The following is a 71,024-nucleotide window of genomic DNA, read 5'->3' as shown; positions in this document are numbered from 1 at the left end:
CCTACATGGAAGGGCTGGCATGAGGATTGACTGAGATAATGTGTGTAATGTCCTTAACACAGCTCAGGAAACGGCAGCTGTCAGTATAAAGGGGGAGGGTAGGGACGATGTGCTTAGGCGCCCTGAATTTAAGTTTCTCTTGATGTTAGAATGGTTTGTGTCCCAAACCTGCTTCCCCATGACTGTCCCAGTCCGGGCTCCAGCCATAACCTGAGTGAGATGTGAGTCCTTGGGGGAGGGAAGATGGAGCCAGATGACAGATGGAGTTCATGGAGGACAGAACAGTGAGTTCCTAGATCCAGGTCAACACTCCTCTGATCCTCCCAGCTGAGTATTAGAATCACCTGCAGCCCTTACTAACAAATAGGGCACCACCCCACACCAGTGAAATCAGAATGTCTGCCAGCAGGGACCCAGCAGCAGAATGTTACAGACATTTCCCGGTGATTTCAGAGCACAGCTGTGTTGAGAAAAACTGATCCAGGCACTCAAATTAAAGAAGTGGGTCCACAGGCACTTTAATTACTGTGCACGACTAAAGGACAACAACAAAACACCAGGATGTTGGAATAGAGAGAAGTCAGAGAGGTATGTAGGGGTGAATCTGAACAAAAACCGAACATTTTTAAAAACCATAAATTTTCAAGAGTGATTCCTTAAGGGTACTCTTTCAAAAAAATCTTTAGAGTTATTAGCTAGAAGCGAGGGAGCAACACTTTTTCTTAGTGTTGGGAGTTTCGGATATGAATTTTTAAGCATCTGGTGATATTTCGGACTGTTTCAGAAAAACAAAATTGCTGGTAAGAATGAATATTGTCCCCAGGCATGTAGTTGTGTCATGTTAAGTGGAAAAATAAATATAAATCTGGATATACACTTTTGATCATAAATACATTAAAACAAAGAAACATGGAAAAATACCCATGATTAAGTTTTATGAATAAAAAACCCTCATAATGCCAAATTCTATAAATGAGGATGATTCATATTTTGAAAATGCAATTGTGCTTACAGGAAAACACTAAAGGGAAATATAAAAAGCCAAATAGTTATCCTCCAGGGTTAGGAATAAGGATGGCCTTTTAAATTCTCATATCTATATTTTTTAAAATGATGATGTATTACTTTTGAATTGGAAAACATATATTAAACTCTCAGGGGTAAAAACACGAGAACGAAATACAGCAAAATATAATCAGAGGTTGATTTGGTGAGATGGATCATGAGTGTTCTCCTCTTTCAATTATTGTTCCTGTTGAACATTTTTGGAATAACGAGCATATATTTCTTATTATAATTGGAATAAAATAAACTATTTAAAAATCAAGATCAAATCCTTGTCTTCTTGTTTGATTTTATTATCTGACAAAGGGAGTTGGGTGGAGCATTCCCAGAGCAGTTTAAAGTTTAGGAATCAGCTCAGGGGTCATGAAAGTGGCCAGATGGTAGATAGTTTAGGTATTGTGGTCCACACGGTCCCTATCACAACTATTCAGCCCCGCTTTTGTAGCAGGACAACCGAGGTAGACAATAAGTAAATGATCAGGAGTGGCTGTGTTCCAAAAAAACTTAATGGATACTGAGCTTTGAATTTCATACGATTTTCATATGCCGTGAAATATTATTCTTCTTTTGATTCCCCTCCCGCACCTATTAAAAACGTGAAACCATCCTCAGGCCCTACAAAAACAGGTGGCAGGCTGGATTAAGTCCACAGGCTGTAATTTGCTGACCCCTGAGTTAGATGAAATTAGGAACGTGATGAATGAAACATCCCACAGTTATGCCGAGAGTCCCCAACAGACATGGCCAATCAACTTTGTGTTTATTTTAATCCGTGATTTCTCTGCATTTTTCCTTTACTAAAGATTTGCTACTCAGATGTCTTAGGAAAAGGATGCCAAGCCATTTTGTTGAAACATTAATATAGGAACAGTACAACCCACCCCCCCCAAATGCTAATGCAAATCCAGGTCTACAAATATTGAGTCTTTTCTGCTAGGCATTTCTGGGAAACAAAAACATGAATAACACATGTATATTACAAGTGAGTGATGAAGGAATTATACACAGGGTATACACAGAATATTGTAGGATCACACAGGAGGGAGAGTAATTCTGCTCATGGAAGATGACTTTGTGTTTATTGGAGAAATTGGTAAGAATCCGGAAGGGAGATTTACTAGGCAGTTGTCATAGAAAAAACAAACACTGCAGAAGACAAGTGGTTTAAAATACAGACTAAGTCAAGGAACTACTAATGAAAAATTACCTTTGTTGAAATGACAGACTTAACAGTAAATAAATCAAGAGGAAAAGCTTTATAAAAAAATTAGTCCTGAAGAAAACCACACCACCACGGGCTGAAGACAGCAGCTTTTTCCATGGCATACAGCACCCTCATTCTTGTTTTTCACGCCCAGAAAACCTTTTCCAGATTACTTTCTCTTATTGCAGCAAAAATAACATTTAGTGAGTGTAACCACAAGCAGTTGCTTCATAGTCGACGCAAAATGTAGAAACTAACTGGAAGACCTATTTTTTTTAATTATGCAAAAAGCTAACAAATGTAATTAAATAAGTACTGGTGCTTGGGACAATATGTGTATTATAAATTGCCAATGTTGATCAGGCTGGCAGCTAAAGATAAGTGTTTTCTTTTAATTTAGCTAATACATATTTTCTTTTAAATCCATCTTTAATTCCCTCACCATAAGGAGCTAAAGTTCACAAGTACACAGCGTGCTGTGTACACGCTGAAGCACTTTTTTTTTTTTAAAGATTTTATTTATTTTATTTTTTCCCCCCAAAGCCCCAGTAGATAGCTGTATGTCATAGCTGCACATCCTTCTAGTTGCTGTATGTGGGACTCGGCCTCAGGATGGATGGAGAAGTGGTGCCTCGATGCGCACCCGGGATCCGAACCCGGGCCACCAGCATTGCAGCGCGCGCACTTAACCACCAAGCCACAGGGCCGGCCCTGAAGCACTTTTTAATCATTAAAATATATGCATGGACGAGCTCAGCCATACAAACCATCCAAGTTCTAGTCCAGAGTTCCTACCGGCCCCAGATAAGAGTAAGGTCCGGAAGTCCTGCTCTTTGTAGAACTACTTTATCGCCGTGTAACTCCAGTGGCAAGCAGCAACCCTAGATTCCCGGCACCTCTCAAAAATGGAATGCCTTGGGTTCCACCTAAAAACACTCAAGAAAAGTCACCTTTTCACTATCGGTCTCTTTATGCCTAAATTTCTAAGCCTGCCAGCATTACTGGGAAAACGCGGAGGTAAGGAGGGGGAGGACTATGTTTCATACCCACTTTGAAAACACAGAGTTTCTGAAGAATGGTAGACTTCCACGTGTTACAGAAACCCGAACAGGGAGGGTTAACCAAACACCACTTGAACTTAAAAGTAGCTTGAAACTTCCTCCAGCCAGCGCAGTCCTAGAGTAGCGGAAATGCAGAAATCTGCGTCCTGGCCTCAATTTAAGATGGCCTTCCAGCTGCAGTTCCAATTTCAATATTTCACCACGCAAAAACCTTCCATGTAAAAAATACTGCGGTCCCTTAGTCTTCTTACCATAACTAAACCACACGTCCGTGGTAGGGCTAAAATAGTCACTTGAGCATCAAGGAGCGCCCTCCAAAGCGCAACCTTAAATTGCAAGCAGCAAGGGGTCAGAGACGGCCAGATATTTTTGCAAAGCCTGAGTTTCTTTTACCAGTACACCTCGGGGTATCTAGAAAAAAATCTAGATGGAAAAGGGGTGTCATCTGTCTTAGGGTGATTTTGTGGGAGACAGAACGACGAAGCCAACCTCACGGCCTAGGAGAGGCGAACGTCTTCAACAGCTGTACCCTCAGCGCCGGCCACCTGGCGCCGCGCCCACGCCCCGCCCCCGGCCCCGCCCCTCGCGGTGAGGGTGGCTCGGCGGTCACCGTCCAGAGTCCCGGGCCCCGCGGGAACTTTGTCCCCGGCTCCGGGGGGGAGGTCCAGGGGCGGTTCCGGAAGTGACGCAGGGGCGCGCCCTCCATTTTGTGGAACGCCCGAGCAGCTAAGTGCGTCAGTTGTGGGGAGACGTAGACGAGTTGGGTCCTGGTCTGCGGGGAGGCAGACGGCTCCGTCGCAGACTACGGACCTCTCTGGGTCTCTGCTGCCAAAGATCCTGTCCGGTAGGTGAGTGGTTCACTTTGAGGGCAAGGCTTCTCGGATCGAGGCTTCTTCATGGCCGCTCGGATGGCGAGTGGCCGGGGCTGCTCTCTTTGCGGAGGACGGCGTCCAATGAGCGCAGTTTACTCGAGGTGGGCGCTGGGGCACGTCTCCCTTGGGGTCTTGTTTGAGGGGAAGCTAAGGTGGAAGGGCGGTCGTGGTTATGGTCATTTTCACACCGAGGGGTTGGATGCCCCTCCCTGCCTCTCTACCTCATCACTGTCCGAACCCCCCCCCGAGTGGCGGGCCGAGATCTTTGCTCGGGGTGTGGCTAGGGCTTTCCGCGGGTGGGCCCACGGACTCCGGAACCGTGGAGTCGGGGGAGGGGGAGGGAGAAGGGAGCTCGGCACGCGCGGCTCTCCCCACCGCTGGCTACGCCGCCGCCATTTTGTGGCTGCCCGGCGTCCGCCCGCTGCCGTCTGCGCAGGCGCGGCCGTGGCTTCGCGAGATTCCGGCTTTCCCCCGCTGTGACGCTCCCGGGAGGCGGCGACGCGCGCGCGGCCCGTCGCCATTGGGCTGGCCTGGCGGAGGGCGGGGCCGGCTCCGCCCGCACTTCTCGGCCTTTCCTAACTGCGGCAGATGGGAGGGGGCCAGAAGAGCCGGGGAGAGTGTGCGGCTGCGCAGTTCCGGAGGCGGCAGTGGGCGTTGCGGTTGCTGCGGTCTGGGCCCAGGGAAGGATCGTGTTGGGAGCCGAGTTTTAATTTTGTCTGCAAGGGACCTGGCCTAATAAGAGGCACTCTTGGCAATCTTGTTTGTAACATCACCGGGTAAACATTTTATTTTATGCTGTTTATGTCTTTGACCCCTTGACCAGGGATTCCTCGGATGTTCACTGGTATTATCTCAATTGAATTATTTTCGAACAGGACCTCCTAGCCGGACGTCATGAGTGGCTGTCGGGTGTTCATCGGGAGGCTAAATCCAGCGGCCAGGGAGAAGGACGTGGAACGATTCTTCAAGGGGTATGGACGGATAAGAGACATTGATCTGAAAAGAGGCTTTGGTTTTGTGGTAAGTGTTCAGATTGGCCGGATTATCTATTGTGGAATAGGTTAAGATTTTGATAAGCAGTGTTTTGGATCTTACTGGGTCCAGGTGGAGTAGCTTTAGAAAACGTTGTGAATCCTTAAGGTGGTGAAGTTTCCAAGGGGATGAAAGAACTTCACTGCTGGCTGGAGGGAAACCGCTGCTGGTCTCTTCTCTATCAGGCTTATCTATATGGCACTGTCATTAAGAGATGCTCCCATTGTGTCACATGTCTTTAGCTCTCTTATTATGTTGTAGAATACACTTTTATAGCCATGTTAACGCATTGTGTTTTTTTCATGCTTCTATTTAGGAATTTGAGGATCCCAGGGACGCGGATGATGCTGTGTATGAACTTGATGGAAAAGAACTTTGCAGTGAAAGGTGAGAGTCTTATTTTTAGTTTTATAACTAGTTAGCACTGTGAAATAGAGCAGACTGGGTCAGCGGGGGTGTTTTCCTAAGTAGATCACTTATATAGCTTAGTGGATAATGAAGATTTTTCATTCCTTCCTGTAGGGTTACTATTGAACATGCTAGGGCTCGATCTCGAGGTGGAAGAGGTAGAGGACGCTACTCTGACCGTTTTAGTAGTCGAAGGCCTCGAAATGATAGACGGTATGTGGTGGATCATGGATGGCTGCTTTGAATGATCATTACTGCAGAAGATGTATTTAATGTTCAAGAACCATTAGTAATAGGTGATTCTGGCATTTACTGTGTAATCGGTTTGGTTATTCCTATGTTAGTCCACTGTTGAAAGTCTGTATAATTATTCATATAAAAACAATGCAGGAACTGTTGATGGAAGCCATTTGAATGACTTGTCATATCTGATTGCTTGAACTTGCCCACAGTTGAACACAATAAGTGCACCTCACTGCATTTCTTCCATTGTGAGTACTCATTTTCTTCCTCAGAAATGCTCCACCTGTAAGAACAGAAAATCGGCTTATAGTTGAGAATTTATCTTCAAGAGTCAGCTGGCAGGTTTGTTGAAATACAGTTTTGAGCTATTTTAATGTGGCTTTTTAAAAGTTAATGGGTAGCTAATTTTTATTAATATGTTTTGTTAAAAGTAGTTTTAAATTTAATTAAATTAATGGATTTAATTGTAATTTTAAAATTTTAATTAAACGTAACTGGGGGATATTTCAAATTTTAATATTAGTGATCAAATGTAAATGTTTTGAGGATATTTTTTCTTGTTTCTTAAAATCAATTTTAACCAAATATTAAACCCTTTATTTGCCAGCCTATCTGTGTCGTTGGCCTTATGACGAGGAGTGCCTGTGGGTTATCCTAATCGTTGTCTTGGTCACTCTTGGTTGGGCCTGGTTGACTTTGCCAGTCAGCTCCTACAGTGATCAATTGGCCACCTCTAGATCTGTGTTTGCCGGTCTAGACGTAATCGGTGCACTTACTTGAAGTGCCAGGTTGCAGCGATCCCAGAGCGTTGATAACGTGATCTGATTCCTAAGTTGAGAGCTGTCTTCTGTAACGCTTCCGAATAAGAGGTCCTGGTCGAAAAGAGTTGAAAGATACGAAATTAGGTGGTCGTTGGAATCCTGATCGCAGTAAAGTGGTCCTTGGTAACTGCACAAGAGTAGAACATGTCTGCATCGCCAGTAGTCTGCTTATAGGGAGGGCTGTGCGATTAAAGGCTTCCATCGATTGGGTAGTGTCCTTCAAGTGGGTGGCGAAGAGCCAGTCGGGCATATGTCATGAAGGTTTCTCCGACCGATTATTGGTTTGCTGCTTGACTAGCCTAGGGATATAATAATAAAGGTAAAGTAAACTTTTTTAATGACATATGGGGCACAAAATAACTGGTGTCTTGTAAATGTTCTGTTTTTAAATATAAAATTTCTACTTTAGTCTTTACTTTAAAAATATGTACTGTTCCTTTTTGTTTGTTTTTGTTTTTTTTCTTTGTTTTTTTCCTTTTGTATTGAGCTCAGTATAGACTAATACTACTTTAATGTTAAAATTTCAGTTTCCTCTAGCATTTTGCTTAAAAGCAATATGCTATTTTTTTCGTGCCCTGACATAGATAATTTTTGAATTCTGATAGAATACAAGTGTGGTAAATGCCATGTTTGTACTTTATCTAACATCTTCTCTTTCAGTAGTCTTGTTTTTATACCATGTGGTTGTTTGTGTGTCACGTTTCCTTTTCTCTCCTTAACACAATTGTCTTGTGTTAAGGATCTCAAAGATTTCATGAGACAAGCTGGGGAAGTAACCTTTGCTGATGCACATCGACCTAAATTAAATGAAGGGTGAGTATATACTGAAAATAAGAGACTTTTAAAACACCCTGGGATTTTTATTGTGCATGTTTCTGAGTACTTAAAATTTGGACAGCCTCAAATGCAGTGGGTCTCAATCAGGGATGAGTTTGCTCTCCAGGCAACAATTGGCAATGTCTGGAGACGTTTTTGGTTGTCCTAACTGGTTGAGGGTGCCACTGGCATCTTGTGGGTAGAAGCCAGGGATGCTGCTGAGCATCCTACAATGCACAGGACAGCCCCCCCACAGCAGAGAAATATCTGGCTTAAAATGTCAGTGGTTTGCAGGTTGAGAAACCTTACTCTAATGCTGTGTTATCCATCAAGAGATAAGACTCTTAATACAGTGGTAGCAAAATGAACAGAGAAAAGGTGCTTAGTCTAGACTGTAGTTTTTGGTACTATAAAATGTGTGTAACTTTACAAATGGCTTTTATCTGTTGTAGGGTGGTTGAGTTTGCCTCTTATGGTGACTTAAAGAATGCTATTGAAAAACTTTCTGGAAAGGAAATAAATGGGAGAAAAATCAAATTAATCGAAGGCAGCAAAAGGCACAGGTATCTCTTTAATGTTTTCAAGTCCAAGTTTTATTTAATGGATTCGTAGGGCTTGCCACTTAACGTTTTTTTGTTTTTTTCATTCCTAGTAGGTCACGAAGCAGGTCTCGTTCCCGGAGCAGGAGTTCCTCTAGGTCTCGTAGCCGATCCCGTTCCCGGAGTCGCAAGTCTTACAGTCGGTCCAGGAGCAGGAGCCGGAGCCGGAGCAAGTCCCGTTCTGTTAGTAGGTCTCCTGTGCCTGAGAAGAGCCAGAAACGTGGTTCTTCAAGTAGATCTAAGTCTCCAGCATCTGTGGATCGCCAGAGGTCCAGATCTCGGTCCCGGTCCAGGTCCAGATCAGTTGACAGTGGCAATTAAACTGTAAATAACTTGCCCTGGGGGCCTTTTTAAAAAAAAACAAATTCCCAAACCATACTTGCTAAAAATTCTGGTAAGTATGTGCTTTTCTGTGGGGGTGGGGTTTGGAGGGGGGTTGGGTTGGGCTGGATATCTTTGTAGATGTGGACCACCGAGGGGTTGTTGAAAACTAATTGTATTAAATGTCTTTTGATAAGCCTTCTGCTCACATTTTTGTGGATGTCTGAAGTATATAGTTTGTGTATATTGACAGAGCTCTTTTATAACTAAAGCAAATTTAATTTTTTGTACTAGAAAAAATTTGAACATTTTAGTTCCTGGTTATTCAAATATGTTAATTCAGAATTAGTTTAATGCCTCAATTAAACTAATTAATAGCTTTGGACACGTAAAAGAGCTCTAAATTTGCTTGTACATAAAGGCTTAATTTGAGTTTTCCTTGTTAGGGTTAAGGGTGTCCTCCCACCCAGCCTTTAACAGCTGCCTAGCCAAGACGTAAAAGCAGCTGTTTGTTATTGATAATAAAAGATTACAAAACTGCTTTTGTCTGTTTGTCTGAAGGAAGTATCCTATTTACTCCTCCCTCCCTCCCCTTCTACATTCAACACATTTAAAATCCCTTGTAGAGAATTGGAGTTGTTTGGATGGTTGGGTTTTTTTTTCTTTCTTTCTTTAAGAATTTAAATAGTACTTCTGACCTTTCCAGGCTGGTCAGTAGATGGGCGGAGAAGTCAGTGAACTCTTCAAAACAATGACAGCTCACAGTTGACAGTTTTCTTTGTATGTGATTTTCCCATGCTCTTTCTCTTGTAGTCAGGGGAAGGACAGTTTGGGAGGCAAACTGTAAACGTTAATGTTTCATGCCCATCTTGCAGATTGTAATATAATTTCGATGGTCAGAGATAAACACATAAAACTTTTTTTTTAAATCCGTGTACACCAATGCTTTAAAGGGCTTTGACATGCTTTTTCCTTTAGTCCTGAGACATAGATGTGGCAGTATGTTAAGGGAAGAACAATTTAATAGTAAAAACTGGTTAAGGTTTTCATCCATCTTTATTAAATGTTAGAGCCCTCTACCTGCAGGTAATGAGCTCCATTGTTTCTTCTAGGAATTTTGGAGACTGGGTTTTCTTAGTCCTCTGTTTGAGCGCTACGCTCGATAAATATTTGGTAACAGTGAACAACACATAGTAGCCAGACCCATGGTTTTAAGTGCCTTGACTGCATATTCACTGAATTTCTAAAACTACTTATGTAATGCCACCATTTTACAGGAGGGAGTTCAGGGCCAAAGAGAAGAGCAAGTAAAGGGTGGACTGGTCTTAGAACCCAGCAAGAGCCTCCTACTTCCACAACCCCAAAACCATAACTTTTCAGCACGGACTCATCTGCCCTAGCCTTGCAGGTATTTTGGGGAAAGCTGAATTAGAAGCACTAGAAAGATTGACTTTGGCTTCCGCAAAGTGCGGGGATTGGGTAGTGGGAATCTCCATTTGGGGGTAGGTTTGAAAGGTTTTTGGTATATTTGCATGAAGGCCACTTTCCCCTGTATCCCAGACTGGAACTTAGGCTATAAAATTGTGAAGCTGATCCTTTGAATGTGAGGCTGATTCTAGGGAGGGCTTGTGTGGTATACTTGTTAATTTACGTGGATGGAGGGCACTGGCTTATTGTAAAATGGTGGAACCTGGGTTTTTTCTTTGTAGTACATCTGTGGAGGCTGTACAAGTCAGCCCTCAGTTGCTATTAAATGGAGAGGCAATTTGTTTTCCCTTAGGCTTTTGAATAAGGTAACTCAGGGTGGAATAGTGTATATTTTACCAGTTGACTTTTTTTTTTCCTTCGTCTCTTTCCCCTTGAGGTAAATATCAGTGGCTTACCACTTTAATGTTACAGATATTTGTTATACAGTGAGGCAATAAAATAAGACGCTTTCTTTGAACAAATGGCAGAGGTGGCTGAGGGTGGGTTTGAACCAAGTTAGCCTAAATTCCCAAATCGAGGACCCGGGAAGTCTTGTGAGGAGGATGGGGTGTAAGCCTAAAGAAAGTTTGAGGACCAGCCTTTGCAGAACATAGTGCAACTTTTGTGTTCTGTATATTCCTTTCATCTAGTTACGTAAGGCAAAGTTTGAGGGTAATATTGAGTACAGCCCTACCTTCCTTAAAAAGCTAGATAAGCCTGTTTTTATGTTACTTTGTTGTACTTAACTAAGTACATTTGCTGGATAGATAGAGAAAAGAGTTTAAACGGTTGCATAAATATGGGTATAATACATAGAAATGATAGGTGGCAGACCTTTTCGCAACTCTGCATTTTTAATAGGGTGTTAGTGACCCAAATTGTTGATTCTTAAACTTGTTCTGCTATTGGGAGTCCTGGACATTTGCCAGAGTGATGCCCTAAAATTAACTTGTCTTGGTTTCAGTTGTACCTAATCATATTAAATGATATGAAAACCACGAGTAAGTGGGCATGGTCAGCTGTTTACAGGTGTTAGTATTGGTTGCTTGTTAATCTTTCATCTAATGCTTGTTTGCATATGAGTAATATGTAAAATGTTTAAATTTCACTGGAGAAAGTTTGAACTTTAAAAGAATTCTTTTTTTTTTTAAAGATTTTATTTATTTATTCCCCCCCCCCCAGAGCCCCAGTAGATAGTTGTATGTCATAGCTGCACATCCTTCTAGTTGCTGTATGTGGGACGCGGCCTCAGCATGGCCGGAGAAGCGGTGCGTTGGTGCGCTCCCGGGATCCGAATCCGGGCCGCCAGCAGCACAGCGCGCGCACTTAACCGCTAAGCCACGGGGCCGGCCCAAGAATTCTAATTTGAGTATTTTTCTTTGAATTGAGAAACCACTCATTTTGGCAATAGCTTGCAGTACTCTGAATTTTGAGGGAGCATAATGTGAAAACCACTGATAGCTAATGAACTGGGGCTAGATTATTAGGTTAGTGAAACAATTTTGTTGATATTTGTGTTGTTTCCTGGCTTTTCCTTGTTAAAGTATTTCCCCCTTCTACTTTTGGGATTGCATTCTACAAAAATGTTGTCTTGTTTCATTACGACTGGGTTTTTGAGTTTGTCTTGTCTAATTGCCTTTGCGCGTTATCATGTCTGCTTTTATATACTTGGTGTCATATTTGTGTTCTCAGGAGCTTTGATCTCAATAATGTCAAAAGGGAAGGAATGGGATCTGAATTTTTAAGAGTATAAAGGACATCTGAAGTCTACTAATCCTACAGCGCTCTGAGCATTTATTTCCTTTTTGTGTCACAAAACTTGGAACAATATTTGGGTAATTGATTTTAGGTTAAAAAAACCTATTTATTGACTAATTCAGAAATTGCCTTTTATATACTTGTCAGGAACTGTTCTAGAGATACAGGGGCACAAAGATAGTTTTGGTTTTTGCTTTCATAGGGCTGTCAATGAACATGTGTGTCCTTTTTTTTTTTTCTAAACAAGTATCAAAATTCGAAGCTTGGGATAGGTGAGGCTTTTTGGGTAGACTCTCTTTGTCTTCCAGGCAAGGCTTGAGGATTCTGATAGTTCCGGCTGGAAATGCTGGGGAAAGACTCAGATAACTACTGGTGTTTCCTCTGCTCTCTGAAGTTCCCACACATCCCTTCTGAATTGCCTTCTGACCAGAATCCAGGCCACTGGACGAAGGCTAGGCCGGGCAAGGGGAGCATTCCTCCTGTGTGTGGGTTTCATTTCCCAGAGCTGCTGGAATGATTTCTTTAGTTGCGGCAGCTGTGTAGATCATTTTTGTTTTATCTGTGAAGTTGAAAAGGGTCAAGAGTGGGGAAAGAAAACAGTAGTTATTACAAAGCTTGTTCTACCTGGAAGACAAAAGAATATCAACTTACCTCTAGGGTGTACTTGTGGTTTTGTTTTGTTTTTTTCCTATATCTTTACCATCTGTTTTCCCAGGACTTACTCTTAAAGTCTAAGGAAAGATTTGCTTTCACCTCAACATTCCTAATGGTAACGCTAGTAACAAAAGGTCTAATATAGCAGAATATTGACTTTTCATCATCCCATCTCCACTTCTTTATATATGCACTACAGTAGGGGTGTTGAGTTTAAGCAAGATGTTGCAATTTGGGATCAAGGAGTGGGCAGGGAGGAAAAAACTGTAGGGAAGTCTTCCAAGGTGAGTTTCAAGGTTCCTCCTCCCCCCATTTTTTTGGTCTACCCCTTTTCCTGCCTACATGGATGTGGGCAAGAGCTGTGTAGATAGGAGTTAGGGTCCACCTTTCCTGTTCCCCGATCCCCCCATCTCTGTAGAAGGGTACAGGGGTTAAAAGCACAAAATTTGTGACAGATTCTTCACCCTGACCACTGCTGCTTGGGCCCTTACAGTCCATAAACTCCGAAGCGGTAAGTTGTTTTCACTTAGTTTTGCCACAGAGGTCTTCTGAGGTGCTTTGTGAGTGAAGTTATTTTTAGGTCTTGAGAGCCAAAGACCCATGATTAGAATGTGGCCCCTTGAGGACACTCCAGGCCTTTCTGGGACTGAAACTGCAAGCTTGGGCACCTGGTTGGTGGTTTCAGCAACTTCTTCCCTCTCTAGCATTTATTTTTTTTTTCTGTAAGAAGGTGGAGACTTCAAAGGACAACAGATTTCTTGAGTTGCTCGCAGATAAGCATCAGACTAGATCTTTTCCACGACTCCGCTGTAGGGTTTTTTTTTTTTGTAATTTTATTTATTTTTCCCCCAAAGCCCCAGTAGATAGTTGTATGTCATAGTTGCACGTCCTTCTAGTTGCTGTATGTGGGACGCGGCCTCAGCATGGCCAGAGAAGCGGTGCATCAGTGCGCGCCCGGGATCCGAACCTGGGCCGCCAGCATCGGAGTGCGCGCACTTAACTGCTAAGCCACGGGGTCGGCCCTCCACTGTCGTTTTTAAAGCTTATAAAATGGTTCTGAAGTATGGTCAGCTATTTATCGATTTCTTTGTGGCTGCATGATAACCAGGATGACACTTGAGCTAATTGTAAATCCGTATTTGCTTGTATAAGATACTGAATTCCCCCTGGGGGAAGTTGCATCTTTCCCTTAGGGTGTAAATCAGTCCCCATGGTCCTGCCTGGAAAAGGTCTTGAAGGGGGCCCTTAGTTAAGTTCCCGTCAGTTGAAGGATTTGATAGATTAAGAAGAATATACTGATGTTTAGAGTTAGAAAATACTGAAATATGTTACCAAGTAAGGTTGAGTTTCTTGGTTTGAAAAAACTGAAAGATTTGGGATTCAAGTCCCTTTGAGGAAGGGGCTCAGTGGGCTCCCTTGAGGTTTGATTACATTTTGAAGAGAATGAAATGCTCTGAGTGTCTTGGAAAAGGTACTCATTGGCTAGGAAGTTATTAATCCAGTAGTAATCAGATTAAAGTATAAATCATATTAAACTAGATTATTGAAGTGATAGTTACTATTTAATAAGATTATGCTTGGGTTTTCTTTACTGTGTAACCAGAATTGGAAGCCCCCTTTTTTGGATTCTGGGTTATTAGACTGCATGGTTTTATGTTTTCCCTTGTATAGGGGTGCCGGTGGTACTGGGGCTCTGAACTGGTTCCAGTGAGAACCTAGTCCTAAAGAACGCAGAAACTTCCTGAGCTCTTGTGAATAGGGGCCTTTCACACACTGTCTCACAACTGTCTAATGTCCACGATGGTTCTGTCTTATTTCCTTGTCTGGAGCCCGATGTGGTCTCCCCAGTTAAACAAAGCAGCCCCAGATCACCTCAATCCCATGAGGCAAACTCCATCCCCAGTTGATTCTACTGGCAGAAATGGAGTGCGTTAAAGAAGGAGCCTTGGCTCTTTGAGGTCCCTTCCTACTTCTTGGTGCTACCTGGTTCCTAGTGGCTTAGTCCTTGCCAGAAACTTGCTGGCAGGATCAGGTTCAATATGGGAGCAGAACTCAAGGGGAATGATGCAATACTCACTCTTGGAAGGCTTGATTTTCTCATAGCACCGAAAGATGGCGATGAGGAGAAGCCCTTCTCCAAGCTGAAAAAGCATATAGAGGAGAGGAAAGAAGAAAAGGGGTCCGATGACGTCAAGGGGGAAGGTCACGTTGAGGATTGTGGAGCAGAGCTGAACGTTCTGGCATCCGGTCTCCATGCTGACAGTGCGTCTGCACCTGTGTAGGTTAAAAAAACCCAACTCCGTATGCCTTCACGGAAAGAGAGATGGTGCAGCCTCCCCAGCCCATCTCCTTCCTGCGAGATACTCTGAAGACCCACTGAAGAGTCCAACACAGGAAGAGGGAAGTGAGCCTTGTATGTAGAGTGTATGTGGTTTCAAGAAAAGTCAAGTTGACCCATGTCTTAAAATCACAGATCCAGCCTTGTGGAAGATGGTGACTAGGAGCTTCATGTCAGGGAGTTTTATGAGGATTTTTGAGTAGGTTGGAAATCGATGATTTGTCTACTTTTGTGGGATTATCAGATTAAAATTTGGAGAATGTCTGGCTGGTGAGAGTTGCAAGAGAGGTGTGACCCTGTATCATTTGTTGGCCTGTATGTTGAGTTTACATATAGGACAATTACAGTTTCAACACAGAGTAGAAGACTGAAATGTCTGGGGTCCTTGTCCTCTTCCCAAGTTTCTAGCTCTGACATCTTTAACTCCAAAAACACATGATGATTGGAAAAAAACCAAAAAACTTAATTCAACCCCGTTATCCATCTTTGTAACACATTTTCTTGGTTTTGCTTTACATTTTATGGGTTAAAGAATGAGGTGTTTACATTTAATGAACACATGTTCAATTCACTGAATTGCAATTAGTGTATTAAAACAGTTATTATTCACTAAAAAACCCTTGAGAGCTGTCTCAGTACATTTGTTAAGAGGGAGACTACTGTGATGGCACTTGATGCCATGGCCGTTTATTATTTGTATCACTCTGTTCGTGAAAATTGACATCAAGCGGTCGTTGGCAGCCTTTTGACTCTACTATATCACCATGTGTTACGTCCTATAGTAGTTTGTTCTTTATTAGCATGCTTTTTAAAATGGATAATTATTTTTAAATTGTATTTTTAAAACAATTCGGTGTTTTTTGGCAGGGTTGGGGAGCTAGGGTGCTGCTAATGTGTCGACTCCTGCATAGCATTTGTCTATGGCTGGAAAGAGGAAAAGTTCCTGAAATGTGGTGTTGCTCTGTATTGACAGGTCGCCTTATGTTCCCACACCAGGCTCTCAAGCTGTCTGTTCCTCTAAAGTAGCAGCTGTGTTCGTGAACTGGGTTAGATTATAGCCAAGCTCCACAGCTACTTCAGTTCTGAGTGCCACTTACTACAGGTGGCACCCAACCGTGTTTTTGTTAAGACTAAAGCCTAGGCAGGAAAGGTATATTATCAACACTCGTCATGATGACATGGAGCTACCCCAGTGCCGTTAGCTACCAGGGAGTTGGGCAGGAGGCGGAATCTAGGCTCTGGAGGGAGACTTTGCCAGGAGCTGTTGTTCTTTGGATGCCGTTGCCTTTGGTCTCTGGATGTATGTTTCTAACCCATTCAATACCTCCCCTCTCCGATATTTGTCACAGCCCAGAGTTCCTTCTTCACTTGATGCAGTTGAACATATTGGTACGAAAGTGCCTTCCCCAGATCTCATATCTTGTCCTTTTCCTGAGAGACCAGGACAAGAATGAGTCCTGTGGGACAGTGGGCCTAAGGCAATACCTACCGTCCATTGAGGCAGAAGAGAGCAGAGAGCATGTAGCCCAGCAGGAACCCGATGAAAGGCATCAGGGAGGAGATGGCCAGCAAGTGGGGCATCATGACAAACAAGATGCTCTTGCCCACATTGATGGCCGAGAGTGCTGTGATGGCCACGCTTAACAGAAGCATGGTGATCATCCCTCCCTGTGGAGGAGGACAAAAAGAAGAGTTGTGGGGGGGGCAGGGAGAAGCAGAGGTGGGTGGGGAAGATTCGGTGGGCATTGGAGGTGGAAAACACTTGAATAAAAAAAATCTGTTTGAAGTGGAAGGCAATACAAAAGACTTGCATCTTTCATTGTTTTGAGATTTTTATCAGTAGCTAGGAAGCTTCTTGGAGAACAGAGACCTGAGTAACCTGATTATAGAGATTATCTCTGTTACTAGAGATTCAGCCAAGCACAGCTCTGCTTGCGTCTCTGGATAGCAGGTTTTCAGTGAAGTACTGTGGTTGTGAAGAAAGGAGACTGTTCAGTCCTCAAAGTGATCCTGTGAATTAAAAGTTCTCTTGCAGAGTCTATCTCTGGAGCCTGTGTACACAGTCCTACAACACTGCCATCACTCCAAAGATTTTGGAACTCATTAGAAGTTATTCTTAGAACCTGTCATACTGGTCTGAGATACCTCCATTGCAAGTGGGAACTTACCCGTTTTAGGATGAATTTGGTGTTTGGAAATTGCCAAGAGTCATTTGAAGCGAGGCTGGTAAACAAAGCGGGTGATCAAGTCAGGTAATGTGGTTTTAGATCCCAAGTGATCTATAACTGTAAAGGGATGAGCTTACTCGCTTGAGGGACCTGCAAATTGGATATGAAGGAAGATCCCCAAAGGAGTTTCAAAATGTCTTGGGTAATAACGTCATCGTTGGAAACTGGGTCCATCCTCACCAGGTAAGCAATGTGAAAGCAGCTTTCATTATGAACAATGGGATGTTTTCATTAAAAGTTTGTTTTGTAGTTGTATCTTACTGTTTGAAATTTTCAGTAGGTAGATTTATGATGAAATTACAACCTTAAGATTTTTCAGCATGTAACAAGGATGCAGGCCTTCAAAGTGCACCTAAATTTTAGAGAACGACACACTCCAAACTGATAAAATATACGCACAAATTTAACGCTCTTTGTCCCTCTCATTTTCTGAGTAAAGGAATATATAGTGAACTTTTCTTGAACTTAGCACGTTATTTTATAAGGGTTATATGCGTTGGTTCAGTTTCCAGTTCATTCAAGTGTGGTATTTTATATTTCCTAGTACCATTTTTAAATGTTGTGGTAAAATACATATAACACAGAAGTTGCCATTTTAACCATTTTTAAGTGAACAGTTCAGTGGCATTAATTACATTCACAACGTTGTCCTGGTAACATTTTAACATTTATATTGCTCAGACTTCAGCTGCACAGTTTTGCCTTTCTGTGTTTTTTAATCCATGTTGCATCTGACGTGATTATATGAAATGTCCCCGGGACCAGCTAGTGGTCCTGTCTCAGGCGAGGAAGGACTTGTACAGATCTCCTCAATTACCACCTTTTCCAAGTTTTATTGAAAGACTAAGTGGTGGGCCCCCCAGTTTGCCCGTGCGTTTTTAATTGATTTCACCGTTTGGTTTTGTCCTCTACCCAATGACCGGCTTTTGCCCCCATCGAGAGAGTGTAATGGATAGTGTGGGGGCCATTGGGCCACATGAATTGCCCACGAATCCAGAGGCCTTCTTCCTGTGTGTGGGCTCTCACTCTCATTCCCTCACTCTCCTCCCACTCTTGGGGGCTGTGGAGCGGTTATGAGCACAGATGGTGGTGTGACCCAGGTGTGAAAGCTGGCTCTGCCGGTCTCCGAGTGTGTCAACTTGGGCGAGTCATTCAGTCTCTGTGGGTGAGGTGGACAGCACAGGACCTGACATGAGAACCACTCACTAAATTGTAGCTCCTGTCATTACTCAGAGATCAAGGAGAGGAACTGAACGTCCCAGAGTTTCCTGTCACTCTCAGTCCTGCCATCTGTGGAAATCTTACGTCCACAACCTCCTGCTGAGACAAAGGCCATAGGTAGTTGCTTCTTCATGGTCACTGTGTTTTGTACTGCCTGACTTCACTGCCCTGTCATAGCTGATTGAAGCCGTGAGGAGTGTCCATTCATCAGCTTGTGGTGACCCAGGAGATGACCTGGCCTAAACTCTTTCCACAAAGGTGGCCCTACACAAGTTGGTGAATGACCGAACTGATCAGATCCTCTCATTTAAGGAGTTTGCAGAATTACAGAGAGGGAAGCAGGAGCAGAGGCAAGTGTTAAAAGACACAGCAGCTTGGAAGCAGCAGAAGCCACAAGCCGGCAGAAGCTATGAGGCAGCGAGTCGGGTCAGTTCATCAGGAGCAGCAGGGATGGGAAAAGCATAGGTAGACTGGTTGAGTCCGTGTAATGATGGGATCTTTGTTAATGAGTGGTGGATGGCTTGTGGTAAAAGTGGCTCCTGGGGGCCGGCCCCGTGGCTTAGCAGTTAAGTGCGCGCGCTCCACTACTGGTGGCCCGGGTTTGGATGCCGGGCGCGTACTGATGCACCACTTCTCTGGACGTGCTGAGGCTGCGTCCCACATACGGCAACTAGAAGGATGTGCAACTATGACATACAACTATTCTGCTGGGGCTTTGGGGAAGAAAAGGAGGAGGATTGGCAATAGATGTTAGCTCAGAGCCGGTCTTCCTCAGCAAAAAGAGGAGCATTAGCATGGATGTTAGCTCAGGGCTGATCTTCCTCACGAAAAAAAAAAAATGGCTCCTGGACTGTGACATGTTCAGATACATCAACCTTTTAACCTTGTATAACCCTTGCGTGGGTAAGTTCAAGTGTTACATGAATTGCTTTTCCAAACGGCATCCCTGAAATTGTATTTTGTATCCAAATGTGACCTCCCACTAGGGGCTGCGACTGATGCAGCAGAGTTTGAGCAGATACCTTCTGGCAGAGTTAATTATAGAAATTGGGTAATTTTGATTTGAAAGTCTCCAGGAGGGTTAAGTGTGCAAAGAGACTGGGACGATTGCTCGTTTTTTAGCTTGTAACTCAGTAAATTTTATGAAACGGAGATGAAAGATGAGCATAGCCCTCAGCCATAAAAGCAAGGAGACCTCAGCTTTTGCACGTTGACCACACGCTTGTCTGCATCCTCACGGTTTGGGAGTATTTGATAAATGGGGCTGTTGACCTTCTGGTTGTTCAACCCTGGGTTGAAAGTGGGTCTAAGGTACACCTCTGTTTTGTAGATCACCTTGTACGCGGTTCTTTGTTACAAGTCTTGCCAGCCAAGGCGTTTTAATGTTCTCTGGGGTCATTTTGACTCTGTTTTTGCTATTGAATTGAGTAGTGGATGTGCAACACAACAGGAACAGGAGACTGGTTGATAATCCTGGCACTGCCAAGAACCTTCCCTGGGCTTCAGTTACTCTGTTTATAAAATGGGAATAAGGCAAGAGACTGAACTTTATCTTGAAAGCCTTTCCAGCTTTAAGATCTGAGTTCTGAAGAACATTTTTTTTAAATTTATTTTTATTACTTTATTATTACTTTTTATGACTTTTTTTGGTGAGGAAGATTGGTCCTGAGCTAATGTCTGTTGCCAATCTTCCTGTTTTGGCTTGAGGAAGATGGTCCCTGAGCTAACATCTGTGCCCATCTTCCTCTACTTTGTGGGACGCCACCACAGCATGGCTTGATGAGCAGTATGTAGGTCCGTGCCCAGGATGTAAACCCGTGAACCCTAGGCTGCTGAAGCAGAGCGTGCAAACTTAATCACTAGGCCACTGCCCTGGCCCCCAAAAGAACACTTTTAATTAAAGTTATTTTAAGGTAAAAAGGAGGCACATGTTCTTATATCAGTGTGATTAGCAGTGTGAACTTGGTCCTTGGTTTTCTCACCTATAAAATGGGGAAGGGCAGAGTTGCATTAAATGATATCAAGGGTCACTTTACATTTTTATATTCTGTGAGTTTTTTTTATCCCTATACCCGCCAAACTATCTTGAATAAATAAGATGGACACAAACACATTTCTGGTTGGTTGGTTGGTTTTCTGCTAATGTGGGGAAGATTCCAGGTGGAGGAAAGGGCATATGCAAGAGAAAAGAGCTGAGACTGGAGAGGTCATTTGAGACCAAATCAAGAAAGGCCTGAGGAGCCACGTGAAGGAGTTGAAACTTTATTCTGGGGAGAGTAAGGAACCGGTGAGGGGCTTGAAGCAGTGGAGTGAAGTAACCGAGTTTGTACTTTGCATCTCCACCCTCAGGGTAAGACTGGGTCAGGGAGCCAAGTTAGAAGGCTGTTTCAGTTGGCTAGTGAGAGAGGATCGCTGCCTGAATGAAGATAGTGGATGCAGAGATGGAGGAGAATGGGTGGACTCAAGCAACAGAAGGTAGAATTGAAAGTCACTGATAGGTGGGTGTGAGTGGGGGGAGAGAGGGACGTTGAGAATGACTTTCCAGTTTCTGACTGGCAGTTGGGCCCATCGAATGCCATTTGGTGAGATAATCCCAAGGGGAGGTGGGGAGAAGAGTAGCAGGCTTGAGGAGGAGATGATTTTAGTTTCAGACATACTGAGTTTTAGAGCTCTGAGATATTCAGGTGGAAAGATTTGGCAGTTAATAAGTGGATTCTAGAGTCAGAAGAGAGTTGAGGGCTGAAGAGGCTCTTCTGGAAATCATCAGCTTGTAGATGGTCATTGAGATGGACCAGATCTTGCAGAGGGGAGATCCAGGGCTTAGGGAAATCTGGCAAGAAAAGCAGAAAGCTTGGGCTGAACGCAGGGAAGTAAGCTTTATCAGAGGAACTCATAAGGGAGTATGAAAAGAAGTTCCAGAAAGGTGGTAGGAAAGCAGGAGTGCTGTCACAAGCTGAGGGAGAAGGCTTCTGAGAAGGAGGCAGTGGTCAGCCGTACCAAAAGCTGCTAAAAGGTCAAGAAAGAATTGAGAAATGTCCATTGGATTCAGCAAAGAAAGTGGAGCCAGGTGGTCATCAAGATGGTGAGTGGATGGGAGACCAAGGAGAGAAGAGTGGGATTCGAATACCGGAGACTAATTGAGGCCTGGTCACTTGTGAGAGCAGCCCTGGTGGTGGTGTGGTGGAAGTGGCAGGTGTGCGAGAGGCCGTGGGTGTGGGGGAGGGGTGTTTCCCGAAGTGTAGCTAGGAAGGGGAGGAAAGAGGAGTGTTGGCTGGAATGGGAGGTGGAATCCAGTGAGGGATTGTTTTGTTTCTTTAAAGATAGGAGAGATGTGAACCTGTATTAATGCTGATTGTGAAGAACAGATACAGAGACAATTAAGAAATGAGAGCTAGGGGTCCAGCCCTGTGGCCTCGTGGTTAAGTTTGGCACGCTCCAGTTTGGTGGCCTGGGTTTGGTTCCTGGGCGCAGACCTGCACCACTCATCAGCAGCCATGCTGTGGCAGCGTCCCACATACGAAACAGAGGAAGATTGGCACAGATGTTCGCTCAGAGCAAATCTTTCTCAGCCAAAAAAAAAAAAAAAAAAAGAGCTGGAGGATGGAGGCTGTGGGGGTGGAGGGCATAAACAATAAAAGGAGGTCTCCAAGAAGTAAAGGTGGAGGGAACGGAAGATACCATCCAGAGGTGAGGTGAGGTGATCAGCTGGGAACAGGAGGAGGAATGACTTTCATGTCTTCCAACAGGTGGGAAGGGGAGCTGTAGCCAGGTATTAGGATTGCGCCAGGATAAGGGCAAAGACCACCCTTGACAATAGTAGTGTGAAAATCAAAAAACCCTGCATACCTGACTTGCAGCTTCTTTGTCCCAGGCCCAAAGTTGCTGCCAAGTCTTGGGCTTCCAAGCAGCATGCCCTGTAGACCAGCTCAAAGGCATGGCTCCAGGGGCAGAGACAAAACAGGCCCTCAGGATGTCAGGAGGCAGAGTCCTTCCTGAGGACCAGGATGGAGCCCTGGCCCTGGGGGATGAACAGGGAGCCAGAGGGGAGACTGCCAGGGACTGAGCTCCAAGGTCACAAAAGTTGGCAGAGGGACCCTAGCTGCACTCCAAGAGTCTGTGATTCTTCCAAGAGCAAGGCAGTGGCATGATGCCCTGTCTGTAACCACAGCACTTCCCCAAATCCTCCGGGGCCCTACTCCATTCTCCCTCCCACCACACCCCTGAAATGCGGGGAGTGCGTACACCACCTCTTCCCCTCCTCTCTTCTCTTCTGTCTTATCTGGTCAGCCAAGTTTACCCTTGGCCCCCATCTGAACTCCTCTATTCAGGCTTCTCCCCAGCCTGACCCAAATCCAACCCTTTCTTCAGGGTCTGGGTGAGGCCTGTCCCCTCCTGGAAGCCTTCCTTGACCACCGGCCCTCACTAACCTCACCTCTTTGCCTTCTTTCAACACCTGATTGTACACCATGTTGGATCTTGCTTCTCGTGTTACTTCACTTTCTGCAAATATTAGACTCTCTGAGCACAGTGAATTCTCAGAGAGTGTAGCATAAAACTTAGCATCTGGTAGGTGCATAATACAAGTTTATATTATTAAACTAATGATTATACCTTGTAGTTGTGTGGGATGTTTTCCTTTTTTTCTCTCAGCTTTTCAGAAATATTCTCACGTTACAATCCCATGAAGTAGTGTACCAATAGCAGACCTTTTTTTTTTTCTTAAACGAACAAGGAAACTGACACAGAAAAAGCCCAAATGACTTGCCTCAAGCCATACACTGAGAGGATGGTGGTGTTCTTGCTCCCTGCCCAGGCCCCCAGATTCTTACCTTGACGATATAGCGTGCATATTGTGGCCGTTTGGCATTGAGGAAGATCCCGATGGTGCAAGGAATGAGAACCAGGATCAGTGATATGACAATGCCTCCATAAGGTACCTTGTCCTTCAGGTCTCCTTCATAGATCCCCCTGGAGTAGACATACAGGAGGAGGGGCATCATGCCCAGGGCAAAGAAGGTGGAGCAGGTGGTCATCACGATGCTAGGAGGGAGACATAGGAAGAGTGTAGAGAGCCCATTAACGCAGATTATTTTGTTGAGTGGCTGCTATGTGGCAGGCGCTGTGCTAAGCGCTTTATGTACACTGCTTCATTTCCTTTTCCCGGTAGCTTTAGGAGGTGAACATACTATCTCCTTTTTGCTGATGAGAAAGCTGAGGACTAGAAGAGTTGTGACTTGCCCAGGATCACACTGGTAGCGATGGCCAAGGCAGGATTCAAACCCAGGTCTGTCCAACTGCTTCAATCCCTGTGTGCTCGTTGTGGAAGGAGCCATTCTGATCTCCTCTGTCATAGAACTCTTTTTCTCCGAGCACTTGTATATGCACCACCCTTTTTTTTTTTTTTTTTTTTAAAGATTTTATTTTATTTTTTCCCCCCAAAGCCCCAGTGGATAGTTGTGTGTCGTAGCTGCACATCCTTCTAGTTGCTGTATGTGGGACTCGGCCTCAGGATGAACGGAGAAGTGGTGCCTCGATGCGCACCCGGGATCCGAACCCGGGCCGCCAGCATCGCAGCGTGCGCACTTAACCGCCAAGCCACAGGGCCGGCCCTGCACCACCCATTTTGAAGAAAGCTGACGTGTGTGATCCCATGGCTCTGACTACAGCCCATTGGATCATAGAATAGCTGCTGTCCCACAGTTGCTAAGTGCCTGCCTTACAGCCTAGGGGGTAGCTGGACATAGTGGCTCTGTCCGACTGAGATAACAAGGAATAGCTACATAAAGAACATTTTCTTTCTTGGGGAGTTTGAAAATGAGACACAGTGACAGAACACTTGGTCTTTGGGAGTAGGTGGCATGGGAGGGATGGCAGAAGCCAAAAACCGTGCAAAGAAAAAGCAGTAAACAGAGGTCTTGGTTAGAAGGACTGTAAAAAGAAATAGCAGCAAAGCAGTAGAAAGAGAATAATTGAAAGACCATAATGGTGCAGTAGTAGAGAAGGCAGCAATAGTGGCCCATTATTGAGTAACTGACAAGATAACCATCAGACCTGCTTTGTATCTTGAATATTCTATTCTGTTCTTGACTATTCTAGTCCCCAACATTGATATTTTGTTCTTTACTTTCTGGTTTATCCTTACATTATTTAAGAGAAATTGAGTGTGAGTCGCAGAGCCTGAATAATATCTCCTCCCGGCTCTAATTTATATCCCCATTGTCCTATTACCATTTCCATTTGGAATCTATTACATGTTAGTCCCAGCACCCTGTGTAGGGAGAAGCCCTCCAGAAAGACCAACTGAGAGAATGAACATTCTTGGATTTGTGGACAGTCACGTTACAATATATGGCTCTGGCTTCCATTCTAGTGGGAAGGTTAGGGGTGAGGGCTTGGCAAGACCTCAGGAAAACCACACTAAGTGTGTGTCCCTCCTGAAAGTCCTATCCTCTATCTACACTTCTTCATTGTTTCCACAGAGGTGAAATATGGTTTAAATGAACATCAAGTATGGCCTAGACCAAAAGGTCCAGAGTGTAGTCATTAAGCATAGCAATAGGTAGAGGTATCACCAGGGATAAGAAGCTGTCAGGGGTGAGGAGAGACCCTCGAAGAGTGTTGTGGACTAAATCATGGGAAAACCCTCCCACTATGAACACCTAAAACACTTACTGAGGTAGTAGGAAAGTAAGGGAGATTTCCAGGGACCAGAAACAAAGAATGCAAAGTAGTTAGTGGGCGAGCTGATGCTGAAGCTGCAGTGTGGAGGGGGTAGAGGGTGGAGCATTAGTCTTGGTAATCTGGAGGTTTTAATACTCAACGGTGGGACCAGAATTGAGGTCTTAGGCCTATGAAAAGAGGAGTGTTGAAATCAAGAAACCAAGAATAAAAGGATTATTGAAAAAGGAAAACATTTAATTATCTCAAGGGTCAAATATGAAATCATATTGGAAAAAAGAAAATATTTGGGGGCCGGCCCCGCGGCTTAGCGGTTAAGTGCGCACGCTCCGCTACTGGTGGCCCGGGGTTCGGATCCCGGGCGCGCACCGACGCACCGCTTCTCCCGCCATGTTGAGGCAGCGTCCCACATACAGCAACTAGAAGGATGTGCAACTATGGCGTACAACTATCTACTGGGGCTTTGGGGGAAAAAAAGGAGGAGGATTGACAATAGATGTTAGCTCAGAGCCGGTCTTCCTCAGCAAAAATAGGAGGATTAGCATGGATGTTAGCTCAGGGCTGATCTTCCTCAAAAAAAAAAAAAAAGGAAAATATTTGGAAGAGAATAATAATACAACACATATTTTAATTTTTTTTCCCCCAGAGCCCCAGTAGATAGTTGTACGTCATAGTTGCACATCCTTCTAGTTGCTGTATGTGGGATGCGGCCTCAGCATGGCCGGAGAAGCGGTGCGTCGGTGTGCTCCCGGGATCCGAACCCGGGCCGCCAGTAGCGGAGCGCGTGCACCTAACCACTAAGCTACGGGGCTGGCCTGTCAACACATATTTTAAAACGTGGGAAGGTGACCTTGGATTAAGCAATGGTTTCTTAGATGTGACACCTAAAGCACAAGCAACCAAAGAGAAAACATAAATTTGAAGTCATCAAAATTAAAAACCTGTGTGCTCCAAAGGACACTATCAAAAAATTCTCCCACGTAATGGGAGAAAATATTTGCAAATCATATAAGGGTCTAGTATCCACAATATATAAAGAGCTCTTACAACTCAACAATTTAAAAAACCCCAATAACTCAATTTAAAAATGGGCAAAGGACTTGAATAGACATTTCTCTGAAGAAGATATACAAATGGCCAATAAGCACTTGAAAAGATGCTCAATATCATTAGTCATAACAAAAATACAAATCAAAACTATAACGAGATACCACTTCGTACTCACTAGTATGGCTACAATAAAAATGATGGACAATAAGTCTTGGTGAGAATGTGGAAAAATTAGAATTCTCATATGTTGTTGATGGGAATGTAAAATGATACAACTGCTCTGGAAAACAGTTTGGCAGCTCCTCAGAAGTTTGAACATAGAGTCATCATATGACCCAGCAATTCTACTCCTAAAAATGTACCTAAGAGAATGGAAAACAATCAAGATATCTATCAACTAATGAATGGATAAGTCAAATATGGTATATCCATACAAATGAATATTATTCAGCCATAAAAAGCTATGAAGTACTATTACATGCTATCACATATGTGAGTCTTGAAAACATGCTAAGTGAAAGAAGCAGAAACGTAAAAGGGCACATATTATATAATTCTGTTTATGTGAAATCTAGACAGCAAGTAGATTAGTGGTTGCTGAGGGCTGGGGTGAGAGAGGAATGGGGAGTGACTGCTAATGGGTATAGGGTGTCTTTTTGGGATGATGAAAATGTTCTGGAATTAGATAGTGGTGATAGTTGTACAACCTTGTGAATATACTAAAACTACTGAATTATACACTTTAGAAAGGTGAATTATATCTCAATAAGAAATATTCATTAAAAACATCTGGGATTACTTAAGAGGATCAATTAAACCAAAAATAGGTTTTTCACAAAGTCCAATCAAATAGACACCCCTGGCAAGACTAATCAAGGAAAAGGAGAGAAGGCACAAATTGATAATATTAGGAATGAAAAAGAGAACATAATTACAGATACAATAAAGATAGAGAGTCATAGAAGAAACCAAGGGCAGTTTTATGCTTTAATTTTTCAGTTTAGATTGAATGGACAATTTCCTGGGAAATATAATCTACAAAAACTAACTAAAAATGAAGCTGAAAACCTGAAGCAACTTAGAATCACTAAAGATATTTATTTATTTATTTATTTAAAAATGTAAAGAATCCTTGATTTATTTTTAAGATTTTATTTATTTATTTATTTTTTCCCCAAAGCCCCAGTAGATAGTTGTATGTCATAGCTGCACATCCTTCTAGTTGCTGTATGTGGGACGCGGCCTCAGCATGGCCAGAGAAGCAGTGTGTCGGTGCGCGCCCGGGATCCAAACCCGGGCCGCCAGCAGCGGAGCGCGCGCACTTAACCGCTAAGCCACCGGGCCGGCCCATAAAGATATTTAATAAATAGTTTAAAATCTACCCTCCAAACCCTGCACAATGTATATTGTTTTACAGTAGAGTTCTACTAATGTTCAAAGTATCGATAGTCCCAATATTATAAAAGAGAGAGACCACAAAAAGGGGAAACATGCCCCAATTTATCATATATGAATAGTATAATTTTAGAATCAAAGCTGGAAAAGGGCATTATGAGAAAGGAAAATCAGAGGCTATTCTCTCTTATGAACATAGAAGCAAAAGTCATAAATAAAATATTAGCAAATGAATTTAGCAATACCTTTACCAAACAATACAATGAACTAGACAGCAATGTAAGAATGGTTTAACATTAGACAATCTACTGATATATATCACTATATTATCAAATTAAAGAAAAAAACGGTATGATTGTTTCATACATGCGGAAAAGGGTCATTAAACAAAATCCAATGTTTATGCATGATAAAAATTAGCACACTAGCAACAGAATGGAAATTCCTTAACCTGAAAAGGTTATCTACCCAAAATCTACAGCAAACAGTAAACTTAATGGTGAAAAACTGGAAAGCTTCCTTTAACGAGAGGAATAAAGCAAGGATACCAGTTGTCATCACCTCTTTTGTAAATTATACTGTACATCGGTCTTTCCCAGCACAGCAAAACAAGAAATAGAAAAGGCATAGGAGTGGGAAAGGAAGAAACTAAACTTTCATTATATGCCAATGATAGGACTGTCCACAGAGGAAATCCAAGTGAATTTCCATTATAAGTAGTACATAAGAGAATCTATGAGGTTCTGAATACATTAGCAATATAAAAAAATCAGCTGGGTCCCGATGTGCTGGGAAAAATAGTTAGCATATAAATTTTTTAAGAGGATACCATTTATACTATTCACAAAACTATAAAATATTTTGAAATAAACCTAAAAGAGATATGCAAGATCTTTATGAAACAAATTCTAAAACTTCATCAAAAGGTATAAAATAAAGCCTAAATTTTAAAAAAGTGATACCATTTTCATGGATGGGAAGACTCAATATTATAAAATGGCCTCTAAATTTATCTATAAATTTAATGCAAATTTAATCAAAATTCCAGAGATACTTTTTGTAGATTTGAGATCTAACCCCAAAATTCAAGTGAAGGAGAAAAGGGCCGAGAATAACTAATATAATTTTCAAGAAGAACAAGGCAAGGGGATGTACTTTTCAGACATCAAGACTTATTATATCGTCATTGTAATTAAGAAAATGTATGGTGCAAGGTAGCCACATAGACAGACACAAACCCATGCACACGTGTGAAATTATGAGAGAGATGACTACAAATTACTGGAGAAAAATTCACTCAGCAGTACTGGGACTTTATTCTTATGGAAAAGATAAAATTAGATCACACCATACATAAAAATAAGTTACAGGTTGCTTGAAGATCTCTATGTAAAATGCAAAACTTTAAAACTTTTCAGAGAAAATGTAGGGGAATATCCTCATGACATTGAGGGTAGTAAAAAATTTCTTAAAGAAACTGAAAAAACATAAACCGTTAAGGAAAAATATTGGTAAATTTGACTAAAGTAAAATATGCACTCTGTATTATAAGACATCATTATCAAAGTGTAAAGACAAGCCCCAAACTGTGAACACACCATCGCAACATATCTAAACAAGCACTTTACAAATTAACAAGAAAAACACAATAGTCCTACAGAAAAATAGGCAAACGACATAGTTCCAGAAGAGGATACCCACATGGCCAAAAAACATATGAAAAGGCACTAGACCTCCCATGAAATCAAATTTAAAACCACCATGACCCATTTCACTCTCACCAGATGGCAAAAATTAAAAAGTCTGACAATTCCAAATACAGATGAATACATGGAGAACAGGGATCTTCATATACTGCTCGGGAATGGGATGTGGCTTGTTCAAACTCTAGCTTTGAGATCAGAACCTGTTCTGTAGTAACATGGCTGGATTAGCTGCCTCTCAGGGAAGAAGGGGACCAGGGGAAAGGCGCACGTTTGGTTTTCTGTTTATCCTTCCTACTTAAGTTCTCAGAGCACTGCATGCACCTGCTTTTGGACATCTGTATGCCCTGTTTGAGGGATGGGTTTTGAGTGCCTGTCAATAGCAGCACTGGAGGCAGAAGCGGAGGGAGCTGTGAGGGGACACATCAGAGTCTATGGTGAAGTGAGAAACTTCTGGGAACCCGAATGGCTTCTGTCTTATTCTGGTGGAGAGACCTGTGGGAGTCCTTGGATTGTGTCCAAGTCTGTTGTCCCCACAGCCATTGGCTCTAGTTTCTGCTGTGGGCCAGGTGGGGGGAGCAGATAAACTGGAGGGGCAGTGAAGGCGGTCAGAGGGGCGCAGTTCCCTGTGGCACTCTCTCCTCCGTCCCCAAGGAGCCAAGCTCGCTTCAACGTGGAGGGTATTTTCTCTGGCCCGTGGGTGACCTGCATTTTTTGGAGCTTGTCTACCGGCATCCTTGAGGAGGGAGCCGCCATGCCTGCAGCTTGAGGTTCATCTGGTGGCCCAGCCTCCAGGAAGGTGCCCGCCTGCCTGTCATGGCGGCTGCCCCCAGACTCGCTCCAGCTGAGGCAGAAAAACGGGAGGAGGGAGCCTGGGGCTGGCTCCAGACATGGCTTTCCCACAAATTCTGGGAAACCTCTGGCAAGTCCCTGGACTTTGGCTTCCTCGTGTGTAAAGTGGAATCGGTGCCTTCAGATTCCTCCCTGATCTAAATGCGAAACAGCATGGTGTCGTGTTTAAAGAGAGAGCTCAAACTGGTGGCTTTGAGCTGCATCTGGCCCTTCGACATCTATAGTTTGGCTTGCACAGTTTTAAAAAATTTTGAATGAATTGCCAATATTTAAAGATTTGGAGATTTCACTCAAAAAGGGAGATTCTACCTTCTCTTGAAAAGCGAGAAGCTGTGGCGGTGGTGGTCCCCGCTCCACAGAACACCGTGGCGGAGATGGACGGCACCTGCCCTGGTGAGGGGCCCACGCCTCCCAGGCTGGCAGTCAGCCTCCAGCCGCTGCGGTTGTTTACGTACGCGCCTGACCCTGAAGGTGCTTGAGTGAAAACACAGGCTTTGGAGCCCCCGGACCTTGGGCAAATATACTAACCTCTCTAATCCTCACCTCTAAAGTGGGGCTCTTTCCAGCGCCTTCTCACAGGGTGCTGATGAGGATCTCATGTGACGTGCGTGCTGCAGGGCCTGGCTGTTGTTTATTATCGGTATCATTACCGTTGTTATAATACACGTAACAAGTGGTCCCAGAGGAACTCCGATTGGAACTGGAAGTCTGGCAGCAGTAATGACAGAGGATGAGATTCACGCTCTGCCAGCGAGGTCTGAGGCACGGCTTAATGTGCATGGGAGGGTCGTCTGTGGGAAGGGGCTTTATGGCAGAAGGCGGCCGTCCCAGCAGAGCATTATCTCTGGCGAGGTCTAGGCAGAAGTGACAGTCCGCAGGTGCGCAGACAAGGAGGCTGAGCAGGAGAGCGTGAGGGGTCGCGTTCCTGAGTCGCTGGAGGCTCAGCCGGTGGGGGCCCCGAGACTCAGAAGTGCAGCTGTTACGGAAGAGACCTTCTTGGCACCCTCTGGCTGAAGAGGCTGGGACACCAGGGCACTCACACTTAAAAACTCTGCCAGTGTCCCTTACGCTGTCCCACCCTGCTCTGCTGCTTCTGTAGACTCACAAAGCCCTCGGAGTAACCCACCCCTTCCCCGACACCCAACTTTCTGCATTCCTTCTACAGCGGAATTAAGATATAGTTCGGGTTTCTGGGGACACAGAGGCTTCGATGACCTTGTCCACAGGCCAGATCCAGACCGAGGGCTTGCTCTGCAGCGGGAAGGATTTGGATTAGATAGAGGGAAGTACTTCCTCGCAGTGAGGTGGTTGAACATTACACATGTTCCCGTGGGAGATTATACAAGCCAAGCCTCCTCTCTGTGCCTCTCTTCCCATCGACTACCTCAGAGAGGGTGGGATCAGAGGGATAGAGTCCAGAGTTTCTCAGCTGGCAGGTCCTGGTAAACCCCAAGTATCACTCATTTTTTCATTTAAAAATCGGCCCCAGGGGCCAGCCGCATGGCTTAGTGGTTAAGTGCGCGCGCTCCACTACTGGCGACCCGGGTTCGGATCCCAGGTGCGCACCGACGCACCGCTTCTCCGGCCATGCTGAGGCCACGTCCCACACACAGCAACTAGAAGGATGTGCAACTATGACATACAACTATCTACTGGGGCTTTGGGGGAAAAAAAAGAAAAGGAGGAGGATTGGCAATAGATGTTAGCTCAGAGCCGGTCTTCCTCAGCAAAAAGAGGAGGGTTAGCATGGATGTTAGCTCAGGGCTGATCTTCCTCACACACACAAAAAAAAAATCTGCCCCAGGCAACAAAAGACCCCGTATAGTTAAAGCAATCTTGGAAAAGAAGAACAAGGCTGGAGGCATCACAATCCCTGACTTCAAAACATACTACAAAGTAATAGTAATTAAAACAGCATGGTACTGGTACAAAAACAGACACACAGATCAATGGAACAGAATTGAAAGTCCAGAAATAAAACCTCATATCTACGGGCAGCTAATCTTTGACAAAGGAGCTAAGGACATACAGTGGAGAAAGGAAAGTCTCTTCAATAAATGTTGCTGGGAAAACTGGACAGCCACTTGCAAAAGAATAAAAGTAGACCGTCTTCTTTCACCATACACAAAAATTGACTCAAAATGGATCAAAGACCTGAAGGTGAGACCTGAAACTATAAAACTCCTGGAGGAAAATATAGGTAGTACACTACTTGTCATCAGCCATAAAGGGATCTTTTTGAATTCCATGTCTACTCAGACAAGGGAAACAAAAGAAAAAATAAACAAGTGGGACTTCATCAGATTAAAGAGCTTCAACAAGGGAAATGAAACCAGGATCAAAATGAGTAGAGAACCCCCCAGCTGGGAAAAAATATTTACAAACTGTATATCTGACAAGGGATTAATCTCCATTGTATATAAAGAACTCACACAACTGAATAACAAAAAAACAAACAACTCAATCCAAAAATGGGCAGAGGAAATGAACAGACACTTCTCCAAAGAAGATATACAGATGGCCAATAGGCACATGAAAAGATGCCCAACATCACTAGTCATCAGGGGAATGCAAATCAAAACCACACTAAGATACCATCTTATACCTGTTAGAACATCTATAATCACCAAGACAAAAAGCAACAAATGCTGGAGAGGCTGTGGAGAAAGGGGAACCCTAATCTACTGCTGGTGGGAATGCAAACTGGTGCAGCCTCTATGGAAAACAGTATGGAGAGTCCTCAAAAAATTAAAAATAGAAATACCTTATGATCCAGCTATCCCGCTACTGGGTATCTACCCCCTGCACCTGAAATCAACAATCCAAAGAGGCTTATGCACCCCTGTGTTCATCGCAGCATTATTCACTATAGCCAAGACATGGAAGCAACCCAAGTGTCCCTTGACTGATGATTGGATAAAGAAGATGTGGTATACATATACCGTGGAATACTACTCAGCCATAAAAAAGACAAAATCATCCCATTTGCAACAACATGGATGGACCTGGAGGGTATTATGTTAAGTGAAATAAGCCAGAAAGAGAAAGACAAACAGTGCATGATTTCACTCATATGTGGAAGATAAACCAACACAAGGACAGAGAAAACTGTATTGTGGTTACCAGGGGCAATGGGGGTGAGGGGTGGGCACAAGGGGTGGAGGGATGCACTTATATGGTGACTGATAAACAATAATGTACAACAAAAATTTCACAATAAAGGGGCCGGCCGGGTGGCGCAGGTGGTTGGGTGCCCGCGCTCCGCTGCAGTGGCCCGGGGTTCGCTGGTTTGGATCCCGGGTGCGCACTGACACACCGCTTGGAAGGACGGGCCCCTGCAGGAGGGAGGCTTCACTGATTTCTGCTGTAATGCTTTGGGTGAGGGGATGCTGCTGGTTCCCCACTACCGGCTGGGCTGAGGTGATGCCCAGCATAACCTAGACAGGGGCTGGGAGACTCTTTGATCTGACTGTTGTGTATTTGCCTGGAAGTGTTTCTGTATCTGATGGGTGGATGGGGGATGTTAGGGGAAGATATCCCACATGGCAGGATGGTTGGGAGTATCTTTGGAAATTCTTGCCTGCTCTGCAGGAATTGGAGGGGCTCATTTGGTTCCAAGCCACCTTGATCTCCCTGGAGATGTTTGGGACCAATCTGCACCCCCTTTTAGATCTCTGGCCTCAGAGCAGACAACTTGCTCACCATTGTAGGCAGGCAGAGTTCTCCAGAGGCCCCATTGGTTTAAATCTGTCTTCCTTCAAGACAATCCTTGCGCCCCACTTGAGACACTTCTGGGAGTAGGGGAGTCTCTAGCTTGGCCCCTTGGGCGTGATGCATAAACCAAGATGTACCCCAGCCCCTGCCCCCAGCCCAGCATAAGATCTTGGCAATAAATGCCTGACACTCCCTGCCCTAGCATTCGCCGAGCCCCCACTCACTCCCTCTCCTGGCTTTAGCCTAGCTCTTCCCCTCAATTGTGACATCTCCAATCGTGTCCCCAGGCTCCCCCCTCCTCACCCGCAGGCCTACCTGAGGTTCATGTCCCCCTTTATGGCCAGACTGAAGATGTTGGATAAGTTCCCCCCCGGTGAGCAGCCACAAACCAGGATGGCCAACGCCTCAACGTTGTTCAGCCGGAAGACCTTGCCCAGTGCAAAGGCAGTGAGGGGCATGATGCCATACTGTGCCACCAGGGCGATGGCCAGCCCCTTAGGCTTCCAGAAGTGAGCCTTGATCTTGCTGAACTCCATGGTGCAGCCCAGCGAGAACATGACGATGAACAGCACGAGCACAAGGATGATGCTCAGCGCCAGGTCGGTGGGGCGCTTGCCGAAGTTGGGTGGCAGGGTGAAGTTGAGTGGGGCGGATGCATTGTGGGCCTCCATCCTCTTGGGTGGCAGCGGAAGGCCGAGGGATCCAGCACACGTCTTGCTCCTCTGCTGATTCCCTTCCCTGCCTGGTCCTTGCTGAATCCTTCTTCAATCACCTCCCAGGGTGGAGTGTTTCAGGACAAAATGTAGCTCTGGGCAAATAGAAGGATTATGCAACCGGCCTGCTATTGCTCTGGCTGGGGCCCCAGAGGGGAGAGAGCCCAGAGCCTTATCTGCCTGTCTGCCCTGTCTCTCCGGAACTCCACCACTTCTGCTGCCTTCCTGGGTGCCCTGCACACTCCTCTCTTACACATTGCTGCTTCCGGGGCAGGAGGGCTGAGTTCTCTCCTTCGATAGCCACTGAGCACGCCCACAGACATTCTGTTCCTGGGGACCAGTCCAGGTCCAGCCCTTCTTGTGCTCTGCTCAGTCCCTGATGCCTTAGTTTCTCATTCAGGGGAGGGTGCCCTCCCCATGCCCAGCGGTTGCCTTTATCTGCCCCCAAACCCACAGGAGTGAAAAGAGTTGAGTGTTACCTGAGTGAAGGTAGCATATCCCAAGGGGTTGTGGGACAGAGTAGGGGCAGGTGTGTCGCTGGCCTCCAGGAGGCCATGAATCTTCTCCTGGGAGATGAGAGGTGCCCGTGTCCTTCTGGCCTGTGTTGGGGAAACCCCTGTGCCACCCCCAAACCTGGATGGTACAGGTCCCAGGGTAGGGGCACACTCGCCAGCACTCTTACCTCCAGAGGGAAGAGCCTGTGGGATGGCCGAGGGCTCTCAGAAGGCTTTGGGGCTCTTTCTCCAAAAGGCAGCTCTGAGGGAACCCTGGCTGTGGAGGTTTGTTTGTGCCCAGACTCTCCAGCCAGCCGCCTGAGGAGCCCCATCGCTCTGGAAACTTGCTGAGAAGGAAGCAGGAATGCACAGGCTTTTCTTTCCCGTTTCCTGACTGCTCTACTTTTGCTCTGCGCCTGTGCGTCTCAGACTGGGAGCCCGGCTCTGGCTGGAGCAGCAGAGAGAGAGGGGCAAGCCCGCCTGGGGCAGGCACAGCCGTGGATGCGTGGCCGTCCTGGGCCTCCCTCCGCCCGTCCCAGCAGCGGGGGTAGTACCTTCAGAGGTGGAACAAGGCAGCAGTCTTCAGAAACACAATCGTCTCGTGGCTGGGTTGGAACCCACGAGGTCTGGGTGGGGTCTCATAGCTAAAACAGGAAATTGGGCTTTCTGTGTGGGACTCCAGAGGGCCAGTTCACTCCAAGGTGTGAACTGCTGTGGGGTAGGGGTGGGGACAGATTTCGGCTTGGTATGAGGAACAACCTGAAAATGAGCACTCTCCAATAACGGCCCCTGGGGGCCTTTGGAATCCTGCATAGATAAGGGTTGGGTAACAGGATCCACACACTGTGCATCTTATGCATGAGAAGGCAGCTTCCTGGATTCGTGCAGTGCACAGCCTGCGGGGCTGTATTCCATGGCCCTGAGTGACAACTTGAAACTTCTTTCCATCTGAGAGTCTCTGATGTCAATGATTTCCTGGTGCTTGAGTTGATCTGGTCTCAAGGGGAGAGCAGGCAGGGTGCTGGGCACTGGATACTGATGGGGGTGTGTGGAGCTTTGACCAAGTGTGCCTAGAAGGTCAGGGGCAGGCCCAAAGAAGGCTGCTTTCTCTTCCTGGAGCGAATCAGAAGAGGCTCCCTAACAGAGTTGCTAGGGGAGAATTATTATTTTTTTTTATTTTTATTTTTTGGTGAGGAAGATTGGCCCTGAGCTAACATCTGTGCCAATCTTCCTCTATTTCGTATATGGGATGCTGCCACAGCATGGCTTGATGAGCGGTGCATAGGTCCGCACTGGGGATCCAAACTTGTGAACCCCAGGCCGCCAAAGCAGAGTGCATGAACTTAACCACTACACCACCGGGCCGGCCCCTAGGGGAGAATTATTGATCATCAACCGAGTGCCAGGCACTGTGGGAGGAGAAAAAACTGTATAATCCATGTTTCTGCCTTCAGGGACCTTATGGTCCATGTGAGACCATAGGTGACCATGTGGTACACAATGCAAAGCAGAAGCACGTTGGGGTGAAGTCCATGCAGGCTGCCATGTACAGGCAGGCACAGTTGTGCAGGCTGTGTACTGTACAACACTAGAGACACTATCCACACAGACATCCTGTGCAACCATACTTGGGGCCCTGAAGCCAAAGGATGGCATTAATTTTTATACATCTGCCTGATGCCTAAGAGGGTGAGGAGTAATGGATCAGTATCTGTTAAAGATCAGGCTCATAGGGTGTCTCTATTGATCAGATTGTGCACATAGAGCAGAGCTCCCATTAACAGACTTGTAAACTGGATACCAAGCCATTTTGTCTCCACCAACTCTCCCTCCTTGCCTCTTCTCAGAAACCCAAAGTCCTACCTCCTACTGTGGACTTTTCCCTTTGGGAAAACACACCTTCTTGTCTTGGCCATGCCTCCCTCCCCACTCTTCCCCTATCCACTCTGTTTGTTCCCAGCAATCTGCCTTTGTAGGGAATGGAAAAATCTCTTCTAGGAAGCGGTCGACCTCCATCCTTTTCTCCGTGTCTCCTCTGCACTTACTCTGATGTGGTAAAATTTTGGGAGCTGGAGGATCTTTTGTGTTATATTAATGATAGCTGACAGTTACTGAGCACATATTATGTGACAGACAGTGTGATGTAAATTACATTTCTTGTTTAGTCCCCACAATAGCCTTATGAGGTAAATACAATTACTATCCTTATTTTACAGATCAGGAAAGTAAGGCTCAGAGAGGTTAAGCGATCTGCCCAGTTTGCACAGCTATTGAGTGGTGGAATCGTCATTCACACCCAGGTCTGAGAGTGGGGGTATTGACACCCATCCTCGCTCTGTGCCCCTCACTGCTATGCTGTGTTGCTTTGTCATGTTCCTAATTCCACCTCACCCTATCTCACTAGTTACCCTGCTTTTTGAGACCTGGAAGCTTTGACTGGAAAAGCCCTTGTGATTACATATTTTTTCCAAACTGGACCAGACTGTTTCTTTCACAGGCTGGATACACCAGGCAACACAACACTCAAACAATTTAATAGGAGTAGCGGTGGCCAAGTGAATTTACTTAAGGAGCACTGTAGCTTCAGCTCGAGCAAAACTGGGCTATTTTCCCATATTCTGAAGTGTCATAAAAAGCCTTCAATCAGACATTGCCCTTGACCCCAAAATTCTACTTGCAGAAAATTATCCTACACAAATACTTGTTTGAGTGCAAAAAGGTTCTATGTAAAGGGATTTTCACTGCAGCGTTGCTTGTAATAGTGAGATATTGGAAACAACCTTCATGTCTATTACTAGTGATTGGTTATGGTGCATTTAAAAGAATGTAGCCATTTAAAAAAATGTAATAGTAACTTATACTGTGCAAGTGGCTGTAGAAATTGGCATTTCCCTCTCTTTTCTTGCAAATCATTCAAAAGCAACAACAACAACAACAACAACAACAACAAAAAGGAGAAAAAACCCTACAGACAATATTTTTTGGTGAAACTAGAGGACAAATATAATTTGCAGACTCCAAAATATGTGGAAAGGCTGCCAAAGTGCCTGATATCAGGCAGAAATCACAAAAAAGAAAGTGAAGGGAAGAGGGGGCAGATGTGAGAACGCTCCAGAAATATACAAAAGTGGTATCCCTTCTTTGTAACAGCAGTTATGGGAGCTGGGGTGAGCCAGGCTGACAGCAGAGCCATTTTAGACCCCGAAATGTATAGGTTCATACAACCAACAGAAGTGCGTGTTGCACTTGCCTATTGCTGCATAACAAACTTAGTGACTTCATCATAATCAAACACCAACTTAGTATTATCTTTCACAATTCTGGGATGTGACAGGCTCAGCTCGTGGCTTTTGCTTGGAGTTCCTCATACAGTTGCCGTCAGATGGTGGCCGAGGATGAGTCATTTGAAGTCTTCTACACTGACACATCTGGCTCCTCAGGTTGTCAGGCATCTGTCTCTCCACGTGGCCTCTCCATGTGACCAGCTTGGGTTTCCTGAGGGCGTGGTGGTCTCAAGAAAGACAGACTTTTTACGCGGTAACTGACTTCCCCCAGAGTAATTGCTCCAAGTGGCCTGGACCAAAGCTCCCAAGGCATCTTATGCGCTAATTCTATCTGTCAAACAAGTTACTAAGACGTCCCAGATTCGAGGGATGGGAGGAGTAGATTCCACCTCTGAATGGGTAGAGTAGCAAAGAATTTGTGGCCATTTTTAATCCTCCACATGGGGCTACCCAAAGAATCACATGGGAGAGCAGCAGTCGTAGGAAGCAGCCTGTGTCTGTGGCTGATGGTGGTGGGAAGCCAGCTAGCCTGGGAGGCTGCCCTGGCCCCCTCTGCGGGAGCCTCGTGCAAGCAACTAGCCCATTTGATGATGAGTAATACACAGCATCAAATTAAACCCACTAAAGTAAAAGAGGAAAAGAGTAGCAAAGGTTTCTAATAATTGAAAACACTCACCAGGAAAACATTGCCACAGAACGGACAAACCAAGTAAGAAAATAAATGCTTTTAAAATGCAAAGATAAACTCTGTGAAAGATATTATTGACTAAAACTGAGTAGAAGAGGAAAGGAAGGGAAGAAGAGAAAATGTGCTTATTTTTTCATTATTCATAGTAAGGAATTAATAGACGGTTAAATAATAGAAAACTAGAGGTATTTTTTGAAGTTTTCACGATAAAAGCAAAAACTAGAGCAAAAACAAAAACCTTCTGAAATTTGAGAATTACTCACAGCCACAAAGACAAAAGATTACTTAGTGAAACCTTTTTAAAAACTACAAAAACAGAAAGTATAATATAATATTAATATGATAAAACTAAGACTAACCTATGTGACATATCAATAAATGTTGAAATAGGCTTACTCACCTATTAAAAGAAAAAAATATTCAGACTGCTCCCTAGGCAAAACGCAACTTTATACTGTAATCAAGCAAATGGCCCATCAGAGACAAAGTGTTTCCGGAGAGGTTGAAAATAAAAGTATGTACAAAGGTATATAAGGCAAATACAAAGAAAAGAAAGCATAGGTCATAATCTTAATATTACATAAAATGAAGATGAAGAAAGGCACTTTATAGTGCTCAAAGATGTGATTGACAATGAAGACATAACAGTTATGAATATCTATGTACCAAATAACAAAGCACAATATTCATAAAGCTAAAATTACAGGAGATACGGGGAAAAAAAGACAAGCAAACAAATAGTAGGAGGCTTTAATTCACCTGTCTCAATCAGTGATAGATCATCTGGAAAAAATAAATTAGAATATAGACCAAAATAGTATATTTAGAGATGGAGATACAGTTTCACAATTTCTTATCCAAAACCTTCCATAATTTTTCAAAGTTTGGGAAGGTGATATAGTATATGTACTGTATATTATATGACATCCCAACTGGGGACTGAGGCAGTACTATAATCAAACAAACTGATATTTCTGCAATGAGTCGTATGATGGGGTTAATAAGACTGTAAATAGCCTCACACCAGTTCAGAATAGGGTTTGTTGTCAAAGGAATTACAAAAAACACTTTAGATTTCAGAACATTTTGGATTCGGAAATTGCAGAGTTGGAAAGGTGAATCTGTATTTGATTCCACATAGGGAAAATTTTTATCTTGTAACTGTCTGAAAAAGGAATGAAGTATCTTTGAAGTGCCTGTCACTAGGGCTGAGGTGGGTGGGAGGAGTTCAAGCAGAGATGACCATTTTTTGGGGGACTGAGTATCAGGTGGGGATCTGGGCAAGGAGATGACCAAGTTATTTTCTTGCCTGAGATTCTAGGGTTAGACTAGTTGGCAGAGGGGATAGGTTAGTGAAAGGAGGATGAACAGAAGAGGTTCACACGGTCCTAAGCATGGCCTGTTAGTTATAAGTCTGTTGATATTGAAGCAAAATAGTATCTGTTCAATGTTCTAACATGTGGTTGGGAAATGTGTACACAAGCTTCTAAATCAGCAAAGATGGCAAGCACTACCTTTCATACACTCTCAGAGGATTGATCCCATTCCAAAATAAATATAAAATATGCTGGAAGGTGGGGTTTTGGAAGAACAGCTAGCTTGTCCTTGCACATTCTATGGCTGGAGACGGTGATAACATTCCTGGAATACACCCGAACTCTTTCTGTTACACAAAACACATTTGTAAATGTCTGAATTCGATGCTGGGGGCCTCAGCCGGTTTTCAGGTGGCCACAGTGAGACCGATAATAGGGAACTTGGCCCATCTGTGAGAGCTGATAGGTCAGGTCGATGCTGGCCAGAGGAGGCGGTGGTGGGTGGAGGGCATTAGGCCTTTGATGGACCATGATTGTTTGACCTGATGATTATGAGCTAGAACTGGGGGATGAGGAAGACTACTCCCAGTGTCTTACAACTTTTGCTGAAGAAGTCCTTTAATTATCCCCCTGGAATCACTCAGGCTGTGGTTACTGCCCCACTCTTGATGCTTCCTACATCCCTCAGCCTGGAAAATGGTGAGCCTGGAGGAGTGGAGGTCAGCGTCACCTCTGAAGCACTCCTTACCTGCCTGTAAACGTAAGCAAATATTCCGTGATCAGGAGAGAGCAAAGTGCATGGGAGATGAAACTCCCCGGGGCAGAGAGCCACAGGACTCTCAGGGTCGGGAGGACATTATCACATTGATTTTTTTTCAGCTTAAACAAAATTACACAAGTCACACAGGATTTTTTAGAGTAGACAGAAAATAAAGATAAGCGCAAAGAACAAAACAAAAATCTCACCACCCAACGTCAAGCACAGCTAATATTTGAGTCTGGTGGTTTCCAACTGGGTTCCTGGAGGACCTAGGATTCTGTGGAGGTGATTCTAAGACTCTGCAAATGCTATTAGAATTTAATCCAAGAAGGATAAAAGATTTGGACCATATAAAAGTTGCGATAAGCAAATGTGCAGGTGAGCTTTGATGAGAAATAACCTCATGGAGACCCCCCCTGCCCCCCACAGGGCTATGTGAGTCTCTCTCTTCCAGCCTTGAACCCACCCCTCCTGCTGTTCCTGGGCGTTTATTTGCACTTGTCATCAATGTGCCTCAGCCGGCAGGCTGGAGCCCTGCAGCCCCGCTGGTGTACCCGTGGGAAATCATACAGGAGACCACACGAAGGCAGCTCACAGTGTGGTTCTGGGTTACGGACCCCGAAGGCTTAGGGCCTTCCCTTCCGCACACGTACCTCCACCTCAAAGGGAGGTCAGGGGCTGTGCAACAAGAACTGAATTTGTGACAGATCGTGGTGCCATTACATCATGTAATGGATCATTTCAGCACTGGTCCTTTATTTTTATTATTGACGTATGGTAAATATCTTTTGACAGAAATACCTTTTAATGAGTGGCAGGATAATAAGGCCAAATATTACCTTTCCCCTTCCCCAATCCCACACTATTCTGCATCCTGTGGCCCCTCCCCTGCCCTGGCCGGTAAGTTCTGAGGCCTTTAGTGGAGAATATCAGAAATGAGGAGAGAAAGCAGCATGTGGAGACTCAGCTTGTTATTTGAAACTTAAAGCAGAGAAGAGTCTTGACTGCTTTCAAGACCAAGGTCTAAACAACAGTTTCAGAAGATCTGGGAGGGGGAGGGAAGAGAATTAGAGAGGAAGCCAGAAAGAAATGCAGCCCCTCAGAAAGGACTTGCACCCTGTCACCACAAGCTTCCTCAGGGTCATGACCCCAGGTTGGGGACGGTCACTTGAGTAAATCTGAGGGCTCTGAGAGCAGAGAGGACCTGTGCTCCTTCCCAGATGGAGCCTGGGGGGAGTCCCTGAGATCTAGAGTCCCCTGCTGTGGCCAGCAGCCATCGTGTGGAGATGGCAGGATGGCGCATCTGGGCAGAGACGACCCATGCTGGTGAATCTCTCCTTTCTGAGACTCCTGAGGCCCAAAGGGCACGTGACCAGCTGGGTCTCAAGGGACTTCATAGCTCAGATAAGGGAAAGCAGGGTGCATGAACAGACAGTGATTGGGGAAGGAGTGTTCTGGGCAGAGGGAACAGCAAGTGGAGAGGGTCTGGGCTGCGGGTCTGTTTGGTAGGCTTGGAGGCAGCAAAGAGGATTGGCCAGTAAAGCAGCCAAGGGAGGCAGCGAGGAGTAGGTGATGAGGAAAGAGACAAAGCCAAAGCCAGATTGTGCTAAGGCATTGCTTGTCAGACGTGGAAGGGATCCTCGAATTTGTTCTCAGAGCGGTGGGAAATCACTGAAGGTCTTAAAAAGGGAAGTGACATGATGTGACTGCTTTGTGGAAAAAGGCCTTCCGGAGAGCAAGAGCGGAAGCAGGCGACTATTGCAATCATCCAGACTAGAGATGAAGGTTGCTTAGACTGTCGCTGGGCTGTCCACTATGGAGGCCACTAGCCACATGCTGGCTGTGAGTACTTGAAATGTGGCTAGTCTAAATTGAGATGTGCTGTTAGTATGAAATACACCCTGAATTTCAAAAACTTACTACAAACATAAGAAAATAAAATATCACTGATAATTTTTTAAAAATATTGATTACATGTTGACATGATAATATTTTGATGATGTTGGGTTAAATAAAATACATTATTAAAGTTAATCTGACCTGCTTCATTTTACTTTTTTTTTTCTTTTTGAGGAAGATCAGCCCTGAGCTAACATCCATGCCAATCCTCTTTTTGCTGAGGAAGACTGGCCCTGAGCTAACATCTATTGCCAATCCTCCTCCTTTTTTTCCCTTTTCCCACTCAAAGCCCCAGTAGATAGTTGTGTGTCATAGTTGCACATCCTTCTAGTTGCTGTATGTGGGACGTGGCCTCAGCATGGCGGGAGAAGCGGTGCGTCAGCGTGCACCTGGGATCCGAACCGGGGCCGCCAGTAGCAGAGCGCGCGCACTTAACTGCTAAGCCACGGGGCTGACCCCCATTTTACTTTTTAAGTCTGGCTTCTAGAAAATCTAAAATTACATATGTGGCTTGCATTTGTGGCTCACGTTATATTTCTATGAAGCAGCACTGAACTGGAGCGTGAACAGTGGGAGTGGCAAGAAATGGTTGGATTCTGCGTCGATTCTGAAAGTAGGGCTGATGAAAAGGTGAGAGGTAAGAAGTGAGGGCTGAGCAGCTGGTTTATTGGTGGTGCCATTTACAGAGATGAGGGACACTGAGGAAGGAACAGGTTTGGGGAGGGGAAATTAATGAATAAATTTTGGAAATGTTGAGGGAGAGGTCTCTGTCACCCAAGGAGTTAAATATGAGGTTGGAATGTAGAGGAAAAGTCAGGACACATTTGGAAGTCATCAGTGTTTGGACGGGATTCTTAGCACTGGGACTGCAGGAGATGAACATAGGTTCAGGAGAAGAGCTCCGAGGTCAGAGCCCTGAGGCATCCCAGTGTCTAGAGTTAGGGAAAAGGAGGACAATCCAGCAAGGAAGACTGAGAATGATAGTGAGAGTGTGGTGTCAAAACTTCCTGAAGGCTCACCGCCTGGAACATCAGACATGAAATCAGGCTGCCTGCTGGAAGCTGGCTCCCAAGGGAAGGAAGCAGGGAAAGGCTGAACTCATTCCTTGGCTCCTTATCTCAAGCTCACCCTTCAGATCAGTCACCATACATCCTCAGGGGAGAGTGAATGAGGGGAGGCTGGGCCAGGAGAATTACACCAAAGCCAAGGGATGGAGATGCCCCCATACCTACCTTTTCCTTTCTCTCTGAGAATCCAAGGATTGGCCGAACTGAGTCAGTTTGACCCCCACAACCAACAGGTCTCCTTGAATTGAGTTTCACCCTCAGCATAATCTTCCCAAAGCACGGCTCTTCCACAGCATGCACGCGCACGCGTGCGTGCGCACGCGCACTCACACACACATACACCATTTAACAGCCCTCCATGTCCCACAGGATTAAAATCCGAACTCTTTAGCAAGATATCCAAGGCCTTCCATGATCTGATGACATTTGTGAATCCTCCCCATCCTGTAGGGGCTCAGCTCTCCTGGAGGGAGTATCTTCTTCCCCCTGAATGTTGTCCCATTTGTGTGTACTCAGTGAACCTGCTCAATCAAGATCTGGGAACCTCTCGGGACACTTTCCGTATATTCTTCAGGTCTTCATTTCCCTGCCTGGCTTCCTCCCAGATGGAAAGCTCCAGGGGGACAAGAGCAGAGACGGGTGTGGTGGACCAGCTGGGCAGCTCTGGGCCACTCAACTGTAGTGGTCAGTTTTCAGGTTTTGATCTCCCCAGAAGCCACCCCTGCCTGCTGTGGGCACAGGACCCAGGTTTACAAAACTAAATTGTGGGTGAAGGATGCAAAGGTAAGATGGGTTCCCGTCTGTGGGAGTAGTGTTTTCTCGGTGTTGGAGGTGGTAGACCAGCCCTGAGCCCTGCTGGTTCTGTTTATTCCAAGTCTGATCTGATCCTCCAGCCTCCTATGAATTCTGTGAGAACCCCTCTCTTCTTTCAACAACACCCCTTTTTTTAAAAACCAGCAAAGTTGGTGTCTGTTGTTTTCAACCAGAAACTCTGACTCATACAAGATGCAAAAACCTTGTTGGATTGGATTCCTCTTGGTGGTGAGGGGTAGGAGTGGAGAGATACAGTATACAGGGCCTTGGAAATCATTGTCAAGGTTCTCTTTCTTGATTTGGGCGATACATACTTAGGTATATATATATATATATATATATTTTTTTTTAAAGATTTTATTTATTTTATTTTTTCCCCCCAAAGCCCCAGCAGATAGTTGTATGTCATAGCTGCACATCCTTCTAGTTGCGGCATGTGGGACTCGGCCTCAGGATGGACGGAGAAGTGGTGCCTCGATGCGCACCCGGGATCCGAACCCGGGCCGCCAGCATTGCAGCACACGCACTTAACCACCAAGCCACAGGGCCGGCCCTAGGTATATATTTTATTTTATATGTATATATATATGCATTACTTAGATGTAGAAAACATTTTATAATAAATATAAGCATTTGAAAAATCACTGGAATGAATTGGAAATCCAGTGCCAGTTAACTCAGGTTTCCACATGCAACTCTTTTCACATCCGGGGAAAGGTAAACTGGTCCTGCTTTCATTGATTTAACACTCTGGATCAGGAACAAAAAACAGTTCTTGGTAGCACCAAACTGGATCTAGTATTTTTGTGACCTGGAATGCAACCTGTTCAGTGCAACGCTGGGTCACACTATGAACCCTGGCAGGGCTTTGAAGTCAGCTGACACTCTGAAATCAAATAATCATGGCATAGTGTTATCAGTAAGGCCTGATTTATTATCTACATTTTAAATCCTTAAGTTTGCCTCTAAAAAAGTTGCCCAATTAAGAAAATAGCAAAAGAATACAAGAAATACAGGAAAGTGGAAGCATTTTGCTGCCAAAGTCAGAAAAAGAATTTGTAAGCATTTTTGGGCATTGTTTTATATCTATATGCTTGTAAATGATCTCTTTCCTTGGTTAAGCGTGAATGGTTAGAGCTTTATGTGAGTACATGTAGGAAATTCCTTATTTGAACATAAGGAATTATATAATTCCTATTTTTATTACATGGAGCATCCCTATTCCAACTAGACATACGTTAGAACGGGTTTGAAGGGACCCCAAGTTATTATCAGCTGCCCAGGAACCCAAATATCTCCATCTGATTTTGGGAAGGAGTGCGGGTTAGTCCATCTTTACATTCCTTTTTTTTTCTTTTTTTTTAGGAAGATTAGCCTTGAGCTAACATCTGTTGCTGATCCTCCTCTTTTTTCTGAGGAAGATTGGCTCTGGGCTAACATCCGTGCCCATCTTCCTCTACTTTATATGGGACACCGCCACAGCATGGCTTGAAAGGCGGTGCCCCAGTCTGCGCCCAGCATCCGAACCCTCAAACCTGCGACCCTTGGGCCGCCGAAGCAGAGCGCGCAAACTTAACCGCTTAGCCACTGGGCCAGCCCCCATCTTTACATTTCTTGTTAAGTAAATGATTGCACAATGGCAATTGTATTACAATATATAAATGTATCAAATCAACATGTTGTACACCTTAAAGTTACATGATGTTACATGTCAATTATATCTCAGTAAAAAAAATGCTTTGTGTGGGGTACATCACATTCTGCGTTTACCAAAAAAAAAAAAAAATCAAACCAATGTACAAAATCTCAGCCACCTTCACCAATTCTGCCACCAGATGGCAGCAAGTCACCTCTGATGGGCTTGCCCTACACCTAGGCACTGCTGGGGGATGAGGGCGGGGGAGTAAATAGGGGTGTGTGTAGAGGCCATGGAAAGGGTAGGGATGGCGTTTTGATATGGAGAATCCTTCATGGAAAAGGGGAATAACCTGCCAGAAGTATAACTCAGCTTTGCACAATTCACAGCTCTTACAGCACGGGGTATAAACAACTTTCTTGTTAACATGATTTAAGACTATTTTTCTACACATCCATATTTCCTCTTGATCTTTCATCCACCGCAGTTCTAAATTGTATAAGCTTCTCTTGCTTTCATGGCCTAAATTTTCTCTTCCAAACTCCGACACTTCTAATTGGTTCATAAAAAGACATTTAAGAATACGAAGTCTCTTCCTTCCCCATTTTAGGAGCACCTATAACATTTATTGAGGACCTACTTCGTGCCAGGCATTTTACATATCAAGTTCCTTTTGGTTCTCACACAGTCCTGTGAAATAGTTACCATCAACCCCATTTTACAAATGAGAAAACTGAGGTGCAGGGAGAGAAAAAATTGGTCCCATAATAAATCAGTGGCAGAGTGAGGGTCTGAACCCCAAATCTGTTGGCCTCCACACTCATGCCTGTATCATGGAGTTTCTCCACATCGACACTCTTAACACTTTGGGCTGGATAATTCTTTGTTGGGGGTGGGGCAGAGGCCTTCACCCTGGTTGTTGCAGGAAGTTTAGCAGCATCGCTGGCCTCTACCCACTAGATGCCAGGAGCACCCCTCTCCTGCTTCTGACAACCAACAATGCCTGCAGACCCTGCCAAATGACCCCTGGGAGGCAAAACCGTCACCACTTGAGAGCCAATGATGTATCGGAAGCTTTGGCTGGGCTTCTGGGTGCTGCAGACCAGTGCTGCCAGGAGACTGGCAGGCGTTGGCCTTTCAGGAGTCCTGCTCTGGCCCCCTTCCAGCAGCTGCCTTCCCTACAGCGTGGGGAGTCCAGGCGCCGAGGGGACATGCCTACCTGGAGAAACCCCACCTTTGTGAACCATATTCTGTTTTCCAAGGTCTACGTGGGCTTACTGCCAGTTGTCCTGGCTGATGGAGTGGGCACTCCTACCCCTGAGGGATGGCCCAGGGTGTCTACAGAGGCGGGAGGGAGGTGGAAGCAGCTGGACGTGCAAACTAGGTTGTTTGGACACTAATGTGCATGCGAGGCCCCTTCGATGGGGGATGCTGTTGGGAGTGGGAAGAGATGGATGGTGGGCTATGGGCAGGGGCCTCCTTTTGTATTGTGACTCACCTGCAGATATTAGGAGGACCTGCTCCAGACCCCGGCTGCTGGTGTACCTGGTGGAAGATGTGGTCATAGGTCACACATTTTTTCACGTCAGTTTGAAGACCTCAGAATCGCCATATTTGCCGACATAGAAAGGCTCTTACGGCTCCAGGCTGTCTCCTGACTCACATTTTCTGTAGAGACATTTTCACTATATTTATTTCTCACTTGGTGGTCAATTCCCACAAAGAAACAGTTACCATTTTCTCCTGGAAAAGCAGAAAGAAGTCAAACCAGTGAAGGCACACAGAGAGGTGGGGCTCCTCCAGGCTCTCTGACCCGCAGAGGGGTCCTCACCCACAGCAGCCTCCTAGTGGGTAGAGTCAGCTCTGCAGAGGAGTCAAAATCAGGGCCCCCACCTTCCAAAAAAATGGAACTATCTTTACTGTTTTTACTTGAGGAATTCACATTGAAATGACCTCCAGGTATTACTTGGTCACAAGTAATATAGGTGTGGAAGTGTTTTAACATTTGGGCTTACTTAAAGCACAAAGTCTATCCATAATCCCCATTAATGGATCTTTAAAATGTTGTTTTCAGTTATTTTTTTTTTTTACTGAGGTATAATTGACGTACAACATTTTATTAGTTTCAGGTGTACAACACAATGATTCTATATTTGTATATATTGTGAAATGATCACCACATTGTCTAGTTACATAGTGATGTACTTTTTCTTGTGATGAGAACTTTTAAGATTTACTCTCTTAACAATTTTCGAATATTCAATAGAATATTATTAACTATAGTCCCCATGCTGTACATTACATCCTCATGACATTTCTTTTGTAACTGAAAGTTTGTACCTTTCGACCTCCTGCCCACCACGCCCTGCCTCTGGCAACCACCAATCCATTCTCTGAATCTATGAGCTGTTTTCAGGGTTTTTTTTAACATTATAAATAAAACATGTCTGTAAGTGGCGGACTGGTTATTCACTTGTAGTACATCCACCTGCTGGAACCCAAGGCAACCGTTACAACCAGTTGCAAGCTTAGAAAGATGAGCTAAGATTCATTTCTTCACTTAACAAATATATTCTGAGCACATAGTATGTATTGGTGCCGGCTTAGGCACTAGATAATAAAAATACGTGTTTTAACTCGCAAAGATGTCCATAATAGAACATTGAATTAAAAAAACCAGCTCAGGGGCCGGCAGGCGGCACAGCAGTTAAGTGCACGCGCTCCGCTTCAGGGGCCTGGGGTTCGGAGGTTCAGATCCTGGGCGCACACAGACGCACCGCTTGTCAGGCCATGCTGTGGCGGCGTCCCATATAAAGTGGAGGAGGATGGGTACGGATGTTAGCCCAGGGCCAGTCTTCCTCAGCAAAAAAAAGAGGAGGATTGGCATTGGATGTTAGCTCAGGGCTGATCTTCCTCACACATACACACACACACAAAACAAAAAACCAGCTCACAGTGTATAATACAATCACATACATGCTATCATGTATTTATATAAATGTAATAGTAACCATTTACTGAATGCTGAGATCATTATGCTGGAAATATGAGGCTAAGCACCCAGACATGGTAATTTCATTTAATCCTCACGTCTATGAGGTAGGCATTATCCTCATTTTACAAAAGGAATAGTTGAGGCTTTAGGAGGTTAAGAAACATGGCAAAGGTCATAGACACAACCGTAAGCTGCAGAGTTGGGATCAACTCGGACCACAGAGCCCGAGATCTCTGCCACTTTGCTTTATGGCTTTTCCAAAAACGTTTACACTGATGTAAGACGATATGGTGAGACTGTCGAAAGAAGTAACCTGTGCTCTTTAGGATTATGGGCAAATTGCAGAGATTACACTTTCTAGTTTCTATATTTTTAAATGAATTATGTAGTAAGTTTTTCAAGTTCCAGAAAGAAATTTGGGATTTTGATTAAGATTGCCTTTAATTTATAGAATACTGCGGGTAGAATTACCATCTACATAATATTTAGATTCCTATTTAGGATTATGGCAAATCTTTCCATATGTATTCAAGTTATTTCTGCCCTGCCCTTAAATTAAGTGTGATAATTTTAAATGCACAGATCTCACACCTTCCTGTTCAATTTAATCCCAGGTGTTTCATAGTTTTGGTTGGTACTTTAAAATGGACTTGGCCTCCAGTGTCCTTTTCTAACTGGACATTTCTGTTCCATGTCAAAATAACCGATTCCTGGGTGTTAATTTCCTATTCAGCCACTGTATCAAACCATCTTAGTTTTTTATTGAGGTGAAATCCATATAACATAAAATTAACCATTTTAAAGCGAACAGTTTAGTGACATTTAGTTCACTTACACTATTGTGCAATCTCCACTTCTGTCTAGTTCCAAAATATTTAATTACCCCTTAATAAAACCCCGTGCTCATTAAGCTGTAATTCCCCATGAGCCATCTTATTGTTTTGAATTGATTTTTAGAAACCGGGGCTGTGAAACCCATGGATATCATCGGGCCACGGGGCATTGCCACCCGGTGGAGGTGGTTGTGATGGCGCGGTGACGAGGCAGGCTGTGGATCTCCCTGTCTCCTAAATTGTGGGAAACCCCACAGACGTGGGATTTTTCCTTTGCAGAATCTCACTCAGATTTCAACCTTCCTGCTTGCAGCTAGCCCTCCCCACTTCCAAGACAAAGCTGAGGCCTTGCTGACTTGCTTCCTGGCTCCTTGCTTCTTCTCCTGTTGGGACTAACCCTTCCGATTCCCTGGAGTTTGCATGGAAAGCCCTGGACATGTGTTTTGGAATGAGCCAGGTAGGGAAATGAAATGGGTCTAAGGTTTCTCCAAGTCTTAGACACATCTGTACCCCCATTCTCAGCCTGCTTGAAAATAAATAGTTCAAGATATTCACACTGAAATGACCCTCAGACCTCCTTTGGCGGGTCACAAGCCTGGGTCCTCCTGCCAAGGATAATTGGTGCTTCCGCACGGCTGGAGCTGAGCTACGTGCGGTCAGGGCTGGCCAAGAAGCCCCGGGGGCCTGGGTGGAGGTGGAGGGGGGAGTGAGGGCAAATGCCCCAGAAAGCGGGTTTGATTTGTGATTATGGACACTCAGGGACATTTGCATAATATATGCATATTATGTGTACAAACTGAAATTAATTCTTAGGCAAATTTCCCACATTCTTTAAAAAAATTTGTATTTAATGACACGAGTAATACATGAAAACCTTCCCAATGTTTTTACTGTTATTATAAATCTGTTTTCTATTCCATTTTCCATGTCTGTCACTGGGTCAAGGGTTGCTCTGCGTGTGTGTGTGTGTGTGTGTGTGTGTATGTATTGATTTGGGTGAGTGCCTGTGCTAGGCACTAAGGATATTAAAGACAATGTCTTCAATAACCTCCCATTAGGGAGGACTAGAAACCCAACTCCATTGGCCCTCCACCTCTATCCCATGTGGCTTCTTCTCTCTTTCTTCACGTGCAGCCGTGGCTGGGGTTGTGGGACTGGATTAGTTATATCTAACAGAGATGAGATGTGGGGTGAAGTGGGCTCACAAAGTTTCCTATTTTTTGCTGATTTAATAATTGTGGTGTTGGTTAATGTGTTCCTCTGTCCCCCGTGTTTTTATAAATTGGATCTGGGAAGTTAGATTTGAAGTTAGGTCCGTTTTAGGGATTTTTGTTGGTTTCTTTTTTGTTCTTTCTTTTGCAAGACTATCTCATAGGTGGTGATGTACACCTCCAGTGAGAGGTATATAAAGTCTGATTCTTGTTTTTGTGATATTATCAGCCATTGACGATCTTTGCTAAGTAGATTCATGTATCCATTGAGAGTTGCAGAAGTGATTATATTCTAATTCTATCAATCTTTCTTTATTGATTAGCTAGAGTAATCCGATAAAGAGAACTTCCCTTAATCAACTAGTTAGTTACCTTAGGTATAAATGTTATAGGAAGGGTGGGATGAAAACCTTACTCTTTCCATTTCTTTACCAGTTTTGAAGATAATAAGTTGGTTGCCTAGCATCTTTCAAAGGTCACCAATGATTTTCTTAATATCATTATAAAATCATGAATTAAATACACTCGATGTGTCTTAATCCTACAGTTATTATCTTTATCAGTGGTCAAATTGTCCCATCTTTGGCCAGTGGGAATTTATTCAGGTTGGCCCCTGAGTCTCTTTGACACAATCTTGGTAGTCTTTGAGAGTTTCCTTGCTATCTGGTATTGTAAGATATTTCAGATTTTTCCTGTACATTTCCTGCCTCAGAACTGGAATCAGCCATTTCTCAAGAGTTCTGGCTCCTTTTAATGGGAATGATATTTAGAAACCACAATCTGTGTGCTTGGGTGCTCATTACCAATGAGTTGGTCATTATTGCTAGGCCCTTTGAGTGGACAGAGCTAGAAAACATGAGTGTGCATATGTATATATTTACAGATAAAATTAATATTTCAGACTTTTTTATACAACCTCATTAATCTTGCATCAGTGTCACCTTTTGACCACACCCCAAATTTTGGTTTTCAACACTACCAACAAATTACTTATTTGGTTTATTCCACATTAAACACACACACCAGTATTTAGAATATGAATGCCAACACACATACCAACATTATGAATACTGAAAACCACTTAAGAGGGTTTTTGTTTTGGTATACATTTTTTTTTTGTCCTTAGGGTATATCCCACTAGGGATTTACAAATTTCTGTATTTTACAATCTCTTGGAATGGTTCTTCTCTGTGTGGTTATGCTTCCAACTGAATACATAGTTGGGTTCGTTTGTAACATTTAACTTTTGATTTTTTTTTTTCTAATTTTATTTATTTATTTATTTATTTCCCCCAAAGCCCCAGTAGATAGTTGTATGTCATAGTTGCACATCCTTCTAGTTGCTGTATGTGGGACGTGGCCTCAGCATGGCCGGAGAAGCGGTGCGTCGGTGTGTGCCCGGGATCTGAACACAGGCCGCCCAGCAGCAGAGCGCACGCACTTAACCACTAAGCCACGGGGCCGGCCCTTAACTTTTGATTTTTAGGTATTACTCTATAAGCATATTTTTGTTTTTATATATTATATAAATTATAAATTATATAAATATATTGTATAATTGCAAAGTCAAATAATGTAAACAAAGGTACAGTCAAAGGAGTCCATCTTATATCCCTATCCTTTCAGCTCCATTTCCTCTATCCCTCATAGGTAATCATTTAAAAAAATATTATCATTTATCCTTCCATTAAAAATGAATATACAAGTATATGCATTTATATTCTACTCTCATTTCAAGATATGGTGGCATACTAGGTTTACTTTTCTCCAATTCTCTTTTTTCCCCTTTAACACCATATCCTAGAGATTACTACATAATATTATAGAGATATTTTTATTCCTTTTTACAGCTGTATAGTGTTACATCATGTGGATATACCATAGTTTATTCAAGTAGTCCCTTGTTGATGAACATCTCCACCCCTACCCTTTTGTTATTACAGATAATGTTGCAACAAATAGACTTGCGCATATGTCTTTTCATATTTTTGCCAGACTATCTTTGAGATAGATTTCTAGAAGTGGTATTATTGGATCAAATGGTTAAATGTACATGTAATTTTATTAAATATTGTCAAATTTCCTTGCATTGGAATTGTACCATTTTTCATTCTCACTAACATTGGATGAGAGTGCCCATTTCCGCATAGCCTCACCAACAGAGCAGGTTGTTGTGGCAGAGCGCAATTTTCAAATGTGGCTGCAACAATATCCCCATCTCACGTGCTCTTATAAAACCCATTCCTTCCTTAAGAGATGAAGTCTAAGTCTCTTCCCTTGAAACTGTGTGGGCCTTTGTAACTACCATGGCCGACAGAGTATGGTGGAAATGATGCTATATGACTTCTAAGGCTGGTTCATAAAAATGCCATGAAATTCTATTGGTGTGTTTCTTCATATTTTTCCTTGCAAATGCTATAGTTTCTCCTTCGTTAAAGTGGTTGCTGTATTTTGATAACTTTATATTGTCATGGTGAATTATAGGCTTTATCATTATAAAATGCCCCTCTTTGTCTCTCTTAATGTCACACCTATTTTTTTTTTGGATTTATATATTCCTGGCATACTTTCATCCATTGAAAAATTGTCGACCTATCTGAATCTCTTTGTTTTAGGTGTGTCTCTTGTACATAGCATAGGTTTTCATTTTGCTTTCTTGGCCGATCTGAAAATGTTTTCCTTTTTTTTTTTTGGTGAGAAAGATTGGCCCTGAGCCAACATCTGCTGCCTATCTTCCTCTTTTTTTTTTTTTTGGTGAGGAAGATCAGCCCTGAGCTAATGTCTGATGCTGATCCTCCTCTTTCTTTTTTTTTTTTTTTTTGCCGAGGAAGATTGACCCTGAGCTAACATCTGTGCCCATCTTCCTCTACTTTCTATGGGACGCCGCCACAGCATGGCTTGACAAGTGGTGTGACGGTGTGCACCTGGGATCCGAACTCACGAACCCTGGGCCGCCGAAGTGGAGCGCGCACACTTAACCACTTGAGCCACTGGGCTTGCCCCCAATCTTCCTCTTTTACCTTGGGGAAGATTGTCCCTGAGCTAACATCTGTGCCAGTCATCCTCTATGTTTTGTACGTGGGACACCACCACAGCATGGTTGGATGAGCGGTGTTTAGGCCCAAACCTGCGAACCCTGGGCTGCCAAAACAGAGTGCGCGAACTTAACCACTACACTACCAGGCCGGCCTCAAAAACTTTTTCCTTTTAATAGGTGAGTTAAACATATTTACCCTATTGATATGATAAGTATGTTGGGCTCATTTCTGTCATATTATTATGGCATATGTCGTATATCTCCTTTGTCTTTCTTATACTTTGTCATGTATCTTTCACTATGTGGACTTTTTCATTCTTTCTCTCAATATAGCTTTTAGTATTTAGGAAGCTTTTGGTTTTTGTTCTAATGGTTATCTTTATATTCATATCTTTATATAATGCCTGTAGTACCCTCTCTTCTTTTCTTTGGAGGTGGCCTATTGTCTTTTGATGCCATAATATGAACAATATTAAAATTAGGTAGTAATTTCTCCTCCCCATCTCCTCCTTTCCCACCAGTCTTTGAACTAATAGTCTCTTGTTCCCAGAAAAGGCTTACAAGGCAATCAACATGCTCATTCTAGTTTTCATATACACTCTCCATTCTTGCCCCATTTTATGATAGCTATATTTACATTGTCAGAGCATATAAGCACCACATGCTCTCCTGTCTCACTTATAATCATCATTTGGTCTTAATTTTACAGGCAAATGTATATTTAATGCCCACGACCCGTGCTTATGTAGGTATCTTTCCAATCATTTTTTGTTTTCTGAAACTAATTTTCTAGTAGATTCCTCAGGAAGAGATCATGGAAAAAATATTCCTGAATTCTTGCATGTTATTAAAAGTTTACCTGTGGCCTTTATACTTGAAGGTCAGTTTGGCTGGATATAAAATCCACAGCCCACATTTTCTTTTCTCAAGTGTCTTATATGTTATTCCATCGTATTTTGGTGTAAAGCATTGCTGTCAAAGGTCTGATGACAATCGCACTTTCTTTCCCTTATAAGTGATTTGGTCTTCTTGCTTAGATGTTCAAACGGCCTTTTCTGTTACTACTTTTTTTAAGTGAATTGACTATTTTTGGAGAAAGAGTTGAGTGAGGAGTCTGTTGCTTTTGCAAAGAGACAAAAAATATGGCGTTGTATTTTCTGACATCTGTTTCCTCTGTCCCACTCTCCTACTTTTAGGTGACATTTTCTATCTTTCGCTCCTACCGTCCAATCCTCTTCCATTTGGGTACTATTTCCGGCACCTTCTCCTTGGTGTGGGGCTTTTTCTGGAAAGGCGGTGTGGCGTGTTGGTTTTGAGAGTCTGTAGGGTCCACACTGCTCGAGCACCATCAGTCACGTGTGTCGTGTGTCCTTCCCCGACCCGTGAATGGGACCCTGCAGAAGCCCCTCTTGGTTCCAGCTACTCCTCTTAGATTGGCTTGCTGCATTTTCCAGTGAATTTTGGGGTTCTCTTGTTCTCAGGACCTTCCTTCTCCTTCTGCTGAACCAGATGCCAATTCCAGGCAAGTCTCGTAGCTGTTGAAGGTTTGCCCCTCGGTTGTGTACTCAGTGGTTGTGGGGATACCTTGTCACTTAATCCTGTCGTAGATGTTGTCTGTGGGCCTTGACTTTGCTGTCCTGGTTACTCCATCTGTGTTTGCGGGAGTGATAGGAGATTAAAAACTGTGCCACTGCCACCATTTTCTCAGAATCCTCTCTCTTACCCCCACTTTTTAATACTAAACTTTATTTTTTAAGACAGTTTTAGATTTACAGAAATATTGTAAAGATAGTATAGAGAATTCCCATATACCCTGCATCCAGGTTTCTCTGTTATTAATGTCTTACATTAACATGGTACATTCATTATAATGAATGAAACAATATCAGTACATCATTATTACTTAAAGTCCATATTTTACTCAGATTTCCTCAGTTTTTACCTAATGTCCTTTTTCTGTCCCAGGATCCCACCTGGGATACCCCATTACCTTTAGTCATCATGCCTCCTTAGGCTTCCTTGGCTGTGACAGTTCCTCAGACTTTCCCCGTTTTTGAGGAGTACTGGTCAGGTGCTTTGTAGAATGGCTCTCAGCTGGGATTTGTCTGCTGTTGGTCTCATGAGTAGAGTGGGTTTGTGGGTTCGGGAGGAAGACCACAGAGGTAAGTGCCCTTCTCTTCACCTCACATCATAGGTTCCTGCTGCCTCTGTTTCCTCGCTCCTTCTGAGCCCTCTGCCCAGCTCAGAGAAACCAAGACATATTACACTTGAACAAGATCCCAGAGGTAAAGAGTGGCAGAGCCGGGAATCAAACCCTGATTCAGTCTGCCTTCTGTCAGAGCCTGTATTCTTCACCACTCTGCCACGCTGCTTCTGGGAACTGATGAATTAATTTAGCAAAAGCCCCACACCACCCTCTCTTCCTAGTCCTGCACTGTCTCCTCTCCCCAGAGCCCCGCTCACCAAGGGGTCAGACATCCCATTTTATCCTTGCTTTAAATGGAAGACGGCTACTCTTCCTCCGTCCAGGGGCCAGGACATTTCCCCCTTGCCCACCTCCCCTCATCAAGCTGCAAAGAGGCCCTGTGATGAATGGGAAGGGAAAGTGGAAGGGGCAGGAGGGGGATAGGAGGAGGAGGAGGAGGAGGAGGAGGAGGTGAGGAGGAGGTGGGAGGAGAAGGAAGGGGAGGGGGAGGAGGGGGAAGGAAAGAAGGAGGAGGGGGAGGCAGAGTGGGATAGAGTGGGGGCCAGAGCAGCAGAGCCACAAACCTTAATTTAATCACAGGGCCCCATGCTCAATTTAACAGACACAAGGGCTCAGAATGGGGTCCCTGTGTGGCGGTGGGGCACTCAGCCTGCTGCAGTTCCTGGGAAAGCATTAATTGCGGAAGACAATGTGTAAACAGTGGGGATGAATGGAGTGTGCAGGTGTGAGCGGCTGGGGCCAGCCGGGGCTGTTTCACACGAGCTGCAGCTCCTTCACTGCTGACCTGCTCCCCAGAACCGGATTAGTGGCAACAGTTGGGAAACCGTTGAGGGTGTTGGAGTTTGGCATAGAGTAGGTGGCCGAGAGCAGAGGGGAAGTGGGGGAGGGACTGGAAGGGCAGAGGCCTTGGAGATGAATTGTGGAGGGTGCGTGCATGTGTGTGTGTGTGTGTGCGTGCACACACTGCCTGTGTCTGGCCTACCCCAGGCCAAGTCACTGGCTCTGGACTTTACCAGCAGCTAAGGGTGTCAGGGCCTGTGCAGCCCAGGGGCTGGGCTTGGGTCTGCCATCCACTTAGGCAAAGAAAGCCAGCTGTAGGGAAGCTGGAGAGAGCTCCCCAAGGTCTTGACAAAAGGAGGGCAAGAGCTCTCCTGTGGGCCTTCTCCTCTCTCCCAGCAGAGCCAGAGATGTTCTTGGGTAAGGCCAGGCAGTGGGCCAGGCAGTGCTAAGGCCCCTGAGTGGCTGGGCCCCCCAAACCAGCACAGAGACACCCAGTCTGATGTGGGTGGGAGAGTGGTCTTGGTTGTGAGGAATTGGAGAGTTGCTGAGACACAAGTCCAGAAAAGCCTGGATATTCAAACATCTTTCATCTGAGAATCCCAACACTCCTTTCCAAAGCTGTCTCCACTTGGCAAATGTCAACACTGAGGCCAAGAGTGTGCAGGATAGTGGCGGGTTCTCCTCCTGGCCACAGCTGGCCCCTGGAATCTGCCTGACCCACTTAGAGTAAGCACCGCTAGATTTTGGCCCACAATATCCTATAATAATGATAATGCTACTTATTATTACTATGGATTCTACTTATTGAGCTGTTAATATGAGCCAGGCGCTCTGCTACACACTGTATTTGTAGGAACCTCTGGGTCTGCTTCACATGCAGCTTCATATGTTTCTCTCCTCTTCCCAGTTTTGTTATGACTCTCTGGGGGCAAAGACCATGTCCCCCATTTCTTTTGTCTCTTCCACAATTCCTAGAACCGAGCTGGGCCCTTGGGAATCCCAGGAGCTCAGTCTTCATCCTGTAGGCAGTGCGGGTCCATGGCCTGTTTTAGGTAGCTGATTGTCAGCGGGTTTCAGATAATGCTGGCCACATTGTGATGACTCAGAGAATGGAGGAATGACTTGGAGGTAGAAGGGTTTGCAACAAACCAGGTGAGGAGTGAGGACAGGTGAGGCAGTGGAGCTGGGGAGGAGGAGGCAGCGTTAGAGACATCGAGGAGGTGCATTCCTGGGACTGGTGGGCTATGGGGTGAGACGGGCCAGGGCTCTGGTTTGAATGACTGGCAAGGGGGTGGCAGCAGCATCTGTGCTCCTGGCAGGAAATGCAGACTGAGGGGCAGGTTCATGGAAGAAGAAAAGGAGTTGGATTTGGAGTGACTTTCTTTCTGATGGTTACCGTGGACTAAGGTTGGTAATAGTGAGGAATTGAGAGCCAAAAAAAGAGTCCCACGGGAATTTCCCGACAGAGGGTCAGCATGCTGGGTCCTCATGTCTATTTTCAGCCATGGGCCCCGGGCCAGGCTGAGTGCCCAGCAGAGAGTGCTCCTGCCTGGGAATGCCAAGCTCATTCCGAACACCTGCTGGGTGCCGGCCCAGGCAGGGTGAATTGGTTGTGCAAACTGGCGACAGGCTCAGAAAAGGAAAAAAAATCAAGCTGGCTCTAAAATATCTCATGCATAAGCCAAGGAAAACAACACACAGATGCAAATTGAGCTCAGGACTTTGAATCTGTGTTTTCTTCAGGTAGCCTGTTCAGTCCCTCCCCTTGCTTGTTTTTATTGCCTTTTTTAGAGAGAGAGAGAGGAATTATTTTTTTCTCCTGCAAGGCCAAGCACCTGAAATGAAGTTAAAAACGGAAGTGACTTTCCAACCAAAGGAAGGTCAACGGTAACCCAGGACTAAAAAACTGGGGGTGAGAAGCTGGATATTGAATACTGTCAGTATTTTGGGGTCATTTTCCTATTTTAGTTGCTAAATAATGGTTTCTAGTACAGTGCTTCTGGAGCCAGAGCCTGAGACCAGATCCTAGCTCCATCACTTGCCAGCTGTGTGACTTTGGGAAAATTTACTGAAGCTCTCTCTGCCTCAGTTTTTCCACCTATAAAATGGGGATAACCATACCTACTGCATGGCACTATTGTGAGGATCACAGGATTTCATGGGTGTCTGGCTCATTGTAAGCATCACTAAACATTATTATGACAACTGGGTTTTCCCAACCTTTCCTGCTTCAGCCCAAGAAGGGCTCTTCTTGGGGAGCCCTCTGGATTTTCTACTCCTGTGGGGCTTGTACAGTCACATCAGTTTCTTGGGCCCTCAAGATGAAGTCCTAAAGAGAGGTCAGAACGGTCTGGCAATTCATTGTTCCCCCTCTTTCATCTGAGATGCTTTAGCTCTGTGGGTCAGACTTGAACAGTGGTTCCTCCATGTTGAGATTTCTTGAATCAGATAAAAAAAATTGATGGACAGATATAGAGTACTTAACTATTTTGGCAAGTAGGGATATTAAAAAAAGAATCATCATCTTCATTTCATATAGAGACATTTTAGCACCAAGCGTGATGAAGGGGGCGTTGGACATTGATGAGTTTTGAACACCAAACATCCATTCAGCTGCTTCAGGTAACAGCCCCGGATTTTTTGATACACCCATCTCTCCCCCACAATCAGCCCTTGACTCAGAGCTGAAGCCTCTGACAGGTATAAGCCAATCAGGGCTTCTCGTTCCTCCAGCCCCAGCAATTGAGCCCTGTGGCTCAACCAGACGCAGTGAGGCACAAAGAGCCTTACTGGGCTTCTGGAAAAGAAGCGGCTGCTGCTTTCTGCTGAGCTCTAACCTGAGTGGTGGAGGTGGTGCCGCCATATTGCTATCACGTGGAGCCTGAAGCCAGCTTGGAGGAAGGCAGAGCCAAAAGATGAGAATGTTATTTGAGCTCCAAGTCCAGCCACGCCTGAAGCCTCTGACTTTTTCTTTAAAATAATCTTTTTATTTTAGAATTGTTTTAGATTTACACAAAAATAATGAAAATAGTACAGAGAGTTCCCATAGACCCCATACCTAGTTTCTCCTATTATTAACATTTTACATTAGTATGGTACATTTGTCACAACTAATGGACTGATAGTGGCACATTATTATTAAATAAAGTCCATATTTTATTCAGGCGTTCTTAATTTTCCTCTAATGCCCTTTTTCTGTTCTAGAAGCCCATCTAGGACACCACATTACATTTAGTTGTCATGTCTCCTTAGGCTCCTCTTGGCTGTGACAGTTTCTCAGACTTTCCTTGTTTTTGGTGACCTTGACATTTTTGAGGAATACTGGTCACGTTTTGTAAAATGTCTCTCAATTGGGATGCATCTGAGGTTTTTCTCATAATTAGACGGGGGTTATATGTTCTTATTTTATTTTATTTTATTTTGTGAGGAAGATCGGCCCTGAGCTAACATCTGCCAATCCTCTTTTTTTTTTTTTTTTGCTGAGGAAGATTGGCCCTGAGCTAACATCCATGCCCATCTTCCTCCACTTTATATGGGACACCACCACAGCATGGCTTGCCAAGCGGTGCATCGGTGTGCGCCTGGGATCCAAACCGGCAAACCTCGGGCCGCTGCAGCAGAGGGCGCGCACTCAACCACTTGCGCCACTGGGCTGGCCCCTGGGGTTATATGTTTTTAGAGGAAGACCACAGAAGCAAAGTGCCATTCTCATCACATCATATCAAGGGTACGTACTATCAACATGACTTATCACTGTTGATGTTGACCTTGATCACCTGGCTGAGGTAGGATTTGTCAGGTTTCTCCACTGTAAAGTTATTTTTATCGTCCTTTCCATACTGTACTTTTTGGAAGGAAGTCAATATGTGCAGCCCATGCTTAAGGAGTTGGGATTTATGTTCTTTCCCCTTAAGGATGGTGTATCTACATAAATTATTTGGAATTCTCATGCATGGGAGATTTGTGTCTTCTCCGCCATTTATTTATTCAATCATTTATTTATATAAGCATGTCACTTTTCAGTGACATGAGCTATCAATTCCTTTGTAGTCTCAGTTAGTTTAGATCAGGGTTTCTGTCACTTGTAACCAAAAGATTTTCAACAAATCTTAAAAGCAGAAAGAGTCTTTAGTTGCATTACTTGTTGAAAATTTCACATTGCCCATATTTTTCTTATGTCAATGCAGCTGAATGACAATTTTACACTGGAAGGCACAGATCCTCATTTGGGCTATGGCGACCCTTTCGCTGAGCACTGTCATAATAGCGGGAGGCTCGGGAGATCGCGGCTGCGTGTGGCTCAACTTCCAGCCTTGGGATCTTAGACAAGTCATGTAAGCTCTGAGTTAGAAAAGGGGCACAGAGATGAGGGGCATTAAGTGACATCACATCATGTGATGTGATCCGGAGGCCAAGACTGTGCCTCTCGCATCTGCTGAATCAGTTGCTGGGGAGTGTGAATGAAACGCTCAAACCAGGGCTGCCAGATAAAATACAGGACACCCAGTTAACTTTGAATTTGAGATGAGTAATGAAGATTTTTTAGCATAAGTATGTCCCAAATAGTCCATGGGGGTACACCTATACTAAAAAATTTATTCACTGTTTATCTGAAATTCGAAGTAAACTGGGTGTCCTGTATTTTTATTTGCTAAATCTGGCAACCCTACCCCATATGGCCTCCCATTTTAGGTTCCTCAGGACACGTACTCCAGGGAAGGTGACTCTGCAACTTTAGCTTCACTTATAAAGGAACTTGGCCATGTGGTCTCCTGGGAAGAGTAAGACTCTGTGGTCACACTCTCCTGAGTTCAAATCTCTGCCCCACGGCTTCGTGCACGTTGCTTAACCATTCTGAGCTCAGGTTCCATACTTCACTATGCATTGGTTGATAATTCATGGATGCCATTATAATACTTTCCAGGGTTTCTGTGTGGATGAAATGAGCTACAGGTCTGACAGCTAGTGAGTACTCAGTCCATAGTGGCTGCCACTGGTGTTACTCTTATCTGGACAAGTGAACAGAAAGTCCTGAGGGGGCAAGCATGGAGATTCTAGGTCACAGCAAGGCAACCTCCTCACTCCCAACCTGTTACCTTTTCTGAGCCAGTGGGAATGCCAAATCCCAGAAGCAGAGGCTGGGGGTGTGGACCAGGGCACAGGTGGTCTGTGAGGATCTCTCTGGGCCTGGGCTCTTTGCTGGAGCTAAGCATCTCCTCAGGGTCTGGCTTTCTGAAGCCTTGGGATCCTCCAGGTGGAGCTGGGCCTGAGGTTGAAGGCAGGAGGCTGTGTTGATAAGGCTTTGGAAGGGGCTAGTCCTGGGAGATGAAAGAGAAAACTAGCTCCTGGGGGAGGCTGACCTCATTCTTCACCAGCTGGGCAGGTGGGCACACAATAAAGATTGCTAAATTCGTTGACCACTTAGTATGTACCAGGCACTGTTCTATGTACTTTTATTGAGATATAATTAACATAAAATTGTATTAATCCAAGGTATACAACATAATGATATATGTATATATGACAAAATGACGACCACAATAAGTTTAGTTAACATCTGTCACCTCACAGTTACAAATTTTTCTTCTTGTGATGAGAACTTTTAATATCTACTCTCAGCAACTTTCAAATACGCAATACAGTATTGTTAACTATAGTCTCCATGCTGTACATTACATCCCCAGGATTTATTCATTTTATAACTGGACGTTTGTACCTTTTGAACACCTTCACCCATTTTTCCCACCCATTTCACATATACTTGAGATCACACAATATTTGTCTTTCTCTGACTTCATTTAGCATAATACTTTCAAGGTCCATCCATGTTGTCACAAATGGCAGGATCTCCTTTTTTATGGCTGAATATATATTGCATATATATATACCACATTTTCTTTATCCATTCATCCATCTGTGGACACTTAGGTTGTTTCTATGTCTTGGCTATTGTAAATAATACTGCAATGAATATGGGGTGCAGATATCTTTTCAAGATAGTGATTTTGTTTCCTTGTGCTATACCCAGAAGTGGAAATGCTGGGTCATATAGCAGTTCTATTTTTAATTTTTTGAGGAATCTCCATACTGTTTTCCATAATGGCTACACCAATTTACACTCCCACCAACAGTGCACAGGGTTCCCTTTTCTCCACATCCTTGCCAGCACTTATCTCTTGTCTTTTTGATAACAGCCATCCTAATAGATGTGAGGTGTTATGTACTTTTTATGTATTACTTCATTTAATCCTCCCAATTCCCTCATTTTATTGGTGGAGAAACTGAGGAACAGAAGGGTTAAGAAACTTGCCTGAGGTCACACAGTTAGTAAATGGGATAGTCTGGCAGCCATGTCCTAGTAATATGCTCTGCTCTGTGGGCAGGGTTTGAGAGCTCTGAGAAGGCCCATTCCTCATATGCCTCTTGCAGTCCCCACCAGCCTGGTGGGGCCTGAAATTCATCTGGGGGGAATTCAGCTTCAGTTAACAAGGAGGGACTTAGAGGTGCCAGGCATCAATTAAGCATGTGTTCTCACAACAGCCCTCTGAGGTCGGGATGATTGTATCTTCATTGTGTAGTTGAGGACTTGAAGGTTTATACAACTTGCCTGAGGCCATAATTTACAGGGGCCATGATTCACTTGTGAATTTCCAACTTGCAGGTGCCTGGAGGTGTCAGGGAGGGGAGGAGGAGGCCAACGATGACCTTTCCCCTCCATGCCAGCCCTAGGAAGAGGTGGAAGTGCCTGCCTTATGCCTTTGATTTATAGTGGGGCAGGGGTTTAGTCCCAGCTGTCAACTTGGGGAGTCACTTGAGGATTCTATTAAAAAAAAAATCGCCTGGTAATTTATAATAGTGGTGGTGGTGGGAACAACAAAAATCAAACAACAAACTCCAAGCAAACACGAAAACAATTTAAACGTCCCACAACGGGGAACCAGTTAAATCAATTATGGTACAAGCCCTTGATGGTGTATTTTGCAACCGTTTAAAAATATTTTCAAAGACTATTAACATAGGAAGATGCTCCAGATAAAGTTAAAAGCAGGAGATAAAACTGTTTGCACAACATGATCCAGATTAAACAATGGTAATTTAATCTATGACTTGTTATACACAGAAAAAAACTAGAAGAAAATAATCTGGAATGCTGTTAGTGGTTATCTCCAGGCTGTGAAATTAAGAGCAATTTAAAATTTCTTAATTATACTATTATGTACTTGCCATGCATTTTACAAATCAGTTGGTTGACTCAGAACATTGGAGTTGAAAGGCATCAAGGTGGCATCCAAGCACGGCATTTCAAAGGTTGGGAAACTGAGGCCCAGGCCCGGGAAGGTGGTTCAGGCTGGCCGAGAAGCCAGGCCCGTTTGCCCCGCGGGCCCTGGGCCGGGAGTTGCGGGGAAGCGCAGGTCTCCAACACGCGTGAGAGGGGCGCCCCCCACCAAGTGGCACAGCTAGAGCACAGAGGAGAGGAGAAGGGAGGGGTGAGGGTGGGTGGGGGCTGGGTGGAAGCGACGATGGGGGACCTTTCAAAAATGGAAACCAGATGAGGCGTTCAAAGGGGAGCACATTCTCCACGGCGCGCTCCTTTGTTGCGAGCGTGTGATGCGGCGGCAGCTGCGCGCTTCGCCCCCAGCCCACGGCGCGATGGGGCGGACACGGATAACTGCATTAGATGCACTCAGCTCTTTTCAATAAAACGCTCTTACTGGCGGCACAATAGGGCGAACGGGGCAGCAACCCCAGGCCGGGCCCGGGGCGCCCTGCCCTCCCCGCCGAGAGCGCAGAGCGCACTCATTTTTCAGGGCTCGGCTAATTGACGTTTGGCTGCTGTGTGGTTCAAAAGAAAAGGCCGAAGTCCTCAAGTCCGCTTCCACCGGAAATGAGGCGGCCCTCCCCTCCCCCCGTGGGTCGGTCTCTGGGGCGCAGCCCGGGACCACAGTGCAGTTGGGCTCAGGCGGCGAGGGGACACGCGCCCTGCAGAATCCTTTCCCGAGTGTTGCTTTGACTCAGAATATAAGGTGTCCTGACTGTCTGTCCCAAAGGGCTTGGGCGCCAGCCTTCTAGTTTCCGTGGGAGAAATACTCGGGAAGCAGGCAGGTGACAGCTGCGAGTGTAAAAGAAAATTTCAGGGCTGGAAGGCTTCATTCGTGATTACCAAATGCCTCCTCCTTTTAGTGATTGTAATAAAGATAGCCCAGAACATTCTTTATAAGTTAAAAAGAAAAAAAAAAAAAGAATGAGTATTTTTTTTTTGCCCCCTGCAATGCTTTATCTAGGAGTGAAGTATTTGCCTTCCCTGTTTTACAGATGTGGAAACCAAGGTTTAGAGAGGTTGCTGGCTTGCTAATTGCACAGCTAGGAAATAGCAGAGCTGGAGTTTGAACTCAGGTCTGTTTGACTTGACAGCAGGGTTTCTCAACCTGAACACTATTGACATTTTGGCCTTGTACCTCTTTGCTGGTGGGGCTGTGCTGTGCACTGCGGGGTGTGGCGGCATCCCTGGCCTCTACCTTCTCCATGCCAGTGGCACTCCCTTTCCATTTGTGGCAACAGAACATGTCTCCAGACGTTGCCAAATGTCCCCTGGGGGCAAATTCACCCCTGTTGAGGACCGCGGTTTTAAAGCAATGCTGGCATGCTGCGTGTGCTGGCGTGCTGGTTTTCATTGGGCTCAGTATTTCATCTTTTGGGGAAACCAATTTGGCCAGCAATGTGGGATTCTTTTCATAAAGGTCAGCCCTGTGGTTTGTAGAGGGTGTGGCAGAAGAAGAGCTGGCTGAATCAGACAAGGCCAAACTGTCTGGATCCCAGAAGCCAATGTTACATTGAGTGCTGGGGGCATTTTGAATTGGGTGTCTGTCTGTCTGTCTGTCGGGAGTGGCCCTCAGTGCCTTCAACTGCTGTCCCCATTTCTCTCTGCCAAGACTGTCCCACAGAGGGTGAGCCAAGCTCCCTCCCCCATTCGCTCTGCCAAAGAGCAGGAGTAGCCTTGGCCCCTAGAAGAGCTGAAGCATCAGTGCCAGCGAAGGCAGCGGGAGCCTCATTGTGAAATAAGAGGCCCTTGTTGCAGGCAGCCAGGCGCACTGCCGGCCCACAGCGATGGGAAGGGGCTTGAACATTTTAGCTACAACTTGTGAGCTACCCTCCTTTACCTCCTTGTCCTGCTGTGGTCTGCTGCAGCTTTAGCTTACTGAATGGTCCCACTCCCCAGTCTCCAAAGCTACTCAGGTCACTCAAAAGCCAACCCCAGGCTCAGGGGCCACAGTGAACTGAGGTCTGTTTCAGTACAGCCACCTCCTTCTCACACAGAGTTGATTGATAAGTGGCCTCCATCGTATTTGTTTTCCCAGTTGTGACCTTCCCACTCCCCAAATGGCTATATTGACTTTTTACCGGAAATGCCCTTTACGGAAGGCACCTCTGGGAAGAGTGTCAGCTCCACAGGGAGGTCAGAGATACCAAGGCCTACGAGGCTTTACCCTTGTCTCCAGTACCCTCCTGGGCTGCAATTCATGGGTGGGGGGGCTCAGAGACTTGGGGATGGGTCTTACTTTTTTGATTGAGCCTTGTCAAGACAGCATAGAGGATAAAGGCTGGAGGAGTTAGAAGAATAGACATCTGGAGAGAAAGGAAATGGGAAATTTGGATAGTAAAGAGCAATCAACATTTCAGATAATGAAGGGTTAGGACTTTTGATCATTGAAGTTGCTCTTTGTATCTGCCCTTCCCCTAATATGCCCCTAAGCATTTGGGGTAAGTGTAAAAACATAAGGTGCTTCTCTCTCTCACACACACACACACACACACACACACACACATCCTTACTTCAGTGTGGCATAGGATACCCATCTTTTCTGTTTCTCCTCTTAGCCAATGATACATATTTGGTGGCCGCAACTTCCTTCTAAAAGGACCATGTTAAAAAGGGAAGACAGGAAAATAAGTGTGTCTCCAGCATATGTAGGCGCTTCCTTTGCTGTGCATGCCCCTCCCTTGGGTGGCTCACGCTGGCCCTCTTTTTGCTGAGATAATTTGCACTCTCCAACTTCATTAGTTGCAACCCCCTCCTGCCCTGGGACAAAAAATAGGGCCAAACTGTTCAAAAGAACACATGGAGACCCCATTAATGCGGCCCTAATTGTGCCAATTCAAATCCCTCAATAACTCTAATTAAAACCTGTCTTGTGGGGCGCTGAATGGCAACACAGCTGTCATTCTGAACAATCACAGAACAGAGCTATGAAAAAAAGGTCTCTATATGCAATTTTTGGTGGTGGTGGTTATGGAAAGGGTCAATGGAGAGGATTAAGACAGAGGTGTAGTCCGAGTGGGGAACCTTGAAAAAGTCTTCTATGTCAGCGCACAGTTTGAAATCTGAAGACCTTTAGCTTTTTCCCTCTAGCTCCCCCTCCTTTCCCTCCCCCCAGGCAGGAACACCTGCAAACTGACTGGAAGGGGCCGTGACCACCAGACACATGGATACCACAAGTTGACTGAAACATGTGAAAGAAAAGGCAAAAAAAACCCAACCAACAAAACCGCACACCAAAACCCGAGAAAGAGTTTTTTCTCTGCTTCCACCCTTGTCTTTTAGGATCCGGCTGCACTTCACTGGGCACCATAAATAACTCTGCAATTACATTAATTGGTTGCATATTTGTTGACACTGAAGGCGAAGCCTTGAGTGGAGGAGGTGGATTTCAGCTGCAGTTGAACACTCTTCCCCTCTGCCGTCCCTCCATGTCTGATTTCCAACCACCCTGTTTAGTTTTTCTGGATGGAGGGAAGCGGTGGGCCCATTTCTGAATATGCTTTGACAACTCTCAATCAGACTCATGTCTCATCTGTTGGGTCTCCCTAGATCCGTTCATTGATCTACTGGGTTTAGAAGTTACATCACACTATGGGAGAACTTGAGAGACAGGTTCCTGGCAACACTTGATGGAGTTTAATTCCCTTTGAAGGCAGGGGGTGTGGTGAGCTTTTTGTCAGGCATATTGTTTGGATCAAATGAGAAATGGCTAGACCTTAGTCTGAATCCCCAAACCCATCTTGGATACTTCAAATGGCTTGGCCCGCCCTATGGAGTCTCTCCAATTCCATTCCTTGGGAAGTGACAGGATCTTAGTTACCTCGTTCGCTCTACCTCGGTCAGTGGGCAAGAACTGGAGAGCTCAGCTTGAAAACCAGCCCTCTGTTAGCCGGGAGGACTTCACAGAGCAGGGTGGAGGGCAAGTGGGCAGGTAGCAGAGACTGAGCCTCACCTGGCGGCTCAAAGGTGGCTGAGGACCCGAGGACTCATTTTCCCTCTGCCAGAGCTAGGATGGGAGGAATTCCTCTGGGGTCCTGGCCTAGGGCTGGAGGATGGGTGAGATTGCATGTGGCTTACTGAGGATGCTATCTTGGAAGTGGCCCTGCTGAGTGGTTGGAGCCATCTTTGGGAGGAAGGCCATGTCTGTCTTGCTCATCACTGTATCCTCACAGCTCCCAGCATGAGCCCAGTACACAGGAGGCTCTCAGCTTCCTGTCAGGTGGGTTGATGAAGACCTGAAATTCTGGTTTCCAGGTGCTCTGAGCTCTTGAGAAGGCAAGAGGTACATCAGGCTGAAGTCATAAGGTTGCCTTCTACATGGAATGGTGGAAAGCGCAAAGGCTCGAGCCAGCAGACGGTAACTTGAATACACTCACCTTTCAGAGCCATTGTAAGGATAAATAAGCTTATGTAAGTAAACACAACAAAAGTTACTTTTTTTCCTCTCTCTGTGAAACCAGTGAGAAGAACTTTCTGAATCTAGGCCTCTGATTTCCTCTCTGCAAAAATAAGGATAATGTAGTCCTGCAAATTAGCAAAAGTGGAAACAGGGTTGAGAACCTCAGGGGCAGGGCAAACCTCACAATTAGTTCTTTTTTTTTTTTAAATAGACTTTATTTTAGAATAGTTTTAGGTTTACAGAAACGTTGCAAAGATAGTACAAAGGGTTCCCATATCCCCCTCACCCATTTTACCCTATTGTTAACATCTTACGCGTACATTTGTCACAAGTATTGAACCAACATTGATACATTGTTAACTAAACTCCATACTTTATTTGGATTTCACTACTTCGCCCAATGATTTTTAACATTTGATTGATCTTGCCTGTAGCAATCATTTCTGTGGTGTTCTAAAGGCGATTTTCTAGTTCCCTCATTTTTTCTACATCTTTTTTTTTTTTTTTGTGAGGAAGATCGACCCTGAGCTAACATCTGCCAATCCTCCTCTTTTTTAGCTGAGGAAGACTGGCCCTGGGCTAACATCCATGCCCATCTTCCTCCATTTTATGTGGGACGCTGCCACAGCACGGCTTGCCAAGCAGTGCGACAGTGCGCGCCTGGGATCCGAACTGGCGAACCCTGGTCCGCCACAGAGGAGTGCACGCACTTAACCACTTGCGCCATTGGGCCGGCCCCTACATCGTTTTTTTTTTTTTTTTAAATTATGTACTAATTTATAAGCTCTTTTTTAAAATTTTTTTTCTTTTTATTGTGGTAACATTGGTTTATAACATTATATAAATTTCAGGTGTACATCATTATATTTCGATTTCTGTATAGATTACATCATGTTCACCGCCTAAAGACTAATTACAGTCCATCACCATACAATGTGCTTAATCATCCCTTTCACCCTCTTCCCTCCCCGCTTCCCCTCTGTAATGGAATACTACTCAGCCATAAGAAACGATGAAATCCAGCCGTTTGTGACAACATGGATGGACCATGAGGGTATTATGCTAAGCAAAATAAGTCAGAGGGAGAAAGCCAAATAACATTAGTTCTTTATATTTGCTGTTCCTTCTGCCTGGAGTACTCTTCTCCCAGATCTCTGCAGGGTTCAGTCCCTCACTGCTTCAGGTTTTCACTCAAATGTCACCCGTTCAGAGTGGTCTTCCTCCAGCACCCTATCCCAAATAGCAACCTTTTCTCCCTCTCACTCTCTATTGACCTCACCTGCTTTGTTTTTCCTTATGATGCTTATCTCTCCCTGACCTATTACATTCTTATGGATTTGTTTATCTCTCTTCCCTTATTACATTCTGAGTTTTATGAGAATAGGAACTTGTTTGTATTGTTTATTGCTGTATCCATAGCACTTAGAACCCAGCCTGACACATAGTAGATGGTCAATTTGTATTTATTGAATGACTGGATGAGGGGATGGTGACACTTTCTGATCACCTAACAAGAAGAGAGTACCTGGCTCTAAACATTTGTTGGGTCAAGCTACTTTGTGATAAATACATTGTAGGAGGTGGCCCTTCTCTCTTTGGTTTCCAGCCTGGAGCTCCTTGAGTAGTGGTTAAGATCATGGCCTTAGGAGCCAGATAGGTTGGGATTCAAATCTTGGCTCCACCCCTCAACGGCAATGTGAACTTGGGATAAATTCGGCACCTCTGAGCCTCAGTTTCCTCATCCAAAGATAATAATAGTTGCTACCTTAAAGGACTGTGGGGTGATTGAGATAATGTTTGAAAAGTATTTTTGAAAAATCTTGGCACGAAATATGTATACAGCAAATGGTGTACCATTGTCATCCTGGTCATTGTCATCTTCATTAGCTTGATGCTGAGACCCCCTGTCACTGAGAGTGGGGCTGATCTAAGGCCTGGCAATACCATGGAGGGAAGTGACAAGGGGAGTGTAGACATTTATTTTGCAATACCCTCCCCCAACCACTCACACTTAAGGAGGGGGAGCCAAGCCTTGTTTTGCTGATTCTATTCATCAATTTTCTCATTTTTAAAAC

At 44.6% G+C, this 71,024-nt stretch overlaps 2 protein-coding genes across 7 annotated transcripts; one reads left to right on the top strand and one right to left on the bottom strand.

Annotated features, from left to right (window-relative positions):
* Nucleotides 1–4,026: 4,026 nt before the first annotated feature.
* SRSF5 (serine and arginine rich splicing factor 5) lies at nt 4,027–8,982 on the top strand. Of its 6 annotated transcripts, XM_014784335.2 has the most exons (9): nt 4,059–4,178; nt 4,926–4,978; nt 5,078–5,222; nt 5,551–5,621; nt 5,757–5,855; nt 6,158–6,227; nt 7,446–7,519; nt 7,975–8,085; nt 8,175–8,982. In XM_014784335.2, the coding sequence occupies exons 3-9, from the start codon at nt 5,097–5,099 to the stop codon at nt 8,440–8,442; spliced, it is 819 nt and encodes a 272-aa protein (XP_014639821.1). In that variant the 5' UTR covers nt 4,059–4,178; nt 4,926–4,978; nt 5,078–5,096; the 3' UTR covers nt 8,443–8,982. The 6 variants fall into 6 exon arrangements, 5 of the variants coding, with proteins under 5 accessions (XP_014639822.1, XP_014639824.1, XP_004426348.1 ...); XM_014784336.2 differs by lacking the exon at nt 4,926–4,978 and having other exon boundaries at nt 4,027–4,174; XM_014784338.2 differs by lacking the exon at nt 4,926–4,978 and having other exon boundaries at nt 4,031–4,178; nt 8,178–8,982.
* Nucleotides 8,983–11,683: 2,701 nt separating this feature from the next.
* On the bottom strand, nt 11,684–35,352 carry SLC10A1 (solute carrier family 10 member 1). Its single transcript, XM_004426293.3, has 6 exons — nt 34,896–35,352; nt 33,816–34,308; nt 22,938–23,148; nt 16,149–16,327; nt 14,399–14,595; nt 11,684–12,226 (listed from the first exon to the last, which is right to left on the bottom strand). Exons 2-6 carry the CDS (start codon nt 34,169–34,171, stop codon nt 12,120–12,122), a joined length of 1,050 nt encoding a protein of 349 aa, XP_004426350.1. The 5' UTR covers nt 34,172–34,308; nt 34,896–35,352; the 3' UTR covers nt 11,684–12,119.
* Between the last annotated feature and the right edge of the window lie 35,672 nt (nt 35,353–71,024).

The sequence above is a fragment of the Ceratotherium simum genome, chromosome 24, assembly GCF_057802395.1.
Source record: "Ceratotherium simum simum isolate JZ-2026a chromosome 24, ASM5780239v1, whole genome shotgun sequence".
Lineage (NCBI taxonomy): Eukaryota > Metazoa > Chordata > Mammalia > Perissodactyla > Rhinocerotidae > Ceratotherium > Ceratotherium simum.
The sequence above is the reverse complement of the archived record's forward strand: the minus strand, read 5'-3'. Positions and strand labels throughout refer to the sequence as shown.

What these genes read in the sequence shown, in the direction of transcription:
- SLC10A1 (XM_004426293.3), bottom strand. Translation starts at nt 34,171, where the DNA reads ATGGAGGCCCACAATGCATCCGCCCCACTCAACTTCACCCTGCCACCC. An exon ending in CTCTTCTGCCTCAATGGACG is followed by an intron (nt 14,596 to 16,148) that starts GTAGGTATTGCC and finishes TAACCTACACAG; the next exon opens with GTGCAGACGCACTGTCAGCA. An exon ending in GAAAATCAAGCCTTCCAAGA is followed by an intron (nt 12,227 to 14,398) that starts GTGAGTATTGCA and finishes TCAACTTCACAG; the next exon opens with ATAAAACAAAAATGATCTAC.
- SRSF5 (XM_014784336.2), top strand. Translation starts at nt 5,097, where the DNA reads ATGAGTGGCTGTCGGGTGTTCATCGGGAGGCTAAATCCAGCGGCCAGG. An exon ending in AAAGAACTTTGCAGTGAAAG is followed by an intron (nt 5,622 to 5,756) that starts GTGAGAGTCTTA and finishes TCCTTCCTGTAG; the next exon opens with GGTTACTATTGAACATGCTA. An exon ending in CGACCTAAATTAAATGAAGG is followed by an intron (nt 7,520 to 7,974) that starts GTGAGTATATAC and finishes TATCTGTTGTAG; the next exon opens with GGTGGTTGAGTTTGCCTCTT.